The 63,987-nt window shown below is 40.9% G+C and overlaps 1 protein-coding gene and 1 pseudogene across 2 annotated transcripts; one reads left to right on the top strand and one right to left on the bottom strand.

Moving 5' to 3' along the window:
- Positions 1 to 6,717: 6,717 nt before the first annotated feature.
- NUP160 (nucleoporin 160) lies at positions 6,718 to 59,688 on the bottom strand. 2 transcript variants are annotated; one of them, XM_060104157.1, is made up of 36 exons: positions 59,512 to 59,688; positions 59,160 to 59,271; positions 55,582 to 55,792; positions 54,736 to 54,958; positions 53,326 to 53,404; positions 52,140 to 52,254; positions 51,234 to 51,392; positions 46,043 to 46,120; positions 45,661 to 45,758; positions 43,169 to 43,253; positions 41,518 to 41,586; positions 39,410 to 39,493; positions 38,980 to 39,150; positions 38,114 to 38,213; positions 37,672 to 37,837; positions 36,861 to 36,988; positions 36,609 to 36,769; positions 34,734 to 34,867; positions 34,002 to 34,072; positions 33,158 to 33,317; positions 31,455 to 31,524; positions 30,772 to 30,870; positions 29,841 to 29,960; positions 19,240 to 19,335; positions 19,046 to 19,140; positions 18,852 to 18,948; positions 18,658 to 18,763; positions 14,593 to 14,753; positions 13,143 to 13,203; positions 12,219 to 12,329; positions 11,919 to 12,042; positions 10,788 to 10,889; positions 10,023 to 10,164; positions 8,724 to 8,849; positions 8,184 to 8,288; positions 6,718 to 7,719 (listed from the first exon to the last, which is right to left on the bottom strand). In XM_060104157.1, the coding sequence occupies exons 1-36, from the start codon at positions 59,609 to 59,611 to the stop codon at positions 7,630 to 7,632; spliced, it is 4,209 nt and encodes a 1,402-aa protein (XP_059960140.1). In that variant the 5' UTR covers positions 59,612 to 59,688; the 3' UTR covers positions 6,718 to 7,629. The 2 variants fall into 2 exon arrangements, with proteins under 2 accessions (XP_059960140.1, XP_059960141.1); XM_060104158.1 differs by lacking the exon at positions 51,234 to 51,392.
- On the top strand, positions 44,997 to 45,330 carry LOC132494038 (large ribosomal subunit protein eL30-like; annotated as a pseudogene).
- Positions 59,689 to 63,987: the final 4,299 nt, after the last annotated feature.

Below are 63,987 nucleotides of genomic sequence, written 5' to 3'. Positions count from 1 at the left end.
CTGTCCCATTCTGGAGCCAGCCACTCGGAGCAGTTCTCTCACCTTTATTCCTTCACACTAGTTGGAAAAACTACGGCATCGCGTGGCAAAATTATTTTCCTTCCTCAAGACCCATTGCAGGCATAACATCTCTGAACCTTTTATCTCAATGCTGAGCCCCTCCCTAGCAACTTGACTTACCGTTGATACTCGTCTCCCACTTCTAAATTGAGTTTAAGAAATCCAGTGGTATATTTTTGGCCGCACCTCCCACCAGGGATTGAACCCACGCCCCCTACATTGGAAGCTCAGAGTCTTAACCACTGGACGGCCAGGTAGGTCCCCAGTGGTATATATTTTTATATTCCCAGCGCTCACTCAGTTCTTGCTAGAGCATGCTAATAATATGTAACATTTATTTTATTGACCACTTACTATGTGTCAGGTACCGTCTAAGGACTTTATATGTAGAATTGCATTTGATTCTCACAACTTTATAGGGTAGATATCATTATTCCTAATTTATAGATCATATTCCTCATTTACAGATGAACCCTTAAATTGATTGCTGAGTGCAAAAGCCATGAAAGCAGTGACTTGTCTGTTTTGTTCCCAGTATTGAAATGCACTTTCTGGAACACAAGCACTCAGTTTTTGAATGAATACAGTGCTTGAATATATACAAACTAGAAATAAGTAGCAAGAGTTCTTTCCTCTTCTTACCTATGGGAGGAATATCTGGATTAGAGTGTTTTGAGATTAGACTCCCAAGACTTCTGAAAAATTAACAGCTAGAAGCAGGGGAGACTATGCTGTTTTGAAGCTGTCACCAATGTTTTTTTCTCTCTTCCTTTCTTTTTTTCTGATTTATTCATTAAAAGAAGCGTTGAAATACAGTAGTTGTACATAAGAGTTTTGAAGCCAAACATCTGGATTCAAAACTCAACTCCAGCACCTTCCAGATGTGATTGCTATGACAAGTTTTTCTTTTTTTTTAAACAAATTTATTTTTGGCTGCGTTGGGTCTTCGTTGCTGCACGTGGGATTTCTCTAGTTGTGGTGTGTGGGCTTCTCGTTGTGGTGGCTTCTCGTTGCAGAGCATGGGCTCTAGGCGTGTGGGCTCAGTAGTTGTGGCTCGCGGGCTCTATAGCACAGGCTCAGTAGTTGGGGTGCACGGGCTTAGTTGCTCCGCAGCATGTGGGATCTTCCCTGACCAGTGCTCGAACCCGTGTCCCCTGCATCGGCAGATAGATTCTTAACCACTGCGCCATCAGGGAAGCCCTATGACAAGTTTCTTAACATCCCTAAACTTGTTTCTGCAACTGTAAAATGTTAGTGACAGTATCCATAGAATTGTTGTGAAGTTTAAATTACATCATAGTTTTAAGCTCTTTGCAATTCAGCCAGGAACAAAATAAGCAATTATTCTATAGTAGCTATTATTACTACTAATGAGCATTTTGTTTACATGAAAGTCCAGATCCTATTATAAAACTGGCTGTAAACAAGTTGAGATTATGAGCTAAACCACAATGCATAGAAATATGAAAGGCTGTTTTCCCTGGGGGAAATTTATATTTTTGGAGGTAGCTGTTAATGTTCGTAGCCAGGGTTCTCGACCCCGGCTGTTTAGAGAACCATCTGGAGGGAATTAAAGCAATATAAGAATCTGAATCACGGGTGAGAGTGCAGGGCTCATATCAATTTTATTTTAAAAAGCTCTTTATTTTAATGCTTAGCCAGGGTTGAGAACCACTGGCTTTAGAGACATGTTTTGCTGTTTTTGGCCTCAGAGAAGGTATTAGGATCTGAACCAAGAATGGACAAATCATGGCTAAATTATGCCTGCTTTTTATTTATTTATTAAAAATATACATTTTTGGGGCTTCCCTGGTGGCACAGTGGTTGAGAGTCCGCCTGCCGATGCAGGGGACGCGGGTTCGTGCCCCGGTCCGGGAGGATCCCACATGCCGCGGAGCGGCTGGGCCCGTGAGCCATGGCCACTGGGCCTGCACGTCCGGAGCCTGTGCTCCACAACGGGAGAGGCCACAACAGTGAGAGGCCCACGTACAGAAAAAAACAAAACAAAAAACAAACAAACAAAAAATATATATATACATTTTTTGGCTGTGCTGCATGGAATATGGGATCTTACTTCCCCCAACCAGGGATTGAACCCACGCCCCCTGTAGTGGAAGCATGGTGTCTTAACCACTGGACCGCTGGGGAAATCCCAGGCCTACCTTTTAAAGGGTTGAACAAACAAAACAAAACAAAGAATGTATGACAGAGGTCTGCCCTGGTGGTGCAGTGGTTAAGAATCGACCTGCCAATGCAGGGGACATGGCTTCAAACCCTGGTCCGGGAAGATCCCACATGCCGTGGAGCAACTAAGCCCGTGTGCCACGGCTACTGAGCCCACATGCGGCAATTACTGAAGCCCGTGTGCTCTGGGGATGGCGTGCTGCAACTACTGAGCCCGTGTGCTTCAACTACTGAAGCCCTTGCACCTAGAGCCTGTGCTCCGTAACAAGAGAAGCCACTGCAATGAGAAGGCTGCGCACTGCAACGAAGATCCAGCACAGCCACAAAAAAAAAAAAAAAAAAAAAAAAATCCTGTGATAAACCATGATGGTAAAGACTATAAAAAAAGAATGTGTATATGTAGGTATATATATATATATATATATATATATATATATATATATATATATATATATATATATATGTATAACTGAATCACTTTGCTGTGTAGTGGCAATTAACATTGTAAATCAATTATACTTCAATAAATAATCAATTTAAAAAATATGTGACAGAGAACTGTGTAGACTACAAAACCTAAACTACTTATCTGGCTTTTTTTTTTTTTTTTTATGTCTCCACACAGAGTGAGTAAACATGGTCAGTCACTCCCTTTAAAGAAAAATTACGCCTGCTCTTTTTTTTTTTGCGGTACGCGGGCCTCTCACTGTTGTAGCCTCTCCCGTTGCGGAGCACAGGCTCTGGACGCGCAGGCTCAGTGGCCATGGCTCACAAGCCTAGCTGCTCCACGGCATATGGGATCCTCCCGGACCGGGGCAGGAACCCGTGTCCCCTGCATCGTCAGGCAGACTCTCAACCACTGTGCCACCAGGGAAGCCCTAGGCCTGCTCTTTGATTGCCAGGGACCTAAACAGCTCTGGAATTACTGAGGATGTTTTGGTTGTGGTGATAATGTTGTTTTAGTAAAATCAAATTATCAGAGCTTACATTTGACAAGTGAAACCTGGGAAGAACAATCATTTAAATAAACATGCATTTTCAAATATATTTAGTTATAATCACAACTGGTGGGCGATGTCTTTACTCTGTATTTGATGTTAATTTCAAAAGCCAACCTTCTTAATCCATATTAAAGCTCTGGCTTTTGGAACTTCAACATGAGGTATGCTGTAGAGGAAGACTGTACACAGAAGTCCCAGCTTCAGCAGTGTAGAATGAAGTTTTAGGGTTGTGTGTGTTAATTCATCTAAATTTTATCATGTAAGAAATTAATAAACTGAAACCTCAGACTTCCCTGGTGGCACAGTGGTGAAGAATCGGCCTGCCAATGCAGGGGACACGGGTTTGAGCCCTGGTCCGGGAAGATCCCACATGCTGCGGAGTAACTAAGCCCATGCACCACAACCACTGAGCCTGCACTCTAGAGCCCGCGAGCCACAACTACTGAGCCTGCATGCCACAACTACTGAAGCCCGTGCACCTAGAGCCCGTGCTCTGCAACAAGAAGCCACTGCAATGAGAAGTTGGCTCACCGCAAGGAAGAGTAGCCCCCGCTCACCACAACTAGAGAAAGCCCTCGTGCAGCAATGAAAACTCAACGCAGCCAAAAATAAATAAGCAAACAAACAAACAAAAAGGAAACCTCAATTAAATAGTCTTGGGAGACTAGGACTGGGAGCTCTCATGCCCTGGGATGATAGCAGAGCTCAATAGGAAGAAAACTCTTCTTTCCTAGCAAGGTCTCAGCCAATGAAAAGCCATGTGCTTTGTTTACTATAGCTCTCCCAACTTCCCCGGCTCCTTTCCTTGCCCTGGGGGGACTTGCACATGGCATGCCATGGTTGCAAGACCCTGGATTGCAATTGTCTGATGATTCCGAATATATCTATCTTTGCTGGAGAAATAACTGGCAGTATATATTTTTTAGGTCAACAGTCATTTATTGTCTCACTCCCAACTGGGTGTACTTTGATCAATTCAGTTCTGAGGATAAGCCCCAGGAGGTAACATCAGGTTTAAGGGCTCAGTCCCACACAGGACTGCCCTTACTACAGAAGCCAGCTCCACATGAGGTCTCCATGCCACTCACACTTCTTTCTGGCTATAATATCAGGGGTTCCCACGACCTCCTCACATTTTTTAATTCTCTAGAAGCATTCACAGAACTCAGGAAAGCACTATACTTATGATTCCAGTTTTATTATAAAGGACACAAGGTGAGGGACTTCCCTGGTGGTCCAGTGGTTGGGACTCTGCGTTCCCAATGCAGGGGGCCCAGGTTCAATCCTGGTCAGTGAGCTGGATCCCACATGCTGCAACTAAAAGATCCTGAACGCGGCAGTGAGGATCCCACATGCCACAACTAAGACCCGGCGCAGCCAAATAAATATTTATTAAAAAAGAAAAAGGTACAAGGTGAGGTGTGGGAGGGAGCACAGAGCTCCCATGCTCTCCCTGTGGAGTCATCATGTCACCCTCCCAACACATTAATGTGTTCTCCAACCAGGAAGCTCTATTCAGTCTTGGTGTCCAGTTTTTACTGGGACTTGATTACATAGGCATGGTTGATTGACTCACTGGCCACTGTGACTGTGGCTGAACTCAGTCTCAAGCCCCCTGCCCTGTCCTTCTGGCCCAAAGTTCTAACCCTATATTCACTATCACAGGGTGGGTCTTCCTAGGGACTAGCCCTATCCTGAAGCTATCTATCGGTCCCCCTGCCAAGAGTCACCTTATTAGCATAACAAAGACTTCCTTCACTCAGGAAACTATGGGTTTCTATGGTTCTATAATCTCTTTGCCAGGAATAGGGGAAAAAGACCAGACATACTCTTTATTATACCACATTATTTGACCTTGTGTGTTTCATGGAACTTCATTTAAACCATGAAGCCTCATTTACTGGAAGAAATACCTACTTTTAGTCTCTAGAAACTGGCATAGGTCATTTGAACAATAAATGTCTTTTGATGTTGGAGTTCTGTTCAGACACAGAAAGGTATATTCTTGTGGCTTAGGGTTAATGACGAGCTGATTATGTTAAAAAATAATGCAGGACTATCTTTGTTTTTAGGTACAAAATTGGAAAGAGCTGTGAAGATTAAAAGAAATGTTAGTGCCGCGGAGCAACTAGGCCCGTGAGCCGCAACTACTGAGCCTGCGCGTCTGGAGCCTGTGCTCCGCAACAAGAGAGGCCACCTTAGTGAGAGGCCCGTGCACCGCGATGAAGAGTGGCCCCCGCTCGCCGCAACTAGAGAAAGCCTTCGCACAGAAACGAAGACCCAACACAGCCAAAAATAAATAAATAAATAAAATTTAAAAAAAGAAATGTTAGAATTTTCTATAATATATAGTGTTCTAGTAGAAAAAACAAGTATTATCAGGTTGAGGTAAATTAGGTTAATTCTGTTACCTAGAATGTGTTCACTGACGGGCGGCTCTGTAGAACAAATGAGCTTTCTTAGATCACAAAAATCATAGCAATAAACTTGGTAAGAATGGTCAATATGAAACTCTGTGTGCCATAAATTCTATTATTAACAGAAATGGTACCTACTGTACCTTTCCACAGGCTGGAAAGGTGTAACCTTACTAGTTACATTATGCTAAATTATTTAAGAACTATGAAGTTTTCCTCCAAGAGTCACACCTTTATTTAATGGTAGTTAAGCACTAAAAAAGAAGGGACCCCTTTTAATAACAATTTGTAATCAGAAAATTGCCAGAGTTGGAAAACACAAGGAAAGACGATGCTATTAATACATCACATGGTCCAGAAAACAAAACTGCGGACTCAAAGTGATGAGAAAAGTGAAGTGAAAGAACGTGGGCACCTTCTTTCTGTTTTGGTTGGATTTCGAAGTGAGGAAGGTGGAAGAAAATTGATAGAAGAGCTGGGCTGGCTCCAGCATGAGTTCTAGGTCTTGAACCAAAACAGTGAGGACAGGAAAAGCTGGTCAGTGTCTTATGAACTGCCACCATGGAAACCACTGCTTTGATCAACAATGCAAATGAACAGCTTTCTGCAATAGGGCCAGTCTTGAGCTACTTCTTATCTTTCAGAAATGGCTACAACAGGGTTTGAAATTTTTCGGGCTGTAGGTTATCATCCATTAGTCACTCATGAAAATATATCAAGTGAGGATACCTATTTTGTGAAAGCTTTCTCTTGGTTATATATGTGTATACAGGTCAAAATATATTTCTCGCTACAGTTGGAAGCCACAAGTTTATGGAGCTGGAAAGGCAAGACCTCTTGCAGCCCCTAATTGCATCAAACACTTCGCATTTATCATGGCAGAGATAATGTGAAAAAAGTCACATATCGTAATATCTACCAATAATAGTACCACAGGGAAACTCACACTGTTATTTAAAATATATAATGTAAATATGGTATTGACATAAAAATTAAATGCTTATGAAAAACTCAAGAAAGATCAAAGGGCATACAAGCAAGTACTATACAGATGGTTTCCTTAAAAGATAAATTTTAATATACAGAATAAAATTCAAGAGTTTATTTTTTCACGTCCCCCCAAGTTTGTGGCCATGAATGCCTCTGAATCTGAATAGGAAAGTTTATATTTTGGTCCAATACGTTACTAGACTGCCTGTATGATCAAGTCCGGCTTGATTATCATAAATCATAGAGGTTAATGGAATTTACTTTGAAAATCTATTACTTTTACAGATGATAAATTTTCAATATTTTCTTAGCTAAGTGTTTATTCCACTTTAGCCTCAGAACCAGATTCAAGATATCTTCCTTTAAAAATAATTTTAAAAAAAGATATCTTCCTTAACAGCTGGTCATCACGTTAGGCTTAATCTAGGCAAATTACTTAATACTTTATTGAAGATCATAAGAAAACTCCACAATAAATAATGAAAAGGGTATGCAAAATCATTAGCCTCTGTTTGCAATACAGAAAATACATGTCAGTTCTGGACCAAAATAATTACATTGAAATATAAAAAGTGATAGGGAAGAATGAAAGGATTTGCAGTGACTGCTTTTGGTGGTCAGCTACAACGAACCAACAACCATCAGCTGTTTTGGAAAGTGTAGGTGGGTTTTAATTTGCAGATAAAGAATGTCTTCGGTAATTTAAAAAAATATAAACTCTAAAAAAGCTTGTGAATCATATACAAAAGCAGCTGTCCGAGACCAAGGTTGAAAACCAGAAACTGTGTGTTAGCACCACCAGCAAGCACAGGTCCTGTGACTCATCTGCCCTTCTTTCTTGTGCAGAATGCAGACCTGACTGTTGCAGACATCATTTACAGGTATAAAAACCGGTCTGGAGTACAGGTTCCCTGTTGGGTAAAGTCTTAAGCCCTAAGAGGCACCAAGCAGTTACAAAGGCTGGGCAACCATCCAGATCACAAGTTCCGACGATATAATAAATCCCGTGTTGCCTTATCAACTTTTTGCTGGTAGTCCTCCAATTTGTCAAGTATTTTCTGGGACAGCTGTAGGAGAAAAGAAAGGAATCATTGGAGAATAGGTCAAGGACTGAAAAAGACTAAAGTTATCAATCATTTTGACTTCAGCAACCAGATTTCTCCTAATAAAGTTGTTAGCCATTGTGCTTCATTTAACCACCATTCAGTACAGGAGTCTGCTCTGTGACTCCACTGATATAACTGGACTTTTCTGCTATATACAATACTCCAACCCTGTTTCCCTAACGAATTTCTAAATATGCAAATCATACCAGTTATTTTTAATAAAAGCTTTATTAGCTCTCTTCCCAGAACCAGAGAGGTTATATCTGATTTAACTAATCATCTCATAAAGGGATTTGGCAGCATGTGAAGGGCAATAAATGGCTTTTGCCCTTTCCTTAATCCTTGAGAACCAGAAAAGCAAGCTTTAAGGTGTAACTGCTAGTGCAAGGGCTTATATAAAATGCCCCAGGAGAGGATTTACTCACTGCAATGTTGTGACTGTTGGCACTGTTCTCTCCCAGAGCCTGCAGAAGCTGATCAATGGAAGAGTATGGGAGCCACACCATTGGAGCCGTTGCAGACAGTGGAAACTGAAAAGAAAAATACCTATTATTTGAAGAAAATCTGAGAAGTGGACCATTTCCTCTGGGTAGCTACTTCCACAGGATTCGATAACATGAAATGCTTTACTTGTTTTCACAACAAGAAATTGTGTGTGTAGGCATGCATGTGCACACACACACGTGTGCACACGGTACATGACTGGAACCCCCCCATCTCTTTTCAACTGGGGAACTGGTCCTTTTCTTAGTTAAATCAAATGTATTTTTAAATTCATATCATCTTTAATCTTAAAGTAGGGCTAAGGCTGATTAGGGATAAACACACCAACAAAGCTCTTCTCTAAATTGTCAATGAACGACACTATTTCCAGTCTGAAATTTAGATGTAAATTATCTGAAAAAACTTTGGAAAAGGAAAGTGTGATAATACAGAATTAAAAGGAAATGCGGATACAAGCCCACCTCAATTCCAAAGTACTGATGTCCTTTTCCCAATACAGCATCCACGTATTCTGAAACCAAATCCACAGCTTCTTCCAAAAGGTCATAGTTTAAGTAGAGACGGAGCAACTCAGCAGCGTCAACCTTCTGTAAAAAGTTAGTGATTAAGAACATTTACCAATTTCCATCTTACCTGGGCATGGACCAAAGGATGCTGAGTGTCTGATTCCCTGGCATTTATACTTTTCATTACAAATAAACGAACACCTTGGTTTACTTATCTTGGGATGAGGGTCAGATTCCCAAGAGCCCAGTTACCTCTGGGCACACTGTGAGGCCCCTTCTGTTAAGTGGCCTTCCTCACCTGTTCTGTGATCTAAGACACATTTTAATTCTTTCCTACTTCGTTTCCACAGTAGTAAGTCAACGAACCTTCCCAGAAATGCTGAATACCAGAGATAACATAGTCACATTAACTCTCAGAAACATATGAATGACAAATGAGAAAGAAGTTAAAAGAATCACCAACTTTAAATGCTTGAATTACATTTCTATTTAACTCAGGGTGAGAGAAAAGTGATACAGCCTCAGTTTGGAAGGCCTATCCTAATTATGTCAATTATGCTTTCTATATTCTGATTTGATCACAATCTTAACTTTTACCATCTTAGCTGCCTTCTCTACTTTCTAACTTAAAAAAACAGGTTAACTTTCTTGACCTTAAGCTTTATATTCTCTTTTCCTATTGTGCCCAATGTATTTCAGGTACAGTAGTTCTCAAACTTAGCATGCATCAAATCAAATCATGACCTTGTTAAAATATAGATCCTGGATCCCAACTCCAAGGTAATTTGATTCTGTAAGTCTGGGATGGAGCCCAGGAATCTATATTTTGAAGAAGCCCACCATCAAAATAATTTAATGCAGGTGGCCCAAGGACCCAATTTTGACAGAAACTGAAAGAAACACTGTTGTAGAATTTGAAAAGAATTCCACTCACTCCTGTGAATTTTTTTAGTAATGAATAGTGAATGCTGTGTTCCATATATACTCATTGTTCTAAATACATACTCATTGTTCAGTGAGCACACAAGCATGCATTAACTTAATCACCAACAGGGAGAACTTTAAATCTAAACACCCAGTACTTCACAGGACTGAAGTAAACTGTTTTTAGCTAAGACTGAGAAGCTGTAAGTATATAAGTCGGTATATTTCCATAAATTGTCACTCTATCTTTTCCTTTTTAATCATCTCATGAAGTTATTCAGGACGATAAAGACCAGATTCTTACTCTCTACAAGTTAAGATACCACTTACCTTATAACTGTTTATAAGCCAGTTAGGCAGAGGCACTCCATGAGACAAGAGCTTGTTGATTACACAGTGGTGATATAAGTTATTCTGGACTTTGTACTTTTCCAGGTAAGTTGATAATAGCCTCCATGCTTCATCTGTAGCACTTGATAAAAGGAGAAAGGACTTATGAATTCCAGATTCTTAATAGATAATTATAGTACCATTCAAAACATGTATTTACATGGAAAAAATCTTTAGACACTCACAACAGAATTGATAATACAGCTAAATGACAACTAACATTATTAGGGCCAGTGTGACTTACGGGTGGTACTAGAAACTAGATGACTTGGATTCTTGTATTTCCCAATAACCACATATTAACTCAACTAAACAATTCACTTTACTTGTTTGTTCCAGATTTCTAAAACAAGGAAATTGGCTCAGACCACTATTTCCAAACCTGATCACGCATTAGAATCATGCAGTAGTTCTGATTTAGAAGATTAGGGTGATATCTTGTAATCTGTATTTTGATAGTAATTCTGGTGTTAATTTAGGGTTTGAAAAATAATGTCAGAGGACCTCAAGACTGTAAAATGCTATAATTCTCGAGTGCTAAGCTGCATAATACAAATTAGAAATGCAATTCAGGAAAGGGAAGTTTACTGAGGGTTAGGGTTGTTAGAGAAGGATTCTGAAGACACTGAAGTGCATTCAGGTAGACACTGGGGAAGGATATGGAGGGTGAGCCCTTGCAGGGTTGGATGTGGACTAGGGCTGTACCTAGACTCCTTAGTGGTGATGACTGATGAGAGCTGATTGGCTGCTAGCCAGGCCCAGGCTTCTGCTTGGGCTGCCTCTCCTCCAAACTGCAATTTGATGCATCTGCAATGAAAATGGTTCCACACAGAGTAAATTAATTTGCTGAAAAGCACCACATTATTTTGCTACTGAAACTGGAGACGAGAGGACAACTTTAGCTCTAGTCTATTACTAAATTCACCCTGGGTACTGGCCCTTCCCTCTCCTCACAGCCACACAACTGGATGACCCACGAGGCCATTAATAAGTGTTGAGATTATTTACTTACAAGAGAAAATTGATGATGAAAAATTCTGATGGTGGGCTTCCCTGGTGGCGCAGTGGTTAAGAATCTGCCTGCCAATGCAGGGGACATGGGTTCGAGCCCTGGTCCGGGAAGATCCCACATGCCGCGGAGCAACTAAGCCCATGCGCCACAACTACTGAGCCTGCGCTCTAGAGCCTGGAAGCCACAACTACTGAGCCTACGTGCCACAACTACTGAAACCCATGCGCCTAGAGCCCATGCTCTGCAACAAGAGAAGTTACCGCAATGAGAAGCCCGCTCACTGCAACAAAGAGTAGCCCCTGCTCGCTGCAACTAGAGAGAAAGCCCGTGTGCAGCAAAGAAAACCCAACGCAGCCAGAAAAAAAAAAAAAAAAAAATCTGATGGTTTATTTCTAACTCACAAACAACTTGACTAATATTTAGGTATAATGTAACTTCAATAAGAAGTACTTTTTAACAATGTTTGCAGGGGCCACTAGATGTCCTAAAGGATTGAAGAGAACATAGGCCTTATCTAAATGTACACCACTACTTAACCCAGGTTATCTACTGTCATGTGGCCATGTGGGCTCAGGAATGCCAGATCTGATTTCTCAAAAGAAGCTATAAATCAAGATAAAAAAAAGAAAAAAATCATTGTGTGTATTACACAAAAACTGTTCTTTAAAGCAGGCTTATAGGATACCTATAAGGTATAGGATATAGGTATCCTATACCTATAAGGTATAGGGTATGGCTCGTGTGACTACTGCTTCACACTAAGCAACAGTAGAGTATTTTTGCATTAGAAAATTAAGATTACAGAAAGACCATTTCATACATACTTGAAAGCAAGTCCCTCAAAGACTGGCATTAAGGGAAGCTTAAAAGTCTGGCAGAGTGATATGGCAGTGTCAAAGAGGCCAGCCTGAACCAAGAGAGTGACCATCTCCTCTGCTGACGAACTTCCTGCGGAAATGGAAAAGAGCTATTTAGTGCACCCAATGGCATATGGAAATGAACTGAACCCAAAGACTGCTTCCTTGATGAATACCTCAGAATAACAACGACATGCTTTAATACCCATCTAGTATACTATGTCCACTGCCCGGCCCTAAAATATGCTGTTGGTGCTGAATGCCTACCTGCAACCGTGACTGCTGAGGGATCATGCTGAGCTAGAGTGAGGCGAATGCGAGCCAAGGAACACTCTTTCTCCAGATCTTCTAGTTCCAGGATTTCAATTTGTCTAGTTGCTATAAGCCAAAGAAAAACATTTTCAATTCCCAAAGTACAAAGGAAGTGCCTATTAGACTAACTCAACCTGTCAATATCCACTAAAAATTAAGTAACATTCAGCTTTAATTTCATGAAGGTGGGGAGAAAACAAGGGGTTCAATAAAAGCTAACTTGAAAAATAAAGCAACATCCCAGTCTCACACCACAGCTGAGTCAAATCAAAGGACTCTAATGACAACAGCTGCAGATGAGGAGGCGCTTGCAAGGCCTTTCACAAATAATTTCAATTAACTCTTACAACTGTGAAACACTGCTATCTTTATCAGTAAGAAAGGAGCATGCCCAAAGTGAGAGGCAGGATTAAAACCAACTGTGCCCAACTCTAGAGCCCAGGCTCTTTGAGGAAGGAAATCATGCCTCCATGGTAATACCAAAGGAGCCTGATAAAAAAACCTTTGGTACTGAGCTGATTTAAAAACAACAAACAACAAATGCGTGCACACAACACACACACACACACACACACTCTCTCTCTCTCTCTCTCTCTCTCTCTCTCTCTCTCTCTCTCTTTTTTAAGCATTTTCATTTCCCATACAGGCATACAAAGTTTTCAAAGAGCTACCAGACAATCTTTAGCACAATACTGAAAATAAACTACCAAGAAGGAACTTTACAATATTTTAATAATATAACTACCATACATATACAATATACTACAATATAATTATACATAGTATTACAACTACTATCCAAAAAATAAATATAAATAATACTACTATAACAATATAATTGCTCTTCAGCAAAGAATCAGCATGAGATCCCTGACTCACTTGGGGCAGCTGTGCATTCTCCATCATGATTCCTCTTAGGGGATGCTCCAGGGCGATCATACTGAAAAGACAAAACAATAGATATAACTGTGAAAAATTAGGGTTTTTTAAAAAAATTAATTTTATTTTTTGGCTGCATCATGTGGCATGTGGGATCTTAGTTCCCTGACCAGGGATTGAACTCGTGCCCCTGTGGTGGAAGTACAGAGTCTTAACCACTGGACCGCTGGGGAAGTCCCTGAAAAATGAGTATTTTATTTTCATATCATTTTTTTGTGTGTGTGGGAACTTCTATTTTTTTATTATTATTTTTAGATGCTGGGGGTAGGAGTTTATTAATTAATTTATTTATTTTTGCTGTGTTGGGTCTTCGTTTCTGTGCGAGGGCTTTCTCTAGTTGCGGCAAGCGGGGGCCACTCTTCAGCGCGGTGCGCGGGCCTCTCACTATCGCGGCCTCTCTTGCTGCGGAGCACAGGCTCCAGACACGCAGGCTCAGTAGTTGTGGCTCACGGGCCTAGTTGCTCCGTGGCACGTGGGATCTTCCCAGACCAGGGCTCGAACCCGTGTCCCCTGCACTGGCAGGCGGAGTCTTAACCACTGCGCCACCAGGGAAGCCCCTCATTATTAATATATACCCTTTTATTTTTTCATTAACTATGATCCAGAGCTTTCAGGCTTAAATTCTCTCAATGTAAATTATGTTTATTTCAACTAGCACAGCTCTTCTCACAAAAGTTCTGTAACTACTAGACAAAGAAATGGAGTTGTTTGCCAACTTGGCTCACTAGCTAAAATATGTTACTGAGTCCAAGGACACAGATTTGATCTCCATATAAACCACTTGACTTTCCTTGGTTTCAGAGTTACATTCTCTACCCATAACCCTGGGAAAAAGCATAGTACATTCAGGAACTATACCATACAAGTAGCTGGGAGTATATGACCCCATCAGCATGACCAAAAAAAACACCTCACGGTTCACCTCCCCTAAAATAGTAACAATAGATTAAATTAACAAAAATGAATGAAATAAAAGCAGCTACCATTTACTGAGCACTTTCTGCAGGCCAGGCACTGTCACTGTTCTAAGCACTCTACATGAATTATCTCATTTAATACCCAAACAATCCTATAAGGTAGACATTATTATCATCATCCCTATTTTATCCAAGAGGCTAACTGGACAGTAAAAGATTAAGTAATTTGCCCGAAGTTAGGTTGTCTAACTCCAAAACCACTCTGTAATACTTATTCCGACAATAATTCTGAACTTGGAAACTAAAGGGGTAGTAACGTATAACAAATGAATTGCTACAAAAATATATTAAGTCCACAAATATCCCAGTGGAAATTTTAAATGAAATGAAGCAAAATGAGGTAATAGTTTTCAAAGGACCAAACCAAATAAATTAAATGATCCCCAAAATTCCAAGATGGAAAGTTTTCATACCACTGCACCAGATGCTGGCTGAACAATCCACGCGTATTCTGGGCGAATAAGGCGCAAACAATTAATAGCAGCCAGATAACAGTTGCCTTGCTTCTCAAGTCCCCGGAGAGTTCGAACCTCTCTGCCAAGACGCATTCCGTACTCATACATCACTGTGCCAGCTATGAGGCAATAATAGATATTACAATTTCAAAAATGTATCTCTTTAGAGACACACAGAGAGTTTGTTACACTTATCAAACACTAACATTTAAAACAAAATTGAGTTTAACTTAAAACCACAAAAAATCATGTGCTGGTGAGAATGTGGAAAAATTGGAACCCTTGTGTAGTGCTGCAGGAAATGTAAACTGGTATAGCCACTATGGAAAACAGTACGGCAATTCTTCAAAAAATTAAAAATAGAATTACCTTATAATTAATCAATTCCACTTTTGGGTATATACCCCCCCAAAAAAAACAAAACTGAAAGCAGAGTCTTGAAGGATTATTTGTACATCCTTGTTCCTAGCAGTATTATTCACAACAGGCAAAAGATGGAAACATCCAAGTTTCCAGAAAAATGTGATATATCCATACAATGGAATATTATAAATTCTGACACTTGCTGCAACATGGATGAGCCCTAAAGACTTTATGCTAAGTGAAATAAGTCTGTCACAAAAGTCAAATACTATATGATTCTGGTAGCCAAATTTATAGACAGAGAATAGAATGGTGGTTGCCAGGGGATGGGGGAGGAGGAAATAGGAAGTTGTTGTTTAAGGAGTATAGTTTCCATTTTGCAAGATGAAAAGAATTCTGGAGATTGGTTATGCAGTAATGTGAAGGTACTTAGCACTACTAAATACTTAAAAATGGTTAAGATAGTAAAGTTTATGTATATGTACTTCACCACCACCACCACCAAAAAAAAAAAAAAAAAATCCCCTAAACATCTAAAATGTTACTTTTGATGTTTAGATACTACATTCCCAGACAGTACAGAGAACTAGTCTCAGCCATATTGTCACCTATTCCCCACCCAGGATTTGGGTGTTCTGTCCAAATCATACTCTTTTTTTTTTTTTGGCTGTGCCATGTGGCATGTGGAATCTTAGTTCTCCGACCAGGGACTGAACCTGCATCCACTGCATTGGAAGTGTGGAGTCTTAACCACTGGACCACCAGGGAAGTCCCCCAAGATCACACTTTTATTTATTTATTTTTTTAAAAAAATAAATTTATTTATTTTTATTTTTGTCTGCGTTTGGTCTTTGTTGCTGCGTGCGGGCTTTCTCTAGTTGCGGCGAGCAGGGCCTATACTTCGTTGCAGTACGTGGGCTTCTCACTGCAGTGGCTTCTCTTGTTGTGGAGCACAGGCTCTAGGCGTGCCGGCTTCAGTAGTTGTGGCACGTGGGCTCAGTAGTTGTGGCTCACGGGCTCTAGAGTGCAGGCTCAGTAGTTGTGGTGCATGGGCTTAGCCGCTCCGCGGCATGTGGAATCTTCCCAGACCAGGGCTTGAACCTATATCCCCTGCATTGGTGGGTGGATTCTTAACCACTGCTCCACCAGGGAAGTCCCAGAATCTTATTTTTATAATGCTTTAGTTACACAGGTTGAATGAAATATTGAAAAAACACTGTTCTGAGACAGCATGGGACTCCAGAAACTGAACAGATTTTAAAATTCCCTGTCAGTTTCCAAATCAAATCAAACTATTTTTCATCTCAACAAATATTTTTGAGTGCCTGCAATATGTAAGACAGTTTGTCAGAAAAACAGCCTTGCTCCAGAAAGACCTGAACGTTAATCTAGCTAAACTGGTCTTAATCAGGTTGATGTAATAGATGTTGTCATTGTGAAAGCAGTAATAGATCTTGAATCATCTATTTTTCCTTTCTTGTATTATTCAAAGAATATGCAGGACTTCCCTGGTGGCGCAGTGGTTAAGAATCTAACTGCCAATGCAGGGGACACGTGTTTGAGCCCTGGTCCGGGAAGATCCACATGACAAAGAGCAACGTATTCCATGAGCCACAACTACTGAGCCTGCGTGACACAACTACTGAAGCCCATGCGCCTAGAGCCCGAGCTCCGCCATAAGAGAAGCCACTGCAATGAGAAGCCCACGCATTGCAATGAAGAGTAGCCCCTGCTCGCCGCAACTAGAGAAAGCCTGCACAGCAATGAAGACCCAACGCAGCCAAAAATAAATAAATAAATTTATTTAAAAAAAAGAAAAAGAATATGCAAACATATTTTACCATTAGGAATATTAAGAACATGCCTATGAATTACTTCCATCCATTCTTTCCAATGAAAATGAGTAAGAAACCTAATAAAAAATTCTGAGTGAAAATGGTATAAAAATGTTAGAGGTTCCAAAGGGTAACCACAATGGTTATCTTGTAAAATATGATCTTAAAACAGATATGTAATCCCTTTATTTTAGCTGACCTGATAACGACTTCACTGTCATCATACAAATCCAAATTTAGAAACATTCTACAAAAATCACTGGCCTTTCTTCTTCAAATATATCAATGTCATCAAAGGCAAAGTAAAGCTAAAAGAATGCTCCAGATTAAAGGACTAAACAGGACAATTAAATGCAAGATGTGATCCTAGATCAGTGGGTGAGGACAGTATGGGAGAAATGTACTATTAAAAAAAATCATTGGTCTTCCCTGGTGGTGCGGTGGTTAAGGATCCGCCTGCCAATGCAGGGGATACGGGGTCGGGCCCTGCCCCGGGAAGGTTCCATATGCCGTGGAGCAACTAAGCCCATGCACCACAACTACTGAGCCTGCACTCTGAAGACTGCGAGCCACAACTACTGAGCCCCGCACGTCTAGAGTCTGTGCTCTGCAGCAAGAGAAGCCACCACAATGAGAGGCCCACACTCGGCAACAAAGAGTAGCCCCTGCTCGTCACAGCTAAAAAATGCCTGTGCACAGCAACGAGGACCCAACACAGCCAAAAATAAATAAATTTAAAAAAAAACCCATTATGTTTGGCAATATTTAAATATGAATAGCACATCAGATAAGAGCACCACATTTACATTTAATTCACAAAATTAGTTACATGTTCTCAATTTGATAATTGTATTGAGGTTATATAAGGAAATGTCCTTGAGATGCAAGTATTTATGTACTGAGACATGATGTCCACAACTTACTCTCAAAAGGATCAGCAAAAATAAGAGAAAAGAAAGGCCAATAACAAAATGGTACAGGAACTTAAAACCAGCCACAAGGATTCAAAGTGCCTTTAGTGAAATAACATTTCTTTTAAAATTAGATGGAATGGACTTCCCTGGTGGCCCAGTGGTTAAGAATCCGCCTGCCAATGCAGGGGACACGGGTTCGAGCTCTGGTCGGGGAAGATCCCACATGCTGCAGAGCAACTAAGCCAGTGCACCACAACTACTGAGCCTGCACTCTAGAGCCTTCGAGCCACAACTACTGAGCCCGTGCACCACAACTAATGAAGCCTGCACGCCTAGAGCCCATGTTCTGCAACAAGAGAAGCCACCGCAGTGACAAGCCTGAACACCACAATGAAGAGTAGCCCCTGCTCACCACACCTAGAGAAAGCCCGTGGGCAGCAATGAAGACCCAATGCAGCCAAAAAAAACACAAAACATATATATATATATATAAAATAATAACAGTAAAAAATAAAATTAGATGGAAGATACACACAGTGTGATCTAACTAGAAATGCCTCAAGAATGTTCTAGGATGGGAGAAGTGTCTTTTTTTTTTTTTGGCCGCACTGAGTGGCTCGTGGGGATCTTAGGGATTGAAACTGCGCCCTCGGCAGGGAAAGCGGGGAGTCCTAACCAGTAGACCACCAGGGAATTCAAGAGAAGTGCCTATCTTTAGGGCTTACAGGTAATCCACAAAAAGGTGAAGCTAACCTTGAACTTAAACATAAGTTCCCCAAATGTCTGTAGAGAACACTTGTCCAATGGTAAAAATAAGGTAAAAATTACTAAGTCAAACATAATATTTTTTGTAAAACACGATACAACTGATAAGGTTGCCTCCACAAAGACTGTACGCTTCAACTGCTCACCCTTCCGGTAATTGTGACGATAGATGTGAAAGGCATACAGAAGCTCATAGTAGTTGTGAGTCATAAGGTCCACAGCTCTCGCACGTGATTCAATTATTCCCACAACCTAAAGGAGGCGATCAGATATCAAAGTTAGTAGCCAGCATAACAACCACCACAGCTGTGTCCAGTCATCAGTGGATAAATAAAATTACCTCATTATGCAGATTCACATAGGGAAACTCTACAAGATCCTGTAGCTGGGAGCGTTCACAAAGAACTACCACCAGCTGCCGTAAACAATCTAACTGTCTAGAAGGAAGGAAAGTGATACGAGGGTAAATTTTCTTAGTGGATTACACAGGGCTGGTAAATTGCCTCCTCTAAATAAGACTGTGAGATTGATTACCTGCTGGAATCAGGAATCTGGGTTAAGGCTTCATATGCATGGCTATTGTGACCTAAATCCAAATGATGTTTGAAAATGCATGTCCTTAAAGTAGCCTAAGTATCAAACATAGGGAAAAAAAGAACAATAGAAATTAAAACACCACATCCACGATAAACCTCAAGGGCAATGACTAGATTACAGTTAGTCCTTACCTGACTTTTCCAGTCATCACCTGCTTCAGTTATTGCTGATGTAGCCAACTGAATAACCAGTTCAGGCAACCCAACAACATCAAGCAGACGCAAAACCTAAGGGGAAATAGAAGAAATTTCCATTAATATTAACATGGTATAGTGCACTTCAAATTGGAATACGATTTAAAATCAATTAGAAAGATAAGTAGGTAAGATAAAGATTAAATCAAAGGTGCCGACAACAAGATGGACAAGATTATTTGGTTAATATTTAAGATTTTCCTTTAGATTCTACTGTTAAATAAGACACCTGTGTAAAACCCTTTATTGGTCTTTTCTGTGCACAGCTGTATCCTCAGTGTTTAGTACGTAATAGGTTATCAGTAAATGCTTGTTGAATGAGCAAATATAATTTCACTACTAACTTTTCCTACTAACTGTTTAGGTCACAGATGAATTTAAAGCCTAGTAAATTAGCACCATAGCCTTGTAAAAACACTAAAGGGAATACATTAATATTTGACATAACCCATTTCTAATACAACATAGGATAGTGCTCTTTAAACTTTTTTGATTGTCCACCCTATTAAGAATGTCTGAGTACACTCCCCAGACATTTATTTATACTATATACACACATTTCTAAAAAATATGTATAATAACACTTTCAAAATAGAAATTTCTTAAAGATGAAGATAAAGGTAGTTTAAAAATTATTATTTGTAGTTATTAGTACTTACTGATTATTTGTTTTTTCTGTCTTATTAGCAGTATAAAAACATCCTTTTCTCCTGGATGCTTACAGTTTTTTTTTCTTAAGGTTATACTTTTTTTTTTTTTTTTTTTGCAGTACGCGGGCCTCTCACTGTTGTGGCCTCTCCCGTTGCGGAGCACAGGTTCCGGACGCACAGGCTCAGCGGCCATGGCTCACGGGCCTAGCCGCTCCGTGACATGTGGGATCTTCCCGGACCAGGGCACGAACCCATGTCCCCTGCATCGGCAGGCAGACTCAACCACTGCGCCACCAGGGAAGCCCCCTGAGTTGACATTTTAATTCAAGGTAGTTAGATTTTAAAGTGGCATTCTTGAAAAGTTCAATTGTTTCTGGCTGATTCTCAGACCTGATTATAGACTGTCACTGTTTTTACCTTGCAATGTGGTTGATGAAGAGCCTATATCAAAAGTAGAAGTGCCAGCCCTATCTTATCCTCATTTGTTCGTATGTACTTTGTTAATATTATATTCAATCTGGCTGCTTCACAGGAATTTTTTTTGGCCACACCACGCATGGGATGTGGGATCTTAGTTCCCCAACCAGGGATCGAACCCACGCCCCCTGCATTGGCAGCATGGAGTCTTAGCCACTGGACCACCAGGGAAGTCCCTTCACAGGAATTTTTAAAAGCAAGTCCATACTGTGAAGGTGATTTTCATTATTTTAAAATTTTATTTATTTATTTATTTAATGGAAGTATAGTTGATTTACAATGTGTTAATTACTGCCGTACAGCAAAGTGATTCAGTTATACATATATACACATTCTTTTTTTTTTCGGTGATTTTCATTACAATTAAGCAATATAATGTGTAAATCAGCTTAACCAGGCAAACATACTGAAACCAGGTGGATGAGTGACAGTGCCACTCGGCAGCCCCGCCCCTCGCTGCGACTCACTTTTCCCTCGATACTAAGTGACAAATGACCACCTGGTGAAAGGACCAAATAAGGGCACCACAGTCAATTCTGATATTAAACATTAGCACATCTTAATTTATTTGTTCTGTGAGTGAGTCCACTGGAGCAGTGATTTTTCATGTTTTTTTTTTTTTTTCAGTGATGAAAACTATGGAGTGTCTCCACAGAAAAAAATACAAAACGCTTTGCACGTATTTTCAGGGGATGTATTGATACCTCAAACCTATCTGGCCTCAGATTAAAAATCTTTACTTAAAATTCAAAATAATTTTCTCATTAGTAGAATGGCAGACAATTATTAAGAGTTACAAATCTACTTCCGTATAAATTCATTTATCTCTTTAACAAGCAATGAACAAACTGTGAAGCCTGCTCTTGTTGCATTTACTTTTTGGTAGGAAATCCAAATAAACAAGTAACGTAGAATCTAGGGGCGGAGTCAAGATGGCAGACTAGGAGGACGCAGAATTTGAGTCTCCTCACAACTAGGGCACCTACAGGAACCGGGGGGTGGGGGGGACCATGGACGCCTAAGGGGATGGCAGGAACCTCCAGCGACCGGGTAGGATGTGGGAAGTGGGGGGAAGTGAGGGGGGAGGAGAAGTGGAGGCGGGACAGGACTGGTGCCCCTGAGGTGCAGCTGGGGGAGGGGGAGGGATCCCACACCCGAAGGGGGAAGTTGGGGGACCACTGGGAGGGCAGAGGATCAAAAGGGAGAGTGGCCAGGTTTCCCTGCCCACCTGGGCCCCCGGGAGCCTGCTGAGATCTGGGCCTGATCTTCTGCCCACCTAGGCCCCCTCCAGCCGTGCGGGTCCTGAGGAAGTGGGAGGGAGGGAAGGGGGAGCAAAAATAAAGGCTGGATCTACGGGACCACACCCCTGAGGGGCAGCTGGGGGAGGGGAGGAGTTCCTACACCCAGCAGAACCCACCCACGGTTAGGGGTCCAGTGGTGATGGGGGAGAACCTGGGGGAGACCGTGGGGGGAGAGGGGGGCACAGAGGAATGGAAGGGAACGCAGCCAGCACTTTCCCTGTCCACTTAGGCACCAGAGAGCCTGCTGGGCTCTGGGGCCCAATCCTCTGCCCGGGGAGCCTCCCTCCTGCAGCACAGAGCCCAAGCCCCACCCCTACACCCCCACCCAGGGCCACAGCTCTAGACTTGGAGACCCCCTCTGAGACACCCTCCAACACGCTGGGCCTAAACCCCACCCACACACCCTCACCCAAGGCCTTACTCCTGACTCCTGAACCCCACACTCCAGAGGCCCTCCTTGGGAGGTGCTGCCACTCCCCTTCCATGCAAGTCCTAAGCAGAGGCCCCACCCTACAACTGAATGTCACCCTGGCTAGGCCTCACCCCCAAGGCCTTTTCCAGCTGTGTGGGTCCTAAGTCCATGCCCTGCCCCATGCTCAGATGTCACCCCCCACCCACCTAGGTCTTGCCCCAGCCTAAACCATGCCACTGCCTAAGTTCTGCCCCCACCTAAACTCTGCCCCCGTAGCCAACGCTTTTTTGTTTTCTTTTCTTTTTAGATTGGGGTTCTGTTTTACCTTGTTGATTCATTTATATTTTTATTTTTTCAAATAAATCTTTTATTTTTCTACTTTTATTTTATTCTTTATACTTTGTTATTGTTCTGCTCCTTTTGGCTTGTTCCTCCCCCCTCCGCCGCCGCCCTTTTTTCTGTTGTGGTTTTATTTTACCTTGTTGCAGTTGTTTCAATTATATTTTTATTTTTCCTAATATATTTTTTATCTTTCTAATTTTATTTTGTTTTTTATTCTTTGTTATTGTATTGCTCCTTTTTTTTTTTTTTCCCACACCACACGGCTTGTGGGATCTTGGTTCCCAGGCTGGAGGTCGGGCCCAAGCTCCTGTGGTGGGAGCTCTGAATCCAAACCGCTGAACTAACAGAGAACCTCAGACCCCAGGGAATATTAATCAGAGTGAGGCCTCCTGGAGGTCTCATCTCGGCACCAAGACCTGGCTCCTCCCAACTGCCTGCAAACTCCAGTGCTGGATGCCTCAGGCCAAACAACCAGTAAGACAGGAATACAGCTTCACCCATCAAAAAAAGAAAAAAAAAAAAAAAGAAATGACTAAAAAATATGTTACAAAGGAGCAAGGTAAAAACCTACAAGAGCAAATAAATGAAGATGAAATAGGCAACCTACCTGAAAAAGAATTCAGAGTAATGATAGCAAAGATGATCCAAAATCTCAGAAACAGAATGGAGAAAATACAAGAAACATTCAACAAGGATCAAGAACTAAAGAGCAAACAAACAGTGATGAACAACACAATAACTGAAATTAAAAATATTCTAGAAGGAATCAATAGCAGAATAACTGAGGCAGAAGAACAGATAAGTGACCTGCAAGATAAAATGGTGGAAATAACTGCCAGGGAGCAGAAGAAAAAAGAATGAAAAGAACTAAGGACAGTCTCGGTGACCTCTGGGACAACATTAAACGCACCAACATTCGAATTATAGGGGTCCCAGAAGAAGAAGAGGAAAAGAAAGGGTCTGAGAAAATATTTGAAGAGATTATAGTTGAAAACTTCCCTAACATGGGAAAGGAAATAGTCAATCAAGTCCAGGAAGCACAGAGAGTCCCATACAGGATAAACCCAAAGAGAAACACTCCAAGACACATACTAATCAAACTATCAAAAATTAAATACAAAGAAAAATGTTAAAAGCATCAAGGAAAAAGCAACAAATAACATACAAGGGAATCCCCATAAGGTTAACAGCTGATCTTTCAGCAGAAATTCTGCAAGCCAGAAAGGAGTGGCAGGACATATTTAAACTGATGAGAGGGAAAAACCTACAAGATTACTCTACCCAGCAAGGATCTCATTCAGATTCGATGGAGAAATCAAAAGCTTTACAGCAAGCAAAAGCTAACAGGATTCAGCACCACCAATCTACCTCTACAACAAATGCTACGGAACTTTTCAAAGCGGGAAACACAAGAGAAGAAAAAGATGCACAAAAACAAACCCAAATCAATTAAGAAAATGGTAATAGGAACATACATATCGATAATCACCTTGAATGTAAATGGATTAAATGGTCCAACCAAAAGACACAGACTGGCTGAATGCATACAAAAACAAGATGCTTATATATGCTGTCTACAAGAGACCCACTTCAGACCTAGGGACACGTACAGACTGAAAGTGAAGGGATGGAAAAAGATATTCCATGCAAATGGAAATCAAAAGAAAGCTGGAGTAGCAATACTCACATCAGATAAAATAGACTTTAAAATAAAGACTGTTATAAGAGATAAGGAGAGACACTACATAATGATCAAGGGATTGATCCAAGAAGAAAACATAACAATTATAAATATTTATGCATCCAACATAGGAGCACTTCAGTACATAAGGCCATAAAAGGAGAAATCGACAGTAACACAGTAATAGTGGGGGACTTTAATACCCCACTTACACCAATAGAAAGATCATCCAGACAGAAAATAAATAAGGAAACACAAGCTTTAAATGACACAACAGACAAGATAGACTTAATTGATATTTTTAGGACATTCCACCCGAAAGCAGAAGTATACACATTCTTATCAACTGCACACGGAACGTTCTCCAGAATAGATCACATTTTGGGTCACAAATCAAACCTTGGAAAATTTAAGAAAACTGAAACTGTATCAAGCATCTTTTCTGACCACAACGCTATGAGATTAGAAATCAATTACAGGAAAAAACAGTAAAAAACACAAACACATGGAGGCTAAACAGTGCACTGCTAAATAACCAAGAGATCACTGAAGAAATAAAAGAGGAAATAAAAAAATACCTAGAAACAAATGACAACGAAAACACAACAATCCAAAACCTATGGGACACAGCAAAAGCAGTTCTAAGAGGGAAGTTCACAACAATTCAAGCTCACCTCAGGAAACAAAAAAAATCTCAAATAAACATCTAAACTTACACCTAAAGCAACCAGAAAAAGAAGAACAAAGGAAACCCAAAATTAGTAGAATGAAAGAAATATAAAGATCAAGCAGAAATAAATGAAATAGAAACAAAGAAAACAATAGCAGAGATCAGTAAAACTAAAAGCTGGTTCTTTGAGAGGATAAACAAAATTGATAAACCTTTAGCCAGACTCATCAAGGAAAAAAGGGAGAGGACTCAAATCAATAAAATTAGAAATGAAAAAGGAGAGGTTACAACTGATACCATAGAAATACAAAAGATGATAAGAGACTACTACAAGCAACTATAAGCCAATAAAATGGATAACCTGAAAGAAATGGACAAATTCTTGGAAGAGTAAAACCTTCCAAGATAGAACCAGGAAGAATGAGAAAATATAAACAGACCAATCACAGGTAGTGAAATTGAAACTGTAATTAAAAATCTTCCAACAGAAGTCCAGGACAGATGGCTTCATAGGTGAATTCTATCAAACATTTAGAGAAGAATTAACACCTACCCTTCTCAAACTCTTCCAAAAAATTGTGGAGGGAGGAACACTCCCAAACTCATTCTACGAGGCCACCATCACCCTGATACCAAAACCGGACAAAGATATCACAAAAAAAGAAAATTACAGACCAATATCACTGATGAACACAGACACAAAAATCCTCAACAAAATACTAGCAAACAGAATCCAGCAACACATTAAAAGGATCATACACCATGATCAAGTGGGATTTTTCCCAGGGATGCAAGGATTCTTCAATATATGTAAAACAATCAATGTGATACACCATATAACAAATTGAAGAATAAAAACCATATAATCATTTTAATAGATGTAGAAAAAGCTTTTGACAAAATTCAACACCCATTTATGATGAAAACTCTCCAGAGAGTGGGCACAGAGGGAACCTATCTCAACAGAATAAAAGCCACATATGACAAACCCACAGCAAACATCATTCTCAATGGTGAAAAACTGAAAGCATTTCCTCTAAGATCAGGAACAAGACAAGGACGTTCACTCTCACCACTATTATTCAACATAGTATTGCACGTCCTAGCCACAGCAATCAGAGAGGAAAAAGAAATAAAAGGAATACAAATTGGAAAAGAAGAAGTAAAACTGTCCCTGTTTGCAGATGACATTATACTATACATAGAACATCCTAAAGATGCCACCAGAAAACTACTAGAAATAATCAATGAATTTGGTAAGGTTGCAGGATACAAAATTAATGCACAGAAATCTCTTGCATTCCTGTACATTAACAACGAAAGATCAGAAAGAGAAATTAAAGAAACAATCCCATTTTACCATCACAACAAAAAGAATAAAATACCTAGGAATAAACCTACCTAAGGAGGCAAAAGACCTGTACTCAGAAAACTATAAAACACTGATGAAAGAAATAAAAGATAACATAAACAGATGGAGAGATATACCATGCTCCTGGATTGGAAGAATCAATATTGTGAAAATGACTATACCACTCAAAGCAATCTATAGGTTCAATGCAATCCCTATCAAATTACCAATGGCATTTTTCACAGAACTAGAACAAGAAATTTTACAATTTGTATGGAAACACAAAAGACCCCGAATGGCCAAAGCAATCTTTGAGAAAGAAAAACAGAGCTGGAGGAATCAGGCTCCCTGACTTTAGACTATACTACAAAGCTACAGTAATGAAGACAGTATGGTACTGGCACAAATACAGAAATATAGATCAATGCAACAAGATAGAAAGCCCACACACATATATGGTCACCTTATCTTTGATAAAGGAGGCAAGAATAGAAAATGGAGAAAAGACGGCCTCTTCAATAAGTGGTGCTGGGAAAAATGGACAGCTACATGTAAAAGAATGAAATTAGAACACTCCCAGACTTCCCTGGTGGTGCAGTGGTTAAGAATCTGCCTGCCAGTGCAGGGGACAATCCCTGGTCTGGGAAGATCCCACATGCCACGGAGCAACTAAGCCCGTGCGCCACAACTACTGAGCCTGTGCTCTAGAGTCCACGAGCCACAACTACTGAGCCTGTGTGCCAGCTACTGAAGTCCACGCGCCTAGAGCCCGTGGTCCGCAACAGGAGAAGCCACTGTAATGAGAAGCTCTCAAACCACAAGGAAGAGTAGCCTCCGCTCACCACAACTACAGAAAGCCCGTGTGCAGCAACAAAGACCCGCTGCAGCCAAAAAAAAAAAAAAAAAAAAAAAAAGAACACTCCCTAACACCATACACAAAAATTAACTCAAAATGGATTAAAGACCTAAATGTAAAGTCAGACACTATAAAACTCTTAGAGGAAAACATAGGCAGAACACTCCATGACGTAAATCACAGCAAGATCCTTTTTGACCCACCTCCTAGAGTAATGGAAATAAAAACAAAAATAAACAAATGGGACCTAATGAAACTTAAAAGCTTTTGCACAGCAAAGGAAACCATAAACAAGACAAAAAGACAACCCTCAGAATGGGAGAAATTATTTGCAAACGAAGCAACGGACAAAGGATTAATCTCCAAGATATACAAGCAGCTCATGCAGGTCAATATCAAAAAAACAAGCAACCCAGTCCAAAAATGGGTGCAAGACCTAAATAGACATTTCTCCAAAGAAGACATACAGATGGCCAACAAACGCATGAAGAGATGCTCAACATCACTAATCATTAGAGAAATGCAAATCAAAACTACAATGAGGTATCACCTCACACCAGTCAGAATGGCCATCATCAAAAAATCTAGAAACAATAAATGCTGGAGAGGGTGTGGAGAAAAGGGAACCTCCTCCACTGTTGGTGGGAATGTAAACTGATACAACCACTATGGAGAACAGTATGGAGGTTCCTTAAAAAACTAAAAATAGAATTACCATATGACCCAGCAATCCTACTACTGGGCATATACCCTGAGAAAACCATAATTCAAAAAGAGACACATACCACAGTGTTCATTGCAGCACTATTTGCAATAGTCAGGATATGGAAACAACCTAAATGTCCATCAACAGATGACTGCATAAAGAAGATGTGGCACATGTATATAATGGAATATTACTCAGCCATAAAAAGGAACGAAATTGAGTTATTTGCAGTGAGGTGGATGGACCAAAACTCTGTCATACAGAGTGAAGTAACTCAGAAAGAGAAAAACAAATACTGTATGCTAATGCACATATATGGAATTTTAAAAAGCAGTACTGATGAACCTAGCGGCAGGGCAGAAATAAAGATGCAGACTAGAGGACAGACTTGAGGGCACTGGTGGAGGGGAGGGGAAGCTGGGATGAAGTCAGAGAGTAGCACTGACGTATATACACTACCAAATGTCAAATGGATGGCTAGTGGGAAGCTGCATAGCACAGGGAGATCAGCTCAGGGCTTTGTGACGACCTAGAGGAATGGCATAGGGAGGGTGGGAGGGAGGCTCAAGAGGGAGGGGATATGGGGATATATGTATACATACAGTTGATTCACTTTGTACAGCAGAAACTAACACAACATTGTAAAGCATTTATACTCCAATAAAGATGTGAAAAAAAACCCCATAGAATCTAAAATATAACATCAAGCATGGCTAAATGTCATAAAGAAAAATAAAGCGGGGCAAGGAGAGAGACTGCCCACAGCGCCTCACTCTGCACTAAGGGAGAGAAGGAGCAGGTGTGCAGGAGAGCATGTGCACGTCTGCTTCTTTGTAGGCAAGGCAGGGGGGAACTCTCAGGAGGTGACACAGGAGCAGAGACCTGAATGAAATGAGGGCATTAGAAACTTGACTACCTGGAGGAAGACCATTCCAGGATGAGGAACAGCAGGGAGAAAGGTCCTGAAGGGAATAGAGTATGTGCTTGGCTTTTATGAGACAGTAAGAAGGCCACTACTGTTATAGCTGAGTGAGTGACCAGAGGAAAGAGTAGAAGGAAAAAAAGGTCAGGAGGGGTACCCAGGGCTAAATCACAAACTAAGGCTAAATACAGCATTACAAGTTAATTCTTTGAGATATCAGCAAGATGAATACTAAGTAATAAAGTTCTAATGATGACAGAGTTAACAAAATTATATCATGATGGGAATTTCATTTAAGTTAAAAACATTTATCAGGGACTTCCTCGGTGGCACAGTGGTTAAGACTCCGTGCTCCCGGGCTTCCCTGGTGGCGCAGTGGTTGAGAGTCCGCCTGCCGATGCAGGGGACACGGGTTCGTGCCCCGATCCTGGAAGATCCCACATGCCGCGGAGCGGCTGGGCCCGCGAGCCATGGCCGCGGAGCCTGTGTGTCCGGAGCCTGTGCTCCGCAACGGGAGAGGCCACAGCAGTGAGAGGCCCGCGTACAGCAAAAAAAAAAAAAAAAAAAAAAAAAAGACTCCGTGCTCCCAATGCAGGGGGCCAGGGTTTGATCCCTGGTCAGGGAACTAGATCCCACATGCATGCCACAAGTAAGGAGCCCTCCTGCTGCAACTAAGACCCAGTGCAACCAAATAAAAAAAACCGAAAAAACAAAAAAAAATATATCAAATGTAAAAATATATGTTTCTTCAATTTCTCTAGGCAAATTCATTTTTCACTTCATTTGGAGATTCAGGGAGTGATTAAATTTTTATGTTATTTTTCTCCCCAAATACCAAACTAATATATTTCAGATACATTTTTTTAAACTGAAGTATAGTTAACTTACAATGTTGTGTTAGTTTCAAGTGTACAGCAAAGTGATTCAGTTATATTTATCTATATGTATATATTCATATTCTTTCTCAGATTCTTTTCCATTATAGGTTATTACAAGATATTGAGTATAGCTCCTTGTGCTATACAGTAGGTCCTTGTTGTTTACCTATTTTATATATAGTAGTGTGTATATGTTAATCTGAAACTCCTAATTTATCTGCCCCCTCCCCCCCGCCCTGTTACATTTGTACACAGGGTGGTGTAAGAAGGACCAAACCATGACAGAATATACCTTATCATAATACTGCTGCCTGGGGGTGGACACAATCTCCCCATCCTCTGAACGGATCAAGCGAGCTAAGAATTCCTCTTTGCCCACTTCAGATGCTGCCTGGCAGAAACATTCCAGAGCCTGGAGAAATAGAAGAATACAAAATGACTTATGATAGACTGTTCCACTTCTAGGTGCTATAAGTCAAGGGTTCTTGTACCAACGAAAACCAAAAAAGAAATAAAATTATTTAAGACCATTGACTGCATTTGCAGTTTCTGTCATATCTAAATTCTCTCTGATGCATTATTTAATATTTTCTTTAATTTATCTAACTTTTTAACTTAAATGCTGTTAGTTAAAAAGTAAACTTTAATAAGAAAATTTATGGATAAATGTGATACACCAACTGTAGCAACATGTTAACAATTGTAGAATTTGAGTGGGGGGGTATATAATTGTTTAGTATGAAAGTCTTTGAACTTTTCTTTGTTTGAAAAGCTCCATAACAGGATATCAAGAAAAAATTAGAAATGTAAACTACCATAATAGGAAGAAAACCAGAATAAAAAAAAGATATACAACTTCCCAGGTGGTGCAAGGGTTAAGAATCCACCTGCCAATGCAGGTGACATGGGTTCAAGCCCTGGTCCGGGAAGATCCCACATGCTGCAGAGCAACTAAGCCCGTGCGCCACAACTACTGAGCCTGTGCTCTAGAGCCTGCGAGCCACAACTACTGAGCTGATGCGCTTAGAGCCCTTGCTCTGCAACAGGAGAAGCCACTGCAATGAGAAGCCCGTGCACCGCAACAAAGAGTAGCCCCCGCTCACCACAACTAGAGAAAGCCCACGCACAGCAACGAAGACCCAACGCAGCCAAAAAAAAAAAAAAAGATATAATAAAAACAGTGTAACGGTTTAACAGTTGCTCATCTTTCAAATGCAGTTTACCTTCTGTCCCTCTCCTGTAACCAGGTAACACCGTCCCAGCATAAATCGACAGGAACCAACATTGACTTGACACCAAGGATGTAGCAGCTGAATATAATCCTTAAAGGCATAAAAGATGCTTTCTGATTAGAGAATAAATATTCCTTAAGGAGATACTCATTTCCAAGTTCTTCACAGAGGGAGAGAAGATAGTGGTCAATCAACACAAAAGTTGTATTTCCAGAAATCATCTGGAGATTAAAACTGAATCCTGTTAGTCCATTCTTATACTAGGTTATTAGACACTTTAAGAAAGCAAACAGGACTGCAATAACACTAACACATGTAAACAAACATGCACTTTCCATTCTAGCAATTTTCCAACTTTTGGTATTTACTGGTTCAACTGACTAGATTCCAGTGAAGGATTTATATGAAGACAATGGTATGTTTTCTTACTATAAAGAGAACCCAATAAAGAGAACTAACAAAAAAATACTCTATAAAAAATTGTTAGGAATGATACTGCCAAGAGGGAAGTAAAGGAAATCTCTCTGGGGTATGTTTCAGTGTAAATGAGTGTACATTATTGTGGTTCTTACTATTAGCCCAATTAAAATGCAGGAAACATTTACAAAGAAAAAAGTCCCAGAAACCCCATTCTTTACAAGAATGATTGCCCTGAAATGTTCAACAGTACTCACCTGCAATTGTACATACTGACAATTCCCCATCAAACATTCTAGAAAGAGGCAACCAGGATTGCTAGGCCATCTAGTCATTGGTTAAGGAGATTATTTACTGTTTTGGCAAAACTTAAATATATCAATACATGTTAGGCATCAAACTCCATGAAATGGCTTAATTTTTAAAAAGAAGGTAAAGAGGGGCTTCCCTGGTGGTGCACTGGTTAAGAATCCGCCTGCCAATGCAGGGGACACGGGTTCGAGCCCTGTTCTGGGAAGATCCCACATATCACGGAGCAACTAAGCCCCTGCGCCACAACTACTGAGCCTGCGTTCTAGAGCCCGCGAGCCACAACTACTGAAGCCTGCACGCCTAGAGCCCATGCTCCACAACAAGAGAAGCCACCGCAATGAGAAGCCTGTGCACCGCAACGAAGAGTAGCCCCCGCTCACTGCAACTACAGAAAGCCCGCGCACAGCAACAAAGACCCATCGCAACCAGAAATAAAATTTTTTTTAAAATTAATAATTAAAAAAAAAAAGGTAAAGGGAAGGTGGCGTAGCACACGTCCTTTCTATGTAATTATGTAACTTTAATATTAGACAAGCAGAGTGGAAAGGTTAGATACTAGGAGCCTAGTCACCTAGATTACAGCTCAGTTAACAATGGACTAAAGCATGTATTTCATCACTGGGTGGTCATTTCTAATTCAAGCTAGTATATTGCACAAGCATACTATGCCAGTGGATACCCAGTACCTAACATAGCGCCTGGCATACAGAGCCATTCAATAAATATTTTATGAATGTATGTTTTAAAAGAGAGCTAGGGCTTCCCTGGTGGCGCAGTGGTTAAGAATCTGCCTACCAATGCAGGCAACACGGGTTCAAGCCCTGGTCCCGGAAGATCCCACATGCCGTGGAGCAACTAAGCCCGTGTGCCACAACTACCGAGCCTGTGCTCTGGAGCCCGTGAGTCACAACTACTGAAGCCTGCACACCCTAGAGCCCGTGCTCCACAACAGAAGCCATTGCAATGAGAAGCCCACGCACCACAACAAGAAAAAGCCTGGGGCTTCCCTGGTGGCGCAGTGGTTAACAATCTGCCTGCCAATTCAGGGGACATGGGTTCGAGCCCTGGTCCGGGAAGATCCCACATGCCACAGAGCAACTAAGCCTGTGCGCCACAACTACTGAGCCTGCGCTCTAGAGCCCACGAGCCACAACTGCTGAAGCCCGCCCGCCTAGAGCCCGTGCTCTGCAACAAGAGAAGCCACCGCAATGAGAAGCCCCTGCACCGCAACGAAGATTAGCCCCCACTCGCCGCAACTAGAGAAAGCCTGTGTGCAGCAACGAAGACCCAACGCAGCCAAAAATAAAGTAAAATTAAAAAAAAAAAAAAAAAAAAAAAAAAAGAAAAAGCCTGCATTCAGTAACAAAGACCCAATGCAGCCAAAAATTAAAAAATAATGAATAAATTATAAAAAAAAGAGATCTAGGTATCAAATGTGTGTGCACCAATAAAATCTGGCTCAACTCATGAGCAAAAAAACAAATTAAAAGAAAATAAAAATTGGGATATCTGAAAATAAATATCATCTCTTGTTGGGGATAAGTACCCAACCTCACTAAAAATCTTCATTACACAGGCAGAATATTACTGAATCTTAGACTATTTGGATAAGAGAAACCATTCAACTGGCTTTTAAATGAAAGGATACAAAAGCTGCAATAAATAACTGGTAATTGCAGTAATCATCTCAGGCCAGTTCAACTCAGTCTGGCTGAGAGGTGCCTTTGGTTGAGAGAACAAATGAGATATAATGTGTTTTCTTGCAACTTCTTGGAAGAATAACTCCACAATTGTCTGAGGGCTAGATACTTAAAAACAAAAAGTTTTAACAGTCACCAACTTGTGATAGTAGTATCAATTTTCAGTTAAGACAGTCTACCGATTCATTTTATGCCTGTAACAAAGAACATTTTTTATTTCAAAATATAAAATGCATCACTGGTGTAATCAATGCCAATATAAATAAAAGCAATCTGTAAACTATGAAGTACTATATAAATTCAATAAAAAACCCATTTAACATTGTAGTCATTCCTTTTCTCTAGAAAGTGCTTCCAGTAAGTACAGTCCTAAGATTCTAAGTTTTATACCAAAACAACAGAAAATAAATTCTCCAGAATGGTTCTCAAGCGTGAGAGAGGGCTCCTTTTGAATATTTGTTGATGAAGACAAGATTACAAAAGCTATATGAACTTCGCAAATTAAAAAAAAAGATTTTGTTGAATTAATCACTGGAGTGTCAATATACAATGGAAAAGCAGCAGTGCATATAAACACACGCAATACCCTTCATTTATGTCTCATCTAGGGTTACATCTGCACAAACCTCTTGTCACAACCAGAGGTCTCAGGACACAGCTTGCTTGTACCCTCTCAAAGTGAAAGCACAGCCTAATCGACCTTTCCAAAGCAAAGGTGGCAAAAGACCACTTTAATGAATATGCAATAAATGCCAAACTTGAAATCAAATGCATACACAGTCCAGTCCTTACCGAACTTATGTGCCATTAAAGCAACAGAGTCAGTTAGTTCCAGTACTGATAAATGTTGAAGATTAGACTCCCTGTGAGGAAAAGGAAAACAAAAAAACAACAGCTCAATAAATTCTCCTATGCTAAACATTACCTCAACAAGTTAGCCTATCAAGAACACTGTCAATTTTATTAACAAATTACACATGAAAGCTCCATTGAAAGCACAAGAAAATCTGGAAAATGAGCCATGGTTTAGATTGTTGCCCATCGTATCATTCAGTGATCCGTCAATGAGAAGCCAGAGCAGAAATTTCTTAAGACCTCCATGCCATGAAAATCTTTCCCTTGCCAGAAAAAACAAAATGGCTTATCTAAGTGAAATGTGAGTCTTGTAGGTACATATTGAATTTTCTTTCTTCTTTTGGCTATAAAGAATCTCAGCCTACCCTTAATAACTAGCACATTTTTATGTGTGGTCTAACCTTCCCCATGACCTCATCTTATTATTTTGCCTTCAACAGGATTTGTCTTTGCATTATACATACACATATATAATAATAAATATATATTTATTATTTTCATTCTTAGAAGTTGCCTTTAACCTTTATAAAATGGAGTACCTGAAAGCTCTGAATTTTAAAGGCATATCAGTGCTATAACATAATATTAAAAATTTTTTTCTTTCAGACAATGGGAAAAATAATTAAGCTCACAATTTATTTTTAAAATAATCAGAACAATGAAACTCACAGTGTATCAACTGGAACATCAGTTGCCAAGCACTGACTTCCCCACTTAATGAGGTAATAAGATAAGAGTAGGGGAGCTGTTCGATGTAGTAGGTCTTGCTGAGCTTGAAAGAGCTGACTAGCTCCCCAAATCACCTATACATGGTGGGTGGGTGGGTGAGACAGTAAATAGCAATTAGTAATGATAACTCTTAGGTTCAGGTGGAGGTAGAATAAAATAACACAGTTACAAAGGGCATAAATAAAAGCAACACACACACATACATAAAAGCAACACACCTATTACATTCTGGGGTAGCAGGCAGCAAAAATATCTACCCATTTAACAGTACAAAATAATAAAAAGTAGCTCACCATGTCATGGGAGCTGATGGTGTAAAAGAAAACAACAAACAGCTTAACTTTCATTAAATCTGTAGGTTCAGGACTCAAGAAGAGTAACAGGGCAATCTAAGTCCTTTCTTAAGCTTCTGGTCTTAGGTAAAAATAGGTATGACCATTAGAGGAAAATTTTACAAGAATACCAAAAGCTTTAAAAATGTGCATAACTTTGGGACTTCTCTGGTGGTCCAGTGGTTAAGACTCCACGCTTCCACTGTGGGGTGCACAGGTTCATCAATCCCTGGTCGGGGAGCTAAGATCCGTATGCCACGCGGCGTGGCCAAAAAGAAAAAAACATGTGCGTTAACTTATGACCAATCAATTCTAGTTCTTAGAATTCATCCTGGAGATAGAGTCAAAGGGATGCAGAAAGTTCTATCTATAAGGGGACAACTGGCAACAACCTGGATGGCCACAGGATTGGTTGAATAAATTAAAATTATAGTAGGTAACTATTAAAAATAATGTTGTATAAAAATAGTTAGTAACATGTGAACATGCTGGTGAGATTTGTAAAGTGGAAGAATAAAAACCACCAGATTCTGAAAAATAATATATAGCATATACTAATTTCCTAATAAAATTTAAAAACCATTTGCAGAGAAAAAAAATGGGTGTATAACAAAATGTAAATAGTGGGACTTCCCTGGTCCAGTGGGTAAGACTCCACGCTTCCAATGCAGGGGGCCCAGCTTTGATCCCTGGTTGGGGAACTAGATCCCGCAGGCATGATGCAACTAAGAGTCCGCATGCCGCAACAAAAAGATCTCGCATGCCTCAACTAAGACCCGGTGCAGCAAAATAAATAAATAAATAAATATTAAAGAAAAAAAAATGTAATAGTGGTTATCACTGGGTAGAAGATTACAGATGAATTCCCTGGTGGTCCAGTGGTTAGAACTCAGGCTTTCACTGTCAGCGTCTGGGTTCAATCCCTGGTTGGGGCACTAAGATCCTGCAAGCCATGTGGCAAACAAACAAAAAAACAAACAAAAATACCCCCCAAAACCTGAAGAAATGGAAGAATCTACAAAGATTAAAAAGAACTCAGTTAGTAAGGGCTGCCCTAAGTGACAGACTCTCAGGAAAGGTTCCTGTTTCTCCTTGGTGTCCTAAACCAATCATCTTCCTAAATGTTTTTTCCTTATTTTTACCTGAAATTCTGCCATTAGCAACGTATTTGATTTAATAAATTCTGATTTAAAAAGTAAAAATATCCCTGGGAGCCCCAAAGGCCTTTCAGCTATTTATACATTAACATGAATTAGTTTAATTAGACTGCTTCCTTGTCAGGTTCAGATGAGTGAGATAAATGGGACTTCTGATGGTGGGCAGAAAGGTAATTTTTGAACATAAAACATTCAGTAGGTGGGGAGAAGAGGGCAGTTGTATGGCAACAAGAGTCTGGTGGCTCTCAGAGCTGACATTCTGCTATGTGCCGGTAGGTCAAGAAGAGGTTTCAGATGTTACAAGCTTTCCCTCAAGTAGTACTTACTGCATCTCCTAGCCTCATTAGTAGCTGCTGTAAGATCAAGAGGTCTCGGCAGATGAGGAAGCGAGTACTGGCAATTTTACACACACTTCTGCACACAATACGCCCTGCTGTGCTACTACCATAGAGCTGGGAAAGATTCAATCGAATATTCAAAGGCTGAGCTGTAATTAAAAAAAAAAAAAAAAAAAAACAGTTAAATGTATCACTGTTTTCTCTAAATCAGAGAGGTACATTTGTTGTTTTGTCATTTACCTGGATTGAATCCCTTTTCCATTTCCACTTCTGTTTCATAATCCATTTCCCGTATAAGAAATCCAATGGCATGGGCTGGGTTCCTAATCTCTTGCAGTTTACTACAAATATCCTCCATCACATTGTCTCTATAAGGAAATTAGAAAACTCCTATTACTACCGAGAATATATGAGATAGACTCTATATGCCGTATAAGCTAAATGCTCTATGAAACATGAAAACCAGCCATATAATAAAGGAGTAGAGATAATCACTCTGGTGTACAAGATACTTTTACTCCATGTAGAAATTTTTCCCTCATTTATTTTTGGAAATGACAGACAAAATGAATGTGAGAAAAATACTTTTACATTTTAGAATTTATAGCTCAGTTAATAGCCAGACCATAATTCATGAGTCTGTTTCCAAACCTGAATTCATGTATTAGATTTTCTGTTTAAAAGCTGAAATACCTACTGAGAATCACGGCAATTAATTTTAAGCCTCTACTTTGTACACACTTGAGTGTACATTAAAAACCCGATTTGGGGGGCTTCCCTGGTAGCGCAGTGGTTGAGAGTCCGCCTGCCAATGCAGGGGACACGGGTTCGTGCTCCAGTCCGGGAAGATCCCACGTGCCGCGGAGCGGCTGGGCCCATGAGCCATGGTCACTAAGCCTGCGCATCTGGAGCCTGTGCTCCGCAACGGGAGAGGCCACAACAGTGAGAGGCCCGCGTACCGCAAGAAACAAACAAAAAAACCCCCTGATTTTGGCACTAAGAATTGCTAAATTTCCATTAGGAAATGGACTTTACCCTAAATTCTCCTTACACATCAATAGTGATCAAATCTTCCAGAATCTGTTCTGCAGCCTTTTCTGGAGACTGTAGGTTGTAACAACTCATTTCCATCATTACTGCCATATCCATAGTTACTGACTCTCCAATCAGCCGAAGGCATTTTATGAGACATACGACATCCCGAGCAACATCCACATCTATAAGCAAGAGAAAGTTGACATTCATGTCTCAAGCCAATGAAGAGCTGCTAGCTAATATTATATTAAATTAAAATATTAATAATTAAATGCCAGGTATCTATCTGAGGTCTTAAAGATGTTTAGGCCTCTTCAGTTTCCCCTAAAATATCTACAATGTGGTAAAGTGGCCAGGAAAAACCACAGTGGAAATCAATGTTTTCTGCATTCATTTGAAAGAAATCATAGGGTTCATCGCAGAAAGGGCTTAGATATGGACATAACAATTACTATTACCATCAGATATGGCTGTCTCATCCTCTGTCAAAAGATTCTCATCAGGGAGGAGATATAAATGGTCCACTAAGGAGGAAGGCACAAGGAAAGACAGGTACCCCTGGAAATACAAATCTTCCAGTTACATTTGTTTTCAGTGAATGTTTAAAGATAAAAAATATTTGAGACCTGAATCTTATCATGAGCTAACCCCAGACAAATCCAAATTAAGGGACACTCTACCAAACAACAGGTATAGTCTTCAAAAAAATGTCAGTGTCATGAAAGACAAAGAAGGGCTGACAACAGCTGGAGATTAAGCTAAAGAAACCTGACAACTAAATAAATGCAAGATCTTGGATTGGATCCCAGATCAAGAATAAAAATTGTAAGCACAACTGGTAAAATCTGAATATAAACTGTATTATATTATATCAATATCAAACTGCCTGATCTTTAAATTGTGCTGTGGTATATAAGAAGACCCTTGTGCTTAAGATACATGCTAAAATGTGTAAGGATTAAGGGGAATGATGTTTACAACTAACTCTCAAGTGGCTCAGGAAGAAAAAAACATATCTATAGAAAGAAAAGAAGCAATGGAAGTTAATGAACAGTGAATCTGGTTGAAGAGTATACAGAAGTTCTCTGCATTACTCTTGTAACTTTCAAATTAGAAATCACTTCAATACAAAACAAGATGCAAAAAAGTATAAATAATGCAGAAGAATATTTAAACAAAAATGAACTATAATTTTAGGACCCCCACCCAACAAAAAACCCACCAAAATCCTAAAAGCGAACTACAATATACAATAGACACTACATTCTGAAAGACCCACTGAACAGTCTAAAGGAGTTCTTCTGTTATGTTTCTGCTCTCTTACTTTTTTCAGCAGGCACACCATGTTTGTGTGTGGATTCAAATGTAGGGCAAGAGGATGAGAAAGGCCTTCTTGATACTGAAGACAACAGGCATAGAACTTGCACCAAAATTCCTGTTGTAAATTTCGGAACTCTTCCTGGGAAAATTCATACTCTGTTACACTTCCTTGGAGCTGGCAACAACAAAAAAAACCCTCTTGATACCATTTGGGATCTTTCTCCCCCCAAAACATAATTGTTTAATATCATTTTACTAAGCTATAGGCAAATGAATATCCCTTATGCATTACATGCCATAGACTAATTAAAAGGTTTAGACATTTATATTTCTTACTAACAAGGTCCAATGAACAATTTGAACAATTTCTCAGTACCAATCTACTCCATAGGGAGATGAAAGAAATTATCATTCTTTCTTTACCCAAAGCTCACCTCACTTTCAACAGCTAAAGTAACTTCTTTCTTTAGTTCATTCCAGGAGAGATCTAAATTCCTGTCAGTTCCTCGACAGAAAATCTAAAAATAAAACAGACACAAAGAGACACTTTAGAGTATCACATAATACTAAAAACTGAATGAAAAATACTCCAGGTCAGAAGATACTGAGGTAATATACTATACAATAGAGACTGGACATGCCTGAAACACACATTTACTCTTAACATTGCGCAAATAATTTCTTTTTATAAATTGACTGATTGATTGATTGATTGGCTGCGTTGGGTCCTTGTTGTTGCCCGTGGGCTTTCTCTGGTTGTGGTGAGTGGGGCTACTCTTTTTTGGGGTGCTCGGGCTTCTCACTGTGGTAGCTTCTCCTGTTGTGGAGCACGGGCTCTAGGCACATGGGCTTCAGTAGTGTGGCTTGTGGGCTCTAGAGTGCAGGCTCAGTAGTTGTGGTGCACGGGCTTAGCTGCTCCGCAGCATGTGGGATCTTCCCGGACCAGGGCTTGAACCCGTGTCCCCTGCATTGGCAGGCGGATTCTTACCCACTGCACCACCAGGGAAGTCGTATGCAGATAACTTCTAATTGTGAAATCATAGCAACTTTGAAATAGTTTCTATAGTCCAGAATAAACTATAGAAGCTCATGAATCTGTAAGAATTATAATTGGGTACATCTGGATCATTACAAAAAGCAAAAGGAAACATAATGGCTATTGCTTATCTGGAGGAAGATATAAGATGATGCCCAACATATACATCCTGACTGGCACAAAGGTGAGTTAGAGTAGTGGTGGGGTAGGTCACTCTAATGGGAATAATTCTCCTAAGGCAAAGCTTGTGAATGCCTTACTGATTATTCAATATCTCCGTGTGCATGAGATACCATGAGAAATCATACACGTGATTACTGTTAATAAGAAGGGCTGATGAGATGAAAGAAATAATACCTTAGAAGAAAGTGACCATGTCATCCTGGAGTTTTATTAGAGAGAAAACAGAAAACATAGAATAGCCAGATATTTAAGAATGTACCTAGAAGAAAAGTCAAGGATCTGGAAACCATATCACCTGAGAGAAAGTTAAGGAACTGGGTATATTTTTACCCTGCAGAAAGATAACATGGAAGGATTCTTAAAATATTTGAAGGGTTGCTTTATAGAAGAGACATGTTCTATGAAGTTCCCAAAGAAAGATGCCACCTAAATGATGGGGGGTTAAATTTGATCCAATACTGGGATGAACTTTTTTTTTTTTTTTGGCCGTACCGCACGGCTTGTGGGATCTTAGTTCCCTGACCAGGGATTGAACTTGGGTCTGGGCAGTGAAAGTGCCAAGTCCTAACCACAGGACTGCCAGGGAATTCCCAGGGTTGAACTTTTAAGTGGCACAGTTTTGAACAGTAAGTCACAAAAGAGCTGGTGAGAGACTTGTCACTGGAGGCAGACACAACTAGAAGCTGAATAGCTGTCTGTCAGAGAAGCCTCAGAAGGTATTTCTGCTTTGTGTGGAGGTCAGATCAGGAGATTCTAAGGAACTTTTCAATTCTATAAGTGATTATTCTATTTTAAATTCATGAAGCTAAGTAGCAATTTAAGAAAGCCTAAGTGACTTTAAAGTAAAGAATTATTTTGGAAAAGGTTAAGCATCTCTTAAACCATGTAACTTTGAAGCTTAGATTATTTTCTTGAACCTGAACCAAGTCAGACCTTCACTATACTAACAAAAGGGTAAAAACAATACCATCAAACCTACCCAAGAAAACTTCTTTCAAGTATAGAGATTATATGCAGTGTAGTATGGTATATCTTTTTACAATAGTGTAGGTACAAGTTTCTCTTTTTACTACTGGCATGCTTCAGTAGTCATTGGGAAAGTGCCCTTAATCCTATTTCCCCGCCTGGACTCTTGCTATTTTTATGGAAAGAACATTTTAAAAAATTACAATAGCATTTATAAACACATGTATATACAGTTGCAAAACTATGTTTGGTATTAGTATATGCAAAACAACAAAAGTTAATAGTAATCATTAATTATATAATATTAGTAATAAAATAAGAGAGTCTTAAATGAACACTAAGTATTTTCTCACTGACCTGTAAAGCTTTACATAAAGCTGCATTAATGAATCGCCCTGGTGTAAAAAGACTCTGCAAATACATCTCCTGTTAGAACATTGAAACAAGAATTAGTATCATTCTAAAAAAGATAAAATTTGGAAAAATCTGAACGAACAATTCAACACATTAAAACCAAAGGCTGCATTCCTATTACATGAATGTGGAAATTGTGCCCTTCAGCAATTGAGCAGTAACAAGTGGCAGAGCAGTCATCTGTTTTCACACTGTGAAGCCTGCAGTGTCTTTGAGTCAACTAGATGTACTACACTGAGAATGCTGTGTTCCTCATGGTGCACTTCAGTGGGTTCCACTGGAAAACACAGCTTGTCAAATACCAATCTTAAATGCAAGAGTTGTATCTAGTTTATTAGTGACAAACACTGGTAAGAGAATAATTAAACTAAGGTGGTTTCTACACCATCCACAAAAGAACTCATTTTATGGTTTACATATAAAAGAAAAGGAATTGATAATAATAGGTATTATATGTAAAAAACAAACAAAAAAACCTGCAGTAAGCTCTCACAGGTGGCGAAATGAAGTAGAGAGAACAAAATGGAAAGTCTTATGCTGCCTATGGTCTCATTTTGACCAAATTTTATAAACCAAATTTGGCAATAAGCAGCAAACCTGGCTGACCTTCATTCACGTTTCCTTCCTTCTACTGAGGTTCTAGGAGATATTTATAAAATGACCAAAATGGAGAAAAACAAGAATTTTAATAATTATCATGTGATTTTGGCTTTTAGACAAAAGTTAAGTGCCAATAAACTCTTGGGATTAAAATTTTTGCAATATTCAATTTCAGATATTCAAAATGGGTTTTCCAATCCTACAAAGAGTCATTGTTTCAGACCCAGAGCCCATGACCTTTATCTCATTTTAATACTAATGCATCAACTGAAAGTTTTTCTTCCATTTATCTTGAGGATGTCCTTGAAAAACAGGGAAATTGACCTGTTTTGATATTGCATTACCTTTTAAAGTTATGTTCGTCATAGCTTATACCTCTTGTGTCTAGTTTTTATGCATATATTCACATGGTTAGTATAGTGGACACCTACTGTCTGTGCCTGCCTAGAATCCATTTCCCCTTCTTTTACCAACAAATCCCTTACCTTTCTCTGAAGAACCATTCCTCCCGTACCCATACCCAACTGACTTCACCCTCCACAATAGCAAGGCCCATGCCGGACATGTTTCTCATGCCAAGCCAGAATATTCTATTCCTTCTGATCAGAGTGACTATGCCAGGAATTAGCACATGACTTAAGCCAGGCCAGTGTCAACTCCAGGGCCTGGAACAGAAGTGGTCTTTCCCCTGGGGTTGCTAAGTTCACAGAAGGCAAGCTTGGCTCAGAAAGCCTGCCGGACAATAAACCCAACAAGGAGGAAAGCAGAATTGAGACAAAGGAGAGATCAAGCCCTGAAGGCATTGTTTCAGCCATGGCTGAAACCAGGTAACTCTGAACTTCCCAGCAGCACAAGCCAATACATTCAGCTTAAGTCAGTTTGAGGTAGATTTCTTTCATCTGCAGCTGAAAGAGTTCTGCTAATACAACTGGTTCTTCTCAAACTAACGATCAGGGTAAATCATCTCCTTACATAAGATTTTAGCATTGCTTACTCTGGGGTCTTGATCATCTCTGATAATGATTTCTTCCTCTGGCAGAGGCTGCATAAAAACTGGATTCCACTGACCTGCAACATTACTACAGAGAGAAAAAGTCCATCAGTCTACATAAAGATGATGAATAAAAATGAAGCTTATGTTGTTAGCAGTATTTGGGCAGGGAGGGTCCCATCACTGAACCTCTGCTACTACTGCTTGATCAATTCTATTAAAAGTTTCCAAAAAAAGAAACATATTCAGGGCTTCCCTGGCGGCTCAGTGGTTGAGAGTCCGCCTGCCGATGCAGGGGACACGGGTTCGTGCCCCGGTCTGGGAGGATTCCACATGCCGCGGAGCGGCTGGGCCCGTGAGCCATGGCCGATGAGCCTGCGCGTCCGGAGCCTGTGCTCCACAGCGGGAGAGGCCACAGCGGTGAGAGGCCCGCGTACCGCAAAAAAAAAAAAAAAAAAAAAAAAAAAAAGAAACATATTCATAGCAGAGTCTGGACTATAGAAGTCCTCTTACTTGTTCTAATAGGCAGCTTCCTGAAATTAAAACCCTAAACACAAATCTACAAATAATAGCTAACTTTCATTCTGCATTTACCATATGCTGCACATTATACTAGGTGCAATTCTAGATACTATTCATGTATAACTTACGATAACTCTTTGAAGGATACACTACCCTCATTTTTAAGATGTCAAAAGTGAGGTTTAGGGTATCTCAAAGCTAGTAAGTTGTACAACCAGGATTCAAACTCTCACCTGACCGCAGATTCTTTGCTTGAATGCCATCTATAAGGAGTACTCTCTATCTTCTGAGGTGTGGTTCAGGGTCAATCTGGGGGCAACCACTCCTAGAATTCTATTCTAGAATATAGGGTCATGAGAGACCTGCTTGAGCTCAATTAGTTTACAGCTGACTCTTGAACGACATGGGGGGGTTACAGGTGTCGACCCTCTGTGCAGTCAAAAATCCATGTATAACTTATTCAAGCAACTGCAGATCAAACAGTACTGCAGTATTTACTACTGAAAACAATCCGTGTAATAAGCAGACCCCCCCACCTACCCAGTTCAAATCCATGTTGTTTGAGGGTCAACTGCAGTTCCAGGGCCGTCAAACTATGTTCCAGGGAATCCTCCACAGGTGTTTCAGGGACTACACAAGTGTTTGATTCAAAATTTGTTTTTAAATGTATTTTGTAACTATTAAAAATGTTAAAATGAATATTATGTACATTAAAAATATCAGATATTCCAAATATATCTAATATTAGAGTTATCATGTTAATTGTGTTATAATTTTATATTCATAAAATACTGGTTTTGTTATATATTGGAGTTCATTATCTTTTTTTTTTTTTTTTTTTTTTTGCAGTATGAGGGCCTCTCACTGTTGTGGCCTCTCCCGTTGTGGAGCACAGGCTCCAGACGTGCAGGCTCAGTGGCCATGGCTCACGGGCCCAGCCGCTCCATGGCATGTGGGATCTTCCCGGACCTGGGCACGAGCCCGTGTCCCCTGCATCGGCAGGCAGACTCTCAACCACTGCACCACCAGGGAAGCCCTGGAGTTCATTATCTTTTGAAAAAAAAAAGGGATTCCTGCTTTAAAAAAAAGTTCAAGAGGCACTGTATTTGTCCAATCTACTTCTCATCTCATGAGGAAACTGAGATCCCAAAGGGGCTGCAGTGCCTTTTGGAAGTTGTGGGTATAAGAAATAGACTTTGCACAGAAACAAAGAAAATGCACAGATTAGAAGCATTTGGGGCCTTTCTCGCTCCCTGGGCATCTTGGCAGCTGCTCTCGGTTGGGGGTGTCCTGCACCTCAGGCAGGAAGATGGTGCCCGCAAGGAAGACAAAAAAGTCACTGGAGTCGACCAACTCTAGGCTCCAAGTTGTTATGAAAAGTGGAAAGTATGTGCTCGGGTACAAGAAGACTTAGAAAATGATCAGACGAGGCAAAGTGAAACTGGGCATCCCTGCCAACAACTGCCCAGCCTCGGGGAAATCTGAAATAGAGTATTATGCCATGTATCCATCACTACAGGGGCAATAATACTGAACTGGGCACAGCGTGTGGAAAATACTACAGAGTATGCACACTGGCTATCACTGATCCAGCTGATTCTGATATCATCAGAAGCATGCCAGAACAGACTGGTGAAAAGTAAATCATGCACAACTTTTCTTTAATAAAACCAGCCACAGCTTGTTTAAAAAAAAAAAAAGAAAAAGTATTCTGGTTATATGCTATCTCTCCCCCAAAAGATGGTATTTTCTTCACCTCATTCCAACTCTAAGAATCCTTATTTTGTCCTAAAATCATAAGGTAAGAAATAACAAAAAATGAAAAAGAAAGTATGTCAGAAAATAGGCAAACCCGGGTCTGAGTCCTTTAAATGCAAACATTTGACTTTGGTCTACATAAAAAGCTCTCCCTTCTTTTCTAAGTATGAATTTGCTTGGGGTAAGGTAGGATGACAGAGGCGAGGGACCCGTACTGTTCAAAGTTGATATATTTCACAACTGTTTGGTTCTCAGCATCATGCCACAAGGCCCAGATATCCGTAGAGGTTAAGGCAAAGTCAATCAGTGTCTCCTAGAAGGAAATGTAGGGGGGAAACAAATAAACAAAAACTCTTGTTAAAACAAGAAAGAAAAGGTACTAAGTTATGGTGACTTAAACTTGTATTAGTAGGAGAGGTAAAAGCATGAAAACAAAAGACAGTACCATGTGAACTTGGTAAAATCCAAATGAAATTTTTTTGCATGAAGTTTCATTAAATATTCCATTTTAAGATTTCAATCCCATTACAACATAGTTAAGTTAGCCAATGTTTCTTTCCTGTACTTCTATGATATGCAAAGGATGACTCAACCTACCTGAGAAGTGAATAGTGAGGACATGTGATCTAGGCTATAGCGGTTATTCTCAGCGCTCACCAACTGGAAAATGCAGAACTGTTAAAACACAAGTTGATGATTCAGTACTTGAAATAACCAACATGCTATTTTTCTATGCAAGACTTACTAGCATTCAGAAGCTCATTTTTAAAAAAAAGTATGGTAAAATACATGTAGAATTTACCATCTTAACTATTTTTAAGTGTACAGATTAGTATTAAGTATATTCACATTGTTGTGCAACTGAACTCCAAAACTTTTTTTCATTTTTTCAGAACAGACACCCTGTACTCATTAAATAACTCCCCATTCCCCCTCCCCACAGCCCCTGGCAACCAGCATTCTACTATGACCTTGACTGCTACATAATGGAAACTTAACAGTATTTGTCTTTTTGGGGACTGTATTTTTACTTAGCATAACATCCTCAAGGCTCATCCATGTTGCAGCACGTGTCAGAATTTCCTTCCTTCCTTTCTTTTTTCGGCCGCATGGCATGTGGGATGTAGGATCTTAGTTCCCCGACCAGGGATTGAACCTGCGCCTCCTGCATTGGAAGTGCAGTGTCTTAACCACTGGACCACCAGGGAAGTCCCAGAATTTCCTTCCTTTTTAAAGTTGAATAATATTCCATTTTATGTATATACCACATCTTATTTATCCATTCTTTCATCAATGAAGACTTAGGTTGCTTCCACTTTTTTGGCTATTGGGAATATTGTTGCTATGAACATGGGCGTACAAATATCTCTTAAATACCCTACTTTAATTCTTTTGGGTATATACCCAGAAGTGGAATTGCTCGACCCTATGGAAATTCTATGCCTAATTTTTTTGGGAACTGCCATGTTGTTTCCCATAGTGGCTGCAGCATTTTATATTCCCACCAGTAATGCACAAGGGTTCCAATGTCTCCACATCCTCTCCAACACTTGGTATTTCTGTTTTTTCCCCCCATAGTAGCTATCCTTTTGGGTATGAGGTGGTATCTCACTATGGTGAGAAACCTATTTTTAAGTTTATATTTTTACCAAAGTACCAAAAATAATTTAAAACATACACACAATACAAATCAACTCTAGTCAATCTTCACTAAAAATAAAACCCTATAAAATAATTCATGTTTAGTATTTAACTCTGTTGCCAAAACAAAAAAATGTCAACTCAAAAATAATATTTAATGGACAATATTTTAAATAATTTTTTGATAAAGAATGTGTATTATAAACTGATAAGAGTGATGAAGATTCTATCCTTATAACACAAGCAACTGTTCACAAGGAAGTACTAAAAGAAAAATATACAGTGAGAGTCTTTTTGAGAGAAAAATAGGAATGTATGAAATATGAGAAATATATGTAATGCTCATATTCATTCTAGCCTAGAGCTGTATTTACAAGCTGCATATCTCAACCCATTAGTGGGACATGAATCAAATTTAGGAGGTCTCAACCAGCATTAAAAAAAATTAAAGAAAAAAGAAAAAGAAACAAAGTATCAGAGTTTATCAGTTCATCACTCATGGTAAAGGTAAACATGTTTCATGAAAACTATTTTCTGTTATATGCCCATCACCACATAGGTATAAAGTATGTAGCAATGCAAAATATTGTAGATTCCAGCCAAAAAGTTGGAAAAATGCTGGTCTAGTGCAGTGCTTCTCAAACTATCTGTGGAAAGGAACAGTGTTTTTTTTTCTTTAATTTCTAATCTGTTCCAGACTGATACTTTTATGAAATACAGAAACCTTGAATGTCTGTGGCAATGTCACTATAAAAGCTTCTAATGCATTCTCTCACTTTCTATATTTATCTATCTTACTGCAATCCAGTAACAAATAATTTGTGGCCCAGGACCATTTCACAGACCACACCATAGGTCTACAGGACTTCTGTTTGAGATTTTTATTAGTGTCCTAGATGGAAATACAGACGGCATATTTATAACACTGAGGACATGATGCTGGAAATGATTAAATTAATGCACTTATTAACATAATTAGAACCCAAGGAATGAAAAGAAAACCAAGAAGAAACAAATGAAATTAACAGGAATGGGTGTAGGGCTTGCCTGGTGGCACAGTGGTTAAGAATCCGCCTGCTGATGCAAGGGACATGGGTTCAAGCCCTGGTCCTGGAAGATCTCACATACCATGGAGCAACTAAGCCCGTGCACCACAGCTACTGAGCCTGCGCTCTAGAGCCCGCAAGCCACAACTACTGAAGCCCGCGAACCTAGAGCCCGTGCTCCACAACAAGAGAAGTCACCACAATGAGAAGCCCACGTACCACAACGAAGAGTAGCCCCGCTCACCACAACTAGAGAAAGCCTGCGCACAGCAACGAAGACTGAACACAGCCAAAAATAAATAAATAAATAAATTTATTTATTTTTTAAAAAATTGGGATGGGTGTAAAATATTACAGAGATTAAAAATAAAACCTTCAAATGTGCAGACTAGGGAGAAAAAAACATGCTGAAGAGCAGTTTTTGTTCAAAAAAAGAAGGAAAAAAAAAAGACCTCAACTTCATTATACTCTGAATAGGCACAACAGTGTTACATGGCTGCTAAAAGTGTATCTGATTTTAGGCTTCATTAATAGAACCATAATGCTCAAACCAAAGGAGGTAATAGCTCAGCTCAGTTTGATACCACTCCTAGAATAGCATATTCAATCTCAGTCTAATGTTTAGAGCAGTGGTTCTCAAAATATGGTCCATAGATTCCTAGAGGTCCCTAAGACTGTTTCCGGGGATTAGTGAGGTCAAAACACTTTTCATAATACTACATCATTTGCCCTTTTCACTGTGTTAATATTTGCACTGATAATGCAAAAGCAATGGTAGGTAAAATTACTGGTGTCAATGTGAATCAAGGCAGTGGTACCAAACTGAATACCCTTTCATTAATTACACACTCAACAAGCTAGGAATAAAAAGTAACTTCCTCAACACGATAAAGGGCATTATGAGAAATTCAGATAACATCACACTCAATGGTGAAAGACTAAAAACTTCCTCTCTTAAATCAGGAATAAGACAACTCTTATCACTTCTATTCAACATTGTACTGGAGGATCTATCCAAGGCAATTTAAGGGGGGAAAAAAAAAAGGCACCCAGATCAGAAAGGAAGCAGTAAAACTATCTTATTTGCAGATGATATTGTCCTGTAAATAGAAAGTCCCAAGAATTCCACTATAACACTATTAAAACTAATAAGAGTTCAGTAGGGTTACAGGATACAAGTTTGATATAAAAAAATGAATTGTATTTCTATAAACCTGCAATGAGCAATCTGAAATGAAATTAAGAAGATAATTTCATTTACAATAGTATCAAAAGGAATAAAATATACACAAATAAACTGATTAAAGAAACCCTGCAAAACTTACACTATGAAAATTATAAAACATTGCTAAAAAAGTTAAATACGATCTAAATAAATGGAAAAGCATCCCATGTTCATGAACCAAAAGCCTTAATATTGCCAAGATGGCAATTCTTTCCAATATGATCTACAGAGTTAACAAGCCTCTATCAGAATCGGTGAAATAATAATAAATATATATATTGGTCTCTGGTTCTGGCTCCTGACACTGAGCTCCTAAAACTCCTGCAGTCTCCTGAGTGATAGAGGTGCTAGGAGCATCTTTTGTTCTAATATTTGATCTTTGACCCTGGTTCCCGACACAGAGCTCCTAAATTCCTTTGAATATCCTGGCTTATGGGAACACTTTTTGTTCTAATGAGGTGACTCCTGGATAGCTTCAGGATGGGGCTAGTCACCAGAAAGACCAAGTCTAATTAAAAGCTTGAAACTTTCAGCCCTAACTCCCATCCTCTGGAAAGTGAAGAAAGGCTAGAAATTGAATTAGTAACCCATCATGCCTATGTGATGAAGCCTCCTTAAAAATTCTTAAGGTATGGGATTTGGAGAGCTTCCAGGTTGGTGAACACATCCATGTGTTGGGAGGGTGGTGCACCTCAACACCATGAGACCCTTCTGGACCTTGCCCTACATACCTCTTCATCATTTATCACCCAACAAACTAGTAAATGTAAGTGAGTGTTTCCCTGAGTTATGTGGGCCATTCTAACAAATTATGAGCCCAAGGAGGGGATAGCAGAATGAATCAAGAACCCAAGAATGTAGAAGAGTCTTCATATTTGGGAGTAGCCTGGCTTAGGGTGAGGCGCATAAGCAGGGTGAGAGGGCGTCCACATATATGGAAGGTCTGGGGCAGGCTGAGGAGTGTCTACAGAGAGTGGCAGCCTGCACTGGGGACTAGAGCCCAAGTAGGTGAGAAGGGTGTCCACTGCATGGGGGGGGTGGACTAGTACAGAGTGTCAGGGCCCAAGTAGGGTGAGGAGGGCATCCATGTGGAAGGGCAACCTGGAGTGGGATATCAGAGCCCAACAGGAGCGAGGAGGGCACCAAGCAGAGCAGCACCCAGCATGGGGAATCAGGGCTCCGGCAGGGTGAGGAGGACAAAGCCTACCTCACTGGAATGTTATTAGGATTAAATGGATGATATGTGTAGTGTGTGAGTAATAAGCACAGTCCAAGCGTTTGCTATTAATGTACGTAAAGGGCCTGGCAACACGCCAAACACACAATACCCAACAAGCGGCTGTTTATTTATTTATTTGGCCATGCAGCTTGCGGGATCTTAGCTCCCCCTTGAACCCAGGCCCCTGGCATTGGACACTCAGAGGCCTAACCACTGGAATGCCAGGGAATTCCTGTGGCTGTTTATATTATACCTTTGTATTGTATCGTAAATACCTCACTGACATACAACAGCTAGTGTTTAGATGATGAGCAAAATTATTTCTAAAAATTAACTTCCCTTGTACCTCTTAATAACACCTACATCCCTTTCACAACTCCATTTTTTCACACAGACTTTCAAATTGGCTCTTTCTTGCTTAGTTTTGGTTAACTTTTCCTTCCATATCCCTTTAAACTCTCTACTCCCTTTCATCCTGACTTTTCCTTCAAGATCTTTTAATTCACATATTAGCACAAAACCTACCATCTCCGCGGAAACAACGCAAGATACATCTAGGTTGGTGTGAAGAGCTTAAATAGACTCAATGACTCTATAGCTACTTCCCCATATCAGCATACACAGAATAACTTGATACGTGTCTTATTCATTTCATACCTGTCCTCGCTTTGGTGCATGCATGTATATCCCTAGGTAGAGTCCAAGGGTAAGGGAATAGGCAAATCGTAATTTGTGTCCAGTCCCAGCAGTGAGCCGAAGATCTTTATTCACAGGGACATACTCTAGCATGTCAACTACCATCAGGCACATTTGGTCCTGCCCAAGAAAACATTTAGTAAGTAGTATTAAAGAATATTCAGGATAGAAAAACAAAGTCCTTCCCTTTTTAAAGAATGCACATTCATTATATCTAGCACTGTATCTAATTTATCTGAAGGGCCCTAAGGGTTTTTTTTAAAGGGCTGAGATGAAAATATCTCTTTAGTCTGATAGATAAAATCATCAGCTGTTTTGTTTGCGAATGTTGAAAACTATTTTACCAACTTGCATTTTAAAAATACATTTGTTGGGCTTCCCTGGTGGCGCAGTGGTTGAAAGTCCTCCTGCCGATGCAGGGGACACGGGTTTGTGCCCTGGTCTGGGAAGATCCCACATGCCGCGGAGCAGCTGGGCCCGTGAGCCATGGCCGCTGAGCCTGCGTGTCCGGAACCTGTGCTCCGCGACGGGAGAGGCCACAACAGTGAGAGGCCCGTGTACCGCAAAAAAAAAAAAATAAAAAAAAAATAAAAACAAAAATAAAAATACATTTGTTCCAAAGTGAAGAGTATACTCTGTACCACTTCAATGTTTCTGTAGGACTCATAGTTTTCAAAATAAAAATACAAAAAGTTAGGGGAGAAATGTATGAAAAATAAAGCTAAATGAAACTGTCTGAACCTGGAAATGCCCCATAATTTCCAAACTAAGAGATCTGATCATATTATGAGAAGCGAGATTTATTTCAATTCCCTTACAATTTGCAATCCTATTTTAACTTGCAGTAACTATAAATGTAGCATTTACCTTATAAGACCACATTCGTAGTTTATGATCTTGACATAGAGCAAAGATGAAGGCATCGTGTTTGACACAATGAACAGCAAGACTCAGGGGACGATCTGAAGGCCCCTGATCACCTCTGAAAACATAAGGCCAAGTGTTAGAGTTTTATTGTTGCAAATTACCTGATCATTAGAATTTGCAATTTAAGAGATAAAATAAAATTATAAATGCACACTCTTAACAGAAGAAAAAGAGTTTATAGGCTGGTATAAGATGACTACATTTTCTGGGCTTCCCTGGTGGTACAGTGGTTAAGAATCCGCCTGCCAATGCAGGGGACATGGGTTCGAGCCCTGGTCTGGGAAGATCCCACATGCCGCGGAGCAACTAAGCCTGTGCGCCACAACTACTGAGACCGCTCTCTAGAGCCCACGTGCCTAGAGCTGTGCTCTGCAACAAGAGAAGCCACTGCAGTGAGAAGCCCGTGCACTGCAATGAAGAGTAGCCCCTGCTCGCCGCAGCTAGAGAAAGCCCGTGTGTGGCGACGAAGACCCAACGCAGCCAAAAATAAACAAATTAATTAAAAAAAAAAAGATAACTACATTTTCTATTTGATTTATATCCATTATTCTGATAAATTTTTTTTTTTTTTTCCTTTTTGCGGTATGTGGGCCTCTCACTGTTGTGGCCTCTCCCGTTGCGGAGCACAGGCTCCGGATGCGCAGGCCCAGCGGCCATGGCTCACGGGCCCAGCCGCTCCGCGGCATATGGGATCCTCCCAGACCGGGGCACGAACCCGTATCCCCTGCATCGGCAGGCGGACTCTCAACCACTTGCGCCACCAGGGAGGCCCTATTCTGATAAATTTTAAAAAGCTCTAGATATCAGTGGAATACTGTTCTAACCATCAAACTTTCTACTTCTAATATTACACAAAATTGGATTTGGTAAGTCAGGGCAGAGCACTGAACTGGATATTGTGAGAAGTATAGTAAGCCAGTTTCTGTTGTCAAAGTGTCAAGTCCCAAATGAAGTGGGCTCTGGAGTGCAGTTCCTCTCAGATGGAATGTAACGTTGTGTAGACCCTTCTCCTTTCCAGTATAATGTTTATTTGCCTTGGAGTCAGACTGGAAGCACTAACAGGTGTTGACCAGGGCAAAAGACTAAGTTCTTGGGCCCCATGATTTACCGACCAGAGACCACTCACCTGATAACTGTTGGCATCCAGCCTATAAGCAATCGTTGCATTACTGAACTCTGTTTCAGCTCCACAACTGACACCATCCCTACAAGATTGAAAACAGACCAATGATATCCAAGGCACCTCTTGATCATACTTAGTGAAGCCCAAAGGCAAGAAGGATGCAACCATGAACAAGGAATTTGTAACAGGTGACAGGCTTCCACATTTCTATACTAAGGAAGTCTTAGGCTGTACCTTTCCACATATACCATACCTAAAATATTTTGAATCATTATGGGAACAATAACAGCATTTTTATATTCCTAGGGGAAATTTTTTGCCTTTTACAAACAGTAACCCATATTGCTGCTCAGAAGCAGCACTTCATTCTTTCCAAAAGAAACACCGAGTACCTTTCATGTGCTAGGCACAGTTCTAGGTGCTACAGATACAGCAGTAAATAAAACAGATTAAAACACTCCTGTCCTCATGGAACTTACATTCCATTGGCAGGAAGGGAGGAGCAGAGACAGTTAACAAATTAAGTAGAATGTAAAGAGTGGAGAAAAATAAAACATAGAAAGGGTATAGTGAACGGGGATGGGGTGCGTGTGTACAATTGTGTTATTGTTAAAATTGTGCTACAATTTTAAAAAGGTCGTCAGGTCACTCACTGAGGTGACACTGAGTAAGAACCTAAAGGAGTTGAGGGAATGAGCCACACTGGTAGCTGGGGAGACTAGCCCCACCAAAGCCCTGAGGTAGGTGTACCTGGTATGTTCAAGGAATTGCAAGAAGGCATGTGGCCGGTTCAGAGGAGGGGGGAAAGAATGTGACGATGAGATTAGAGAGGCAGTGGGGTGTCACAGTAAGGACTTTGGGTTTATTCAGAGTGAGATGGAGAACAGCCCCGATCCGAGGGCTTTGAGCAGTGGAATGACATGACTCACCCTGGGTTTTAAAATGTATCGGTCTGCCTGAGAAGTTTCTGCAGAGGGGTAAGGACGGATCTGGGGAGCTATTTAGGAAGCAAATGCAATAATCCAGGTAAGAGGAGTGGTGACTTGGAGCAGGGTATCAGCACTGAGCTTCCTTGTTTCAGGTAACTTATTTTAGTTACAATACCACAAAGTGAAGGTAGAAAACCAGTCAACTCATGTCTACTAAAGGCCTTAGAATAGGTCACCTTACAGGTATCTGTTTTCCCATACTCCAGTAAGCTGGACAGTTCCTCGTTCACTATATAAAATCCCGCCCTCTTGGGAAAAAAACAGTAAAGCATTAGGGAATCATAATGCAAGCAATAATGAATGACCACTTTAGGGTAGTATAGAAGCAATTCCTGCATTGGATGATGGCCTTGGACTTCTAACATGTTTTAATGCCAGTATTCCTTTGTTTGAAATTAAATCCATGCTCAGTTCCTGTTCTTACCAGGTACGTCATGAGGAGGTAGTTTAAGAACAAAGATTCCCCCAGAGGCAGATGGTAGAGCAAACAGAGCCTCCCCGTCATTGCTAAGCCAGGCTGCCGAGGTGGTAGAATTAGGGGAGAGTCCAGGTACTGTTGGAATTAACTGATAGTTGCAAGGATCCCTGAAGTCAACTTTTCCAATGTCAGTGAATATTGACTGCATCTGACTTTCAATTGCCAACTCCTGTGGAGTAATTAAAAAGAAAAATCTGTTAAACCAAAATAAACCGGATTTTGCTCAGTTCCTCCCAATCGCTATCAGTTTTTAAAGTAAAAAATTGTTGAGCTTAAAAAGAGAGCTATTTTTTCTTTTTTTAAATCATGGCTCTCCACTTTATTATTTTTTTTAATTTTTATTATTGGCTGGGCTGCAGGGCTTGCGGGATCTTAGTTCCCCAACCAGGGATCGAACCTGCACCCTCGGCAATGAAAGTGTGGAGCCCTAACCACTGGACCACCAGGGAATTCCCAGAAAGCTATTCTTTTTTTTTTTTTTGGCCGCACCACATGGCATGCAGGATCTTAGTTTCCAGACCAGGGATGGAACCCGAGCCCCCTGAAGTGGAAGCATGGAATCTTAATCACTGGACTGCCAGGGAAGTCCCCAAAGTTATTCTTTTTAATGAAACTATTTTTGCAGCTTAAAATGTGTGTGATCATTTTAAATAGTAACTATGATAGTATGCTTGGTTAGGGCCAGCAAAGAATCCAAATATTCTTCAATTCCAAAGGACATTGCTCTATTACTAAATTTGTGACAGTCAGAGTAACTTGGGAATTAAAGGATATTATACTTAACCAACTTACACTCCTATACATCCGGGAAGGGTGTGGTAAAAGTAACCTGTGCACTGTTTGATTGGTTAATATCAAGATTATCACATGATTCTGAGTCTCAGAGACATGAACCCCTCCGGGTAAGAGGATGCAATTTTGGAATTTGAGGCGAACTGCATTATTTAACAGATTTATGTCCAGTGACTCTTCCACCAGCTCCAATGTATCTCCAGAGGTCTTCCTATTAAAGTGAAGAGACATTTGTTAAAAAAAAAGTTTATGCTTTTCTTTCTGATTGTTGCATTGAAGTGTATGGCAATAATCTCCAGGTGAACTCTCCCAATTTGAAAATTTTGGATAAACAAACTCAGACCAATTTTGACATTCCAAACCACCACATTATATAGTCTACAAAACACAGCACTATATAAAATTCATATCTTATTATATGATTCTGTTAAATGGAGGCATTTCCAAACTTCATAGTCCATTTTTTAAAAACAATATTCAAAGCAATTAAACTCCACTATAATGAAAATTCACACCACACACCCTCATTACTTATAGTGTAATGTGGCCTCTACATATGTTACTACAGAGTCAAACTACAGTGACCTTATAAATGTGGGTAATTCCCCTTCTATAGCTTCCTCCTACTAGGATGCAGGGAAGAGTCTTCTTGAGGCACAACTCTGCTATGTGGTAGCTTTGCAACCATAGAAAGCACTATGCTGGGAATGCCCTAACTTGCCATCACCTCATCTACCACACTACCTGAATCCATTCTCCAGATGATCTCCTTTGATATAACAGCTTTGAATGCTATTGAATGCCTACAATTCCTCAATCTGTATCTTATTCAGCCCAAACTCTCCACTGACCTCCTGACTACTGCCCCAACACTTCTACTTGTATATCTAACAGGGATCTCAAACTAAACCTGTCCAAAACAGAATTCCAGGACACAGCAAACCTGAAAGACAAAGAAACAAAAACACCTGCTTCACCTGCACTTTTCCAACTCATTAATGACATCTCTATAACTTCTAGTTGTTCAAGCCAAAAATCTGGGGGTCACCCTTGAATCTCCTCTTTCTACATACCCTACATCTGATCTAATAGTAAATTCTAATAAAATCATTTTTAAAACATATCCACAGGGACCTCCCTGGTGGTGCAGTGGTTAAGAATCTGCCTGCCAACGCAGGGGACATGGGTTCGAGCCCTGGTCTGGGAAGATCCCACATGCTGCGGAGCAACTAAACCCGCACGCCTAGAGCCCATGCTCTGCAACAAGAGAAACCACCGCAACGAGAAGCCCACAGGCTGCAACGAAGAGCAGCCCCTGCTTGCTACAAATAGAGAAAGCCTGCGCACAGCAACGAAGACCCAACATGGCACCCCACCCCCCAAAAAAACCCATATCCACAATCAGAACATTGCTCACTGCCTCTAACAACACCAACCCCAGTCTAAGCCACCACCATTTTTTGTCTGGATTGTGGCACCAACCTCTAACTGGTCTCCCTGCTCCCACCCTTTCCTATTACACTCTGTTCTCAACACAGCAGCCAAGCCACCTTTACAAACACAACTTAGACCATGCCATTTCTTCACTTAAAAACCTCTGATCTCACTCAGAGTAAAAGTCAAACCCTTAAAATAACCGACAAAGCCTTAATCTGGCTCTTGGCTACCTTATTCCTCTATCCTTTGCTCACTCAGCTGCAGGCTCCTAGCCCTTTGCCATTCTTTGAAAACAACACACAAGCTCCTGACTCAGGGTTTTTGCACTTTTTGTTCCTTTTTCTTGGAAGGCTCTACCTGAAATCTCATCCCTCAGATATCCTGACTTCCTCTGCTCAAGTGTCAACTTATCACTGGGTCTTGCCGGACTACCTTGTATGCAATATTAAAAAGAAGAATTCCCCTTCCCTCTTCCCTGTTCTCTTCCAATTATTACCTGATGAATTACATTTACTTGGTATCTTTGGTTATTGTTGTTGATCTGCTCCCTCCACAAGAGCAGGGACTGCCTGCTTTGCTCCCTGCTAGGTCCTCAGTCCCTAAACGTTGACTGGAACATATCAGGCACTCAAAAATATTTCTTTTTTTTTTTTGGCCACGCTGAGCAGCTTGTGGGATCTTAGTTCCCCGACCAGGGATTGAACCTGGGCCCAGTGAAAGTGCTGAGTCCTAGCCACTGGACCGCCAGGGAACTCCCTCATAAATATTTCTTATATAAATGAGATATGCATCTTTAACACAGGTCTTCCTTCTGAGCCTATAAATTTCAATGCCTACTTGACATTGCCAAAGAGCTACTACACAGATACTTCAATAGTACCTCTAAAAGAATTATTTACATCTCTCCAAAACCCATCTTCTGTATCTCATTAGATGGCAACCCCTCCACCCAATATTTGGTTAGTCACACTAGAAAATAGGGGCTTGTCCTTGCTCCCTCCTTTTCCCTTACTACCCCTCACTCACCCCATATTTAATCTATCTCCAGGTCCAAATGAAGCTAACTTCTAAGTGTATCTTGAATCCATGTATTTCTCTTTTCCTAGCCACTCCCACAACTGAGTCACTAACATCTTACTTGGTTCAACATATAAGCAAGTTGTTCTTTTGTATTGTACCCATCCAACCCAAATCTACTTTCCACAACGTAGACTGATTATTTTAAAATGTGATTTTGATCATTTTAGTAATCCTTTAAAACCCATCAATGATTGCTCAATGTACCCAGGATAAAATCCAAAATCCTTAAAAAGGTCCTGAGGGTCCTTCCTGATCTGAGTCCTGCCTACCTCCCTAGTCTTAGCATCTCTCACATCATTTTCCATTTTGCCCATTTGCACCTAAGCCACACAGACCTTCAGTCAGTTCCTCAAACCTGTCACGTTCTTTCCACCTCATGGATTTTGTGCACGGTGATCCCACTTGCTGAACTGCTCTCTCCCTCAACCCCTTGCCTGGCTAACCTTTCATCCTTCAGATCTCAGTTTAAATGTGACTTGCTTTAGGGCTTCCCAGCACCACCAATAATACTTGGTACTCCCATAGCCCCTCAAAGCCCCTATACTTTTCCTCCGAGGCAAGCATGAAAAATGTGTATTTATAAATGTGGTCATTAGCTATATAATGTCTTCCCCCTTCTCAAAACTGCCCCATGAAAGGTGGGTCCACATCTATTCTTACACTGCTACATCTTGCACGATGAAAATGGTGATTGTTTTTGTTCCTCACTTCACCCCCAGCATACCTAGCACTGCCTGACATATAAAGGCTCAGACATATTTGTAGAATGAAGGAAGCTGTAAAACACTATAAAAACGTAATGGGTTCATGTTTAAAACTGGTCTTTTGGGCTTTAACCCCTAAGCTACATTTCTTCGGCTTTTAGTGCTGCCTGGGAGGGTACCTCTTCTAGAACTCTGGGTCTCCTTAATTTTCCACTGATTCACATATGAATAGAAAACAGTCTTTCTCTTTTCCTGTCGATAACCACTTCGGAGAATGAATGACACCTTGAGAACAGCCGCGAAAATTCAGCCGTCGAACAACCCGACCTTCCAGGGGGTCTGACAAACAGCACTTACCAATGAATGAACCTGTTTCTGGTGACGGAGAACAACTTGCCACTTTCCACATAATAGAAGCCTCCCGCGCTCTCACCGTATTTCACGGCTCCGGTCACGACATTTGCAGTTCCTGCAAAATGAAAGTGGTCAGCCTGCACAGGTGGTTCTCTGGGAATGACACGCACTGAGGGTGCTGAGAAAGCAGAGGGTGACGGACTGACAATCCATACAAAAAGAAGGGGAAGAAAAGACGAAGAAGTAGGACACTAAAGAAGCTCTGATTCCGGGGCTATAGGCATGTGGACTCAGGATCCAGGGGAGAAGCCAGAGGCGAAGGATCGGATCGCGCCCTACTGGGATTCTGCCGTACCAATGCCGCAAACTGTGAACTCCCGAAAGTGCCTCGGCCTTTCGCGCTCAGCTCCGCTGAGCTCCACGAAGCTCCGTTCCGTTGCTCCCGCCGCCGCCATCTTTCCGCGCCACCGCGAGGCCCGACGGGACACCAGCAGTACCCGGCGGACGTCGTCACTTCCTGGGGCGGAGCGGGTGGAGATGCGGACAGGTGAAGAAGCCGGCAGAGGTCAAGCGCGGGTCCGACCCTGCGTTGTGAGGCTCCCACCGAGTTAGATGGAGACAGGGTGGGCAGGGAGGAAGCCAGATGAGAAGCGGGTAGGGGAAGCCTGCAGACTCTACCTGCGGGAAACTTTGCGTGGCCTGCTAGGAAGCCCCAAGGCGCGGCGCCATTTTCCCGGCGGCCTCAGGGCAGGGGGCGGGGCCGGGTTTGTTTCCATTTTAAAAACGCCCGCCAGGGCAGCGGGGCCCAATCTCCCGCGAGGGTCGAGGTCCGGGGAGGCCCAGCAGATGGGCGCCCTCTGCTGGATTCCTAGCTTGCGTTCATCTCTCCCTGCGTCGCTGTGTCAGTCAGTGAATCTCCACCCTGTCTCCTTTTCACTCTTAAGCGACCGTTGGGATAGTGGGGAGAGGGAGTGAAGGGCAGAGGGGCCTTTTGTGTTGGAATTTTTTCGAGACTGTATTCGTGTTTTTTTTTAAATAGATCTTTATTGGAGTATAATTGCTTCACAATACTGTGTTTCTGTTGTACACCAAAGTGAATCAGCCATATGCATACATGTGTCCCCATATCCCCTGCCTCTTGCGTCTCCTTTCCCTCCTATCCCAACCCCCTAGGTGGTCACAAAGCGCCAAGCTGATCTCCTTGTGCTATGCGTCTGCTTCCCACTAGCCATCTGTTTTACATGTGGTAGTGTATATATGTTGATGCTACTCTCACTTTGCCCCAGCTTCCCCCTCACACCTGGTGTCCTCAAGTCCATTCTCTATGTCTACATCTTTAATCCTGCCCTGCAACTAGGTTCACTTTGTTTTTTTTTTAGATTCCATATATGTGCGTTAGCATACAGTATTTGTTTTTCTCTTTCTGACTTACTTCACTCTGTATGACAGACTCTAGGTCCATCCACCTCACTACAAATAACTCAATTTCGTTTCTTTTTATGGCTGAGTAATATTCCATTGTATATATGCGCCACACATTCTTTATGCATTCATCTGTTGATAGACACTTAGGTTGCTTCCATGTCCTGGCTATTGTAAATAGTGCTGCAATGAACATTGTGGTACATGACTTTTTTTGAATTACGGTTTTCTCAGGGTATATGCCCAGTAATGGGATTGCTGGGTCATATGGTAGTTCTATTTTTCGTTTTTTAAGGAAACTCCATACTGATTTTTTTAAAATTTATTTTTGGCTGCGTTGGGTCTTTGTTGCTGTGCACGGGATTTCTCTAGTTGCGGCGAGCAGGGTCTCCTCTTTGTTGCGGTGCGCGGGCTTCTCATTACGGTGGTTTCTCTTTTTTTTTCTTTTCTTTTTTTTTTTTTTGCGGTATGCGGGCCTCTCACTGCTGTGGCCTCCCCCGTCGCGGAGCACAGGCTCCGGACGCACAGGCTCCGGACGCGCAGGCTCCGGACGCACAGGCTCCGGACGCGCAGGCTCAGCGGCCATGGCTCACGGGCCCAGCCGCTCCGCGGCATATGGGATCCTCCCAGACCGGGGCACGAACCCGTATCCCCTGCATCGGCAGGCGGACTCTCAACCACTTGCGCCACCAGGGAGGCCCCGGTGGTTTCTCTTGTTGCGGAGCATGGGCTCTAGGTGTGCGGGCTTCAGTAGTTGCGGCACGCAGGCTCTAGAGCGCAGGCTCAGTAGTTGTGGCGCATGGGCTTAGTTGCCCTGCGGCATGTGGGATCTTCCCGGAGCAGGGCTCAAACCCGTGTCTCCTGCATTGGCAGGCAGATTCGTAGCCACTGCGCCACCAGGGAAGCCCTTTGCTCACATTTTTAATATAACTGTGCTTTTATCCATGGGTTGGGGAAATTTGGGTTTTACCATATTGAACTATTTCACTTGTGATGTCATCTTCTTTCTTAGAGTTCTGTGTGCTTTATCGTATGAGTTTTCTATTGCTGCTAGAACAAATTACCGTAGATTTAGTGGCTTAAACAATACTGTTAGCTCACAGTTCCGTAGAAGTCCAATACAGGTCTTATGGGGCTAATATCATGGTGTCTGTACGGCTGTATTCTTTCTGGAGACTGTAAGGGAGAATCTCTTTCCGTTTCTTTTCCAGCTTCTAGAGGCCAACACATTCCTTGGCTCGTGGCCCCCTTCTTTCATCTTCAAAGCCAGCAGTATCATATCTCTCTCTGATCTCAGGGAAGGGTTCTCTGCGTTTAAGGACTCATGTAATTAGGTTGAGCTCACCAGATAATCCAGAGTAATCTCCCCATCTCTAGATACTTAATCACATCTGCAAGGTACCTTTTGCCATGTAAGGTAACATATTCACAGGTTCCAGGGGTTAGGATGTGGACATCTTTCTTGGGGGGGGGCGCATTTTTTTACCCACCATATTTATGATTTACTAATCATGTCACATTCTAATTTCATTCTCATAGCATCCTTGTAAAGCAACATTATCCTTGTAAGGTAGATAACTTTTCTGAAGCACTTGTTAAAAATATAATTTCCATCAGTTGCCATCACCTTAACCCAGAGATCAGTCTTAGCATTACTCACTAATAGGGACAACCAGATATAAGGTGCCTCCTGGTGTGCTATAAAATGAAGGATACAACATCACCTGTAAAGCTTTTTGGGGTTTTTTTTTGCCACACTGTGTGGCTTGCAAGATCTTAGTTCCCCGACCAGGGATTGAACCTGGGCCCTCGTCAGTGAAAGTGAGGAGTCCCAACCACTGGACCACCAGGGAGTTCCCTGTAAGGCAGTTTTAACCAACTTTCTTCAGATAGTATTCACATACCATAAAATGCCCCCCTCTAAACTGTACAATTCAGTGATTTTTGTATATTCACATAGTTGTGTAACCATCACCACAATCTCATTTGGGAACATTTTTATCACCCTAAAAGTCACTGACCATTCCCCCCTCCTCAGCCCTTGGAAACTACTAACCTACTTACGTTTCTATAGATTTGCCTATACTATACACACACACACACACACACACACACACACATCAGTTGCTGGACATTTGGGTTATTTCCACTTTTTGGCTATTATGAATAATGCTGATATGAACATATAAAGTATTCTTGCAAAAAATATATAATCCAGATTGTGGTAGGCAGAATTATGCCCCCCCCAAGATGTCTACTTCCTAATCCCTGGAACCTGTGACCTTACATGGCAAAAGGGACTTTGTACTACATGTGAGTAAGGTAAGGATCTACAGATGGAAAGATGAGCCTGGATCATGCAGGTGGGCCCTGTCTAATCACATAGTCCTTAAAAGGAGCGAACACTTCCCTGCTGAGGTCAGAAAGAGAGAGATGTGAGGACAGAAGAAAGGTTAGAGTTATATGAAATGGCTGGCATGTAAAGATGGAGAAAGGGGGCCATGAGCAAGGAATGTGATCAGCCTCTAGAAGCTGGAAAAAACACAGACACAGATTCTCCCCTGAAGTCTCCAGAAAGGAGTGGAACTCTGCCAACACCCTGATGTTAGCTCACTGTTTGTTTTTTTTTTGCTTTTAGCTGCCTTGCCTATGGTTATGCCCCCTGTATCCAGTGAGTGGTCATTGTGGAAAATCTAAAGGTCCTGCCCCCTTGCCTGGATCTAGAACAACTGTGAAGGACCTTTCAGCTCCAGAGCACTGAGTGGGATCATCTGAGGCTTCAACGTCTCTTTCTGCCCAGTCCTGCCTCGCTTAGTCCCTACGAAGTGCTCGTCCTGAGTGCACCCTCCAACAAACCTCGTGCATGCGAATCTCTGCCTCAGAGTGGTTCCTCTGGGAATCCTGTAGGAGACAGTCACACATCACCTCTTGTCTAAGGATGGGCAGCCAGCTGGGAACCAGCAGGAAAAAGAAGTTGGAAAGAGTTTAGGCGAGGATCTTTCCTAAATTCCAAAATTGATGATGCAATATTGGAGAGAACATCAGCCGGGCATTAGAAGACTGGGGTTCAAGGTCTGGCTCTGTCTTAGCTAACCTCTTTTCACTTGGGAAGTCCCCCAAGATCTCTGTGCATCAGTTTCTTAGCAGAGGATGATGTACTTATTGACCTTCAAGCTCTTTCCTGACACTAAAGCTCTAGGGTCTGTGGCCTAAAAGTCGGAGACAGGCTGGGTCTTCACCTTCATCTCTCCTAAATTTCAAGGCTCAGAATGCTCCCTGGGACTGAGGACTGGCATGTCCTCCCTGAGTCAAAATTGACTTCAGAGTCACCCAACCTGTGACCTTTGTGCCACTTAGTTCAGACTGTTATAATTTCTTAGGTACTTGTCTATCACAGTGCTTTCCATAC

The sequence above is a fragment of the Mesoplodon densirostris genome, chromosome 7 (assembly GCF_025265405.1).
Source record: "Mesoplodon densirostris isolate mMesDen1 chromosome 7, mMesDen1 primary haplotype, whole genome shotgun sequence".
NCBI classification, from domain to species: domain Eukaryota; kingdom Metazoa; phylum Chordata; class Mammalia; order Artiodactyla; family Ziphiidae; genus Mesoplodon; species Mesoplodon densirostris.
This window is presented reverse-complemented; position numbering and strand designations above follow the sequence as displayed.

Excerpts from the sequence above, each read along its gene's own strand:
- NUP160 (XM_060104157.1), bottom strand. The coding sequence starts at position 59,611 with ATGGCGGCGGCGGGAGCAACGGAACGGAGCTTCGTGGAGCTCAGCGGA. Across the intron at positions 33,318-34,001 it reads TTTAATGGCACATAAGTTCG|TATCTAGCCCTCAGACAATT; the intron begins GTAAGGACTGGA and ends TTTGTTTTTAAG. Across the intron at positions 7,720-8,183 it reads CCAACAGTCACAACATTGCA|CTGTCCCAGAAAATACTTGA; the intron begins GTGAGTAAATCC and ends TTTCTCCTACAG.